Source organism: Cornus florida, unplaced genomic scaffold (genome assembly GCF_030987335.1).
Source record: "Cornus florida cultivar Cherokee Brave unplaced genomic scaffold, ASM3098733v1 CherokeeBrave_3.0.0_Hap2_Chr11, whole genome shotgun sequence".
Lineage (NCBI taxonomy): Eukaryota > Viridiplantae > Streptophyta > Magnoliopsida > Cornales > Cornaceae > Cornus > Cornus florida.
This window is the reverse complement of record NW_026775581.1, coordinates 124,939,800-125,011,888: the sequence shown is the minus strand read 5'-3', so window position 1 is coordinate 125,011,888 and position 72,089 is coordinate 124,939,800. Positions and strand designations below refer to the sequence as shown.

At 34.8% G+C, this 72,089-nt stretch overlaps 6 protein-coding genes across 7 annotated transcripts; all 6 read right to left on the bottom strand.

Moving 5' to 3' along the window:
• Positions 1 to 1,150: 1,150 nt before the first annotated feature.
• LOC132286175 (pentatricopeptide repeat-containing protein At5g39350-like) lies at positions 1,151 to 5,406 on the bottom strand. The gene has a single exon (XM_059788451.1). It carries the CDS (start codon positions 5,161 to 5,163, stop codon positions 2,167 to 2,169), a length of 2,997 nt encoding a protein of 998 aa, XP_059644434.1. The 5' UTR covers positions 5,164 to 5,406; the 3' UTR covers positions 1,151 to 2,166.
• A 23,879-nt stretch (positions 5,407 to 29,285) lies between these two features.
• On the bottom strand, positions 29,286 to 30,032 carry LOC132285062 (putative cytochrome c biosynthesis ccmC-like mitochondrial protein). Its single transcript, XM_059787229.1, has one exon. It carries the CDS (start codon positions 29,982 to 29,984, stop codon positions 29,286 to 29,288), a length of 699 nt encoding a protein of 232 aa, XP_059643212.1. The 5' UTR covers positions 29,985 to 30,032.
• A 2,937-nt stretch (positions 30,033 to 32,969) lies between these two features.
• On the bottom strand, positions 32,970 to 40,956 carry LOC132282729 (caltractin). The gene is made up of 7 exons (XM_059784491.1): positions 40,810 to 40,956; positions 38,494 to 38,617; positions 38,338 to 38,374; positions 38,221 to 38,248; positions 36,252 to 36,404; positions 36,076 to 36,178; positions 32,970 to 33,227 (listed from the first exon to the last, which is right to left on the bottom strand). The coding sequence occupies exons 1-7, from the start codon at positions 40,810 to 40,812 to the stop codon at positions 33,163 to 33,165; spliced, it is 513 nt and encodes a 170-aa protein (XP_059640474.1). The 5' UTR covers positions 40,813 to 40,956; the 3' UTR covers positions 32,970 to 33,162.
• Positions 40,957 to 43,518: 2,562 nt separating this feature from the next.
• LOC132282062 (abscisic acid 8'-hydroxylase CYP707A1-like) lies at positions 43,519 to 47,732 on the bottom strand. The gene is made up of 9 exons (XM_059783692.1): positions 47,530 to 47,732; positions 46,990 to 47,314; positions 46,420 to 46,569; positions 46,031 to 46,279; positions 45,819 to 45,908; positions 45,625 to 45,703; positions 44,587 to 44,693; positions 44,369 to 44,487; positions 43,519 to 43,876 (listed from the first exon to the last, which is right to left on the bottom strand). The coding sequence occupies exons 1-9, from the start codon at positions 47,730 to 47,732 to the stop codon at positions 43,747 to 43,749; spliced, it is 1,452 nt and encodes a 483-aa protein (XP_059639675.1). The 3' UTR covers positions 43,519 to 43,746.
• A 1,396-nt stretch (positions 47,733 to 49,128) lies between these two features.
• Positions 49,129 to 59,897, bottom strand: LOC132286814 (red chlorophyll catabolite reductase). 2 transcript variants are annotated; one of them, XM_059789205.1, is made up of 2 exons: positions 59,513 to 59,897; positions 49,129 to 49,849 (listed from the first exon to the last, which is right to left on the bottom strand). In XM_059789205.1, the coding sequence occupies exons 1-2, from the start codon at positions 59,840 to 59,842 to the stop codon at positions 49,370 to 49,372; spliced, it is 810 nt and encodes a 269-aa protein (XP_059645188.1). In that variant the 5' UTR covers positions 59,843 to 59,897; the 3' UTR covers positions 49,129 to 49,369. The 2 variants fall into 2 exon arrangements, with proteins under 2 accessions (XP_059645188.1, XP_059645187.1); XM_059789204.1 differs by lacking the exon at positions 49,129 to 49,849 and adding an exon at positions 54,975 to 55,690 and having other exon boundaries at positions 59,513 to 59,893.
• Positions 59,898 to 63,876: 3,979 nt separating this feature from the next.
• Positions 63,877 to 66,326, bottom strand: LOC132285822 (heat shock factor protein HSF24-like). Its single transcript, XM_059788050.1, has 2 exons — positions 65,608 to 66,326; positions 63,877 to 64,789 (listed from the first exon to the last, which is right to left on the bottom strand). The coding sequence occupies exons 1-2, from the start codon at positions 65,812 to 65,814 to the stop codon at positions 64,148 to 64,150; spliced, it is 849 nt and encodes a 282-aa protein (XP_059644033.1). The 5' UTR covers positions 65,815 to 66,326; the 3' UTR covers positions 63,877 to 64,147.
• Between the last annotated feature and the right edge of the window lie 5,763 nt (positions 66,327 to 72,089).

Below are 72,089 nucleotides of genomic sequence, written 5' to 3'. Positions count from 1 at the left end.
ATGACAGATATCAGGGATACCTTGCAGGCATACAGCTGGTGCTATTTCATGGAATAGGCAAGACCCTGAGCATTTTTGTAATCCTTGTTACAGTAAGGACACATATCTACTTGCCCACAGTGGGATGATTCATCCTTTGATGGATGAGAAGATGTGCCCAAAACTTCATCAATTGACTTATACCCTCCTAAACCAAGAAGATTACCTGGTAGACCAAGAAAAAATAGAAGAAGGGAACAAGGTGAACCTGCCCCTGAAAGTGCAAGTGGAGTACCAAGAGATCATCAGTTGTAACATGCAAGTATTGCCTACAAACTGGTCATAATAGGAGGACTTGCCAAAGAGCTCAAACAGCAAGAGAAAGAGTTGCAGTAGCAAGAGGGAGGGCTGCAAGTGCAAGAGGAAGAGCTCAAACAGCAGCAGTGAGTGTTTCAGTCAATTTTAAACTTGCTATGTTTTGATAAATTTCTTTTATTACTGATTTATATACCTTCTAATTGTTAATTTAGGAAAACATAAGGTCTCAAACTCAAGGATCAGAAGGAGCAAGAACTTCTGGTGTTACACAATAGGTATAAGTCCTTACTTATGTTCACTATAACAATTTTTTAATTCTATGATTACCCAATACTGTACTTAGCTAATTTTTTTTGTTTAAATTTTTTCCAGTCCCAAACTACTAGGAGAGGTGGAAGAAATGTAAGTGCAAGAGGTGGAAGAAATGTACGTGCAAGATGAGCTTCTCAACCAAATGTGAGTGGCATTGGTGGTGGTTCTCAACAAAATGTGAGTGGTAGCAGAGTTGGAAAACAGCCAAACCAGAGTGGCATCAGAGGTGGAAGACAGCCAAGTGAGAGTGGTATTGGTGTTAATCCTCCACCATGGGTAAGCAATAAATTACCTAATATTTATCCTTATACATATTAACTTATTGTTGCATTAGTATTCTAATCCTAATATTCAATTACAGAGAGAGTAGCAAAATCAACAGTACCAAGGAAAGAAACACAACAGTAACTAGCAGTTGGAGGCTCCTTTGGGTTTTATTCACCATACAACAGTGAGGATTTTTTTATGACCTACTTTGTTTGAAACTTGTAACTTGTGGTTAACAATGGTTATGTTTGTAAGTTTGTAGTTGACAATGGTTATGTTTTTTTTTTTTTTTTTTTTTTTTTTTTTTTTTTTTTTGTGGTTTTTCAGTAATAGATGATGCTTGATTTGTGGTTGTATATGCATGTGCAATGATAATAGATTGATGATGCTTCAATGGTAAATGTACTCAATATAGGTCAATATGCATTGCATAATTTTATTTCAAATAAATAGTAAAAAACAGATAACAAGAAGCAAGTAAATACAACTATCTTCAAATACAAAATAGTTGTTTCAACAACTTGTAACCTTGAACCTATAGCTTGTCTTTGCAACCTCAATTCAGCAACAACCTCAAGCAAAAGTTGATTTGCAGGTGAATACTCCTCAGCAGCACCAACAGAACCATCTATAGGGTTACACCATTCCCAAAAACTACATGTTTCATTTTCACAAGTATAATACAGCCTGCTTTTGTTGCGATTTTTGTCATTCTCTGTAACCTTCACTATAGCAAAATCCCCACAGCAACAAATCTTGTTCCTATACTGTATATAGCCTCTGCCTCTACCTTCACGACTATTTACGCTGATTGAGACATCACTTTACATAGGATAATATAAGAAAGGAAGAGAGGCACTTTACATAGGAGAATATAAGAGAGGAAGTGCAAAAAAACATTGTGCCTATCTCCTATTTATAGAAGCCAAACATGACTGTTGGAGTTGAGGGGCAATCTGGGCATTAACATGGACTTTGTGGGCAATCTGGGCATTTTAATTGCTTTATAACCTGAAGCCAAACATAACCGTTAATGTTTGTAAACAAACAGAACCGTTTAGGGGCAATCTGGGCATTAAAAGCTCATTTTTTGCTGACGTCGGCAAAAAGTTTCTCTAACCAACTTTAACCGTTGACTGATGGGGGAGACTGATGTGTGTCAAAAAAAGTAGGGGGTCTGACTGAAGTTTTGCAAACGTGGGGGGGTCTCCTTGAAGTTAAGACATACCTCAGGGGGTGTAACTGAAGTTAACCCAAAAAAAAACTTCATGACAATAATTCGTCATGATGTCAAGTTCCCTCAATAATACTGAAACCAGGAACTTTTCTTAGTTGTCTCCCTTCCATGTTAGACCTTACTCTATTGGCATCAGTCCACCTTCCAGCTGCTGCATAGATATTGTATAACATCACATATGATCCCGAATTTTCAGGGTCCATTTCAAGAAGAGACCTACCAATTTCTTCTCCAAGTTCAATATTGTCATGAATTACACAAGCACCCAACAAAGAATCGAGTAAGCTCGCAGAAGGCTTATGGGGCAAGTTCTTAACAATGTCATAAGCCTCATTCAAGTGACCAGTTCTCCCAAGAAGGTCTACCATACAAGCATAGTGTTGCATCCTTGGCGAAATTCCATGTTCTACCATAGACTTGAAAATTATTCGGCCTTGCTCAACTAAACCTGCATGGCTGCAAGCTGATAAAATAATTGTATAAGTAATTTCATCAGGCTCCATACCCAAAGATTTCATCTGCGAGAAAAGAGCAAGGGCAGCTTCACCATCACCATGCAACCCATGTCCATTGATCATCGCACTCCAAGAGACGGAATCTTTTTCAAGAAAACCATCGAATAGCTTTCTTGCCATTGAAATGTCCCCACATCTTGCATACAAATCGATAAGGCCATTGTTGACGGCTACATTTTTGTCGAATCCCTTGTGTATCACATAAGCCATCACAGAATTTGTGAGATTCAGGTTGTTTAGCTGAACACAAGCTGAAATTAAGGTCAAAACTGTTACATAATCAGGTTTCACTCCCATTTGAAGCATTTGACAGAAGAAAGCAACTGCTTTTTTTGCATCTTGGGTCTGTGCATGAACAGACATAATAGCATTCCACAAAGAAATACTCTTTTCCCCAATCTCAAAGACTGACATACATGAATCTATATTTTTAAATCTAGCATACATGAATAAAAGAGATGTTAGAAGAGGAGCTTCTAGCACAATCCCTACTTTAGTTGCATAACCATGAATGGACTTGCCTTGCAACTGGGTGTAGCACATGGGTAATACAGTCAGTATGGTCACATAATTTGGCTTCTGATCCTCCTTTATCATTTGAACAAACAACATGATGACCTCGTCATGTAGGTTGTGATATCGATAGCCAGTTATCAGAGCATTCCAAGAAATTACACTCCTATTAGGCATGACCTCAAAAAGTAATTTCCCAGCATCAAGTTCTCCACAGTTAAAATACATGCTAATAAGTGCAGTAGTTAAAGTAACGTCCAAGGCAAAACCCATTTTGATAGCATAGCCATGAACAGCCTTACCATGCACCAAATTTTCAGTCCCATTGTAACAAGGAAGAACACTTACAAGGGTAACCAAATCCAAGCCCATGCCCTCTTGCTGCATCTGATGAAGAAGTGCAACTGCTCTTCGTTCTTCTCCATTGTGTGCACATCCAGATATCATAGTATTCCATGAAACCTCATTTCTTACAACCATTCTAGAGAATAGTTTGAAAGCAGAGGAGATCTGACAACAATTCAAGTAAAATGACAATAGTGCATTGGACACATTGACATTCAAACCAAATCCTTTTTTAAGACTAAACGCATGGGCGGACTTTCCTAGAAGAATGGCTTCTAATTCACAGCAGGTGGAAAGAATACAGATGATAGAAATTGCATCTGGATTAAAACCCTCAAACTGCATTTCACGGAATGCATCCAAACTTGTATCCCAAAGTCCATTGTGCACATACCCGGAAATTATTGAATTCCATGACAGGAGGTTTCTTTGGGGCATCTGATCAAAAAGAAACTTAGTTGAGTTCATACTTCCAAGCTTGGCATACATTGACATTAGCGCAGTAACCACAGCAAGTTGACCGTCTAATCCATCTTTTATTACATGAGCATGAAGGGATTCACAGTACAAAATGATACCAAAATTCTCACAAGAGGGGATGATTGACACAAAAGTGACCGCATTAGGCTGCAAGTCAACTTGGAGCATTTGTCGGAACATTTCAAAGGCTTCATTAGATTTCTGGTTCTGTGTATATGCAGAGATTATGGCATTCCAAATGGCGACATTCTTTTTCAGTAAGCAGTCAAACATATTTCTAGCAACCGATAAATCCCCACCACCGGCATATAATGAAATTAAAGCAGGCGTCAAAGTTTCATCCTCAAAATATCCAGATTTAAGAGCAAACCCATGAACAGATTTACCAATATCAAATTTTTCTAAACGGGTGAATATGGGAATGATGCTGGCCAAAGTGCTGACATTAGGCTTCAATCCCATCACTCGAATCTCCTGGAAAACCTCGAAAGCCTCCTGATTAAACCCATTCGAGGAGTACCCAGAAATCAATGCATTCCATGAAACCAGGTCCGGTTGGGAAATTCTATCGAGCAGCGAACGTGCAATCCCCATTTGACCACATTTAGCATACAAGTCAACAAGAGCTGTCTGTACAACAAGGTTATCTCCAAACCCAGTTCTCAAAACAACACAATGTAACTCCTTACCCTTCTGAAGAGCCCCCAGGGCAGAACAAGCCTTGAGCACAAACGGAAAGGTATAGTTATCAGACGAACAACCCAAAACTAGACAATTCTGATATACACACAAGACATCTTCAAATAACCCACAATTACAGAGACATTTAACCATTAGATTCTGCAAGTTTAAACTAGGCTTGTCAATTTTCTCAAATGTAGAAAGAGCTAGCTTTGGAGCACCCAGATGAAAACAGAGCTTAACGAATTCTCCAACCAGTGGTTCATGGCCAATAAGCCCGTGAACGATAAGCAGAGATTTCAGTGGCTTCAAGTTTTCAATTTTATGGCAGAGGCTTATCAGACGAAGAAAGTCTGTGCCATTTGAATTGATTGAATTGTGAAGTGAATGGTTTTTTGTGGATGGAAGACTGAGATTTGGGGGAGAAGAGAGAGTAAAGAAAGAGCTGTAGAGGGTTGGCCAAAGATTCCGAAGGGAGGAACCAGAGAGTACACGCCATGGAGGATTGAAAACCATGGGCCTCCAACTTCAGGCCATTTTCAACTAGCTATACACACATGTAAGCCACTCTCCAGATTTATCATATCCATGAATGGTTGTGGATTATGGGGAAGAATTAGTTATTTCTGTTATACCAGAAGAAGCTGTAGAGAGAGAATTTCAGCGCCACAAGGTCTTGGATTTGTAGATTGGCGTGTAACTCCAAGTCCAACACAAAGACTGTAGAGTTACCAAGTGAGAGGCAGAGTCTATCGTTAGAATTTTAGATAAAATTTATACAATTGTATAGACTTTTCATCTAATCAGAGTATAAGAAATTTTAGTTGGAAAAGTCCATAAGTATTTGAAAGAAAATTTTACATTTTTTTTTTTAGTAAAATTTTAGTTGAGAAAATGTAGAACCAGCAACAGCGACGACTTGATGGTTTATGAGATTTTCATTAGGGTGTCAAAAATATTATCCAAACCCGCAAAGCCGTTTAAACCGGCCCGCGAATAATGAGTTATGGATGAGTCCTTTAATTAAGCGGGTCAGTTAATTAAAATTTAAAACACTATATTATCCTTATTATTAAATAACTATTAGCCTTAGTAATAAGGATAATATAGTGTTTTAATTTTGATCAATCTAGCAATTTAAGAAGTTATGTATACAAATTTACAAACCAATTTTGTATATTTATAAATTATTGGATTTGATATGAACTAATTCGTTTTTAATAAATTAAAAAAAAATGGAGATATTTGTGTATAATTTTATTTTTAAAAATAAATTTGAATCATCATATTAGATGTGAATTGATTAGTCTATTTAATATTCAATCTGTTTATAATTCGTTATTAATGAGTTAGTGACCTATATTACTCATTTTGCATAAAAAAAAAATTTAGTTAAGGATATCTTTCAAATTCATTTTGCTAAACGAACATGTTACAAAGAAAAAATAGTTCCATCTAATGAAAAATACTTGAATGTAATAAGATGGTACTCTCTATGGATGATCCTAAATTTATTATTATTATTTTACATTAATAATAATGTAACTATTACTTTTATTAAAATTAAGATCAAAGAAATGAATGGGAGAGGTCTCAAAGTAATTTATGTAAAATTATTACAATAACCTCCCCTGCAATTTGACTTAATTACAACTAAAAGGTCCCTATGTAAACTTAAGGTTTGTCATTTTTTTTATTTATAAAGACCCCTATGTTAGAATTTGTTATAATTTTACAACAAGGTCTACCCTCATTATTGTATTATTAAAAATATCAAAATATCTAGGAATGTCAAATGGCTATTTTGCCCCCCTATACTTGCAACCCCACTCGAGAGTCCAAGACGGCAACCTACAGTGTCACTGCAATTGTAAATGATATCAAATAGCTCATACCATCATCTGGAGTGATCAAACCATTCGTCAGAGCTCTCAAGGAAGAAGAATCAATGACGGGAGAGAACGCCGCCACCAAGAGAAATACACCCAGACCACTGTTCATCGTACTACCACCACCACAACCCAAACCACTCTTCAGAGAATTAAGAACACAAATCGAAACAAATAGAATATCGAAGAACATTAACGCAAACCCAGAATTGAAAAAAAAATAATAATAATAATAAAACCCCGATCGTCTCTATTCATCTTCTTCGCCGATGCCTGGTTGTTGAACTGACTCTCAGGGGCAAGGTGTGTAGACGACGGCGAGGATCCGGTCTGCGTATTCGAGGCCTCGGTGGGCCTCGCAGTGGCTCCTCATCGCCGACAAGCTCCTCACCAGCCGCAACCTCGTCGGCAGCAAGACCGGAACAAGCTCGCCTTCGCAAACGAAGCCTTCAAGCTCGTCTCCGATGCCTGGTTGTTGAACTGACTTTCGGCGGTGAGAAGTGTGTGGACGACGGCGAGAATCCGGTCTGCGTATTCCAGGCCTGGGCCAAGATGAAATTCCATCATTCTCATCAATCTAGCACTGAAATTATCTAATGAAACCATCATTCAACCATATGTCCAAGCTGTCCGAATTCAGAGAAAATTAGGGAAGACTCGTTGGTGCCCGCTGCAGCTCCATTCACTTCAGTTTGTACCCTCAATGATCATGGCATCTTCTGAAACTGATGTTCATCGCTGAAACTTTGCCGTTGTTCGTAGCCTACTGAAACTGAAGTTCTTCGAAACTAAAGCTCACGGCTTGGTCGTTGTATCTCTGTTTTCTTCTTAGTCCTCTCAGGCTCTGTGCTCATTATCAGTGCAATGCTCAATAAAAATAAAAATAAAAAAAAAATTAAAAAAAAATGGAGTGTTTGGTTAAGGCTCTAACAAAAAGGGCTTGAATACTACCCGCGACGCCCGACATACCCAATCAACCGTGGCCGGAGAAGAATCCCGAACCTGGTATCACATCCCGTCGCCAGAATTGGACACCCACTGTAGCAGGGAAGAGAAGAACAGAAAGGTGAGGGAGGCTGATGGAGAGATTAAGAGTGGAGGTTGGGTTTAGGGGCTGATCGTGGATGGACCCTTAATCGGGGATGAGAAAGATGAGGCGGAATGGGAAAAGGACACATTACAACAAAATGGCAAATCTCAAACGAAAATGTAATTTCTTTGTCAATATTGTCCAAGTACGGTTTATGCTTGTTTCATCAAGGACTTTGGTAACGTGGGGTTCTCACCACAGGAAAGGGTACTCTTAAAATTTCAGAGCCACCATTTCTGGACTTACCTTCATACTATTGTGCCACACCGGTGATATGGAAATGCTGAGAAGAAAAGATGAATTCTATAATATTTTCATATTTTATGAAGTATTGTAGAGAAAAATAAAAGATTCTAAAAATGAGAGTTTGTAAATGTTTGTAGATTGAAGAAGATTCTATAAGAGTAAAATTTTTCATAATTTATAAATATATAAAATATTTAGGTAGAGAACGTTAGTGGGTAAAATCTCAACCATTAATTATAATATACTGTACTTCAGTACATCAAGAGGAGGATGTTATTTATATAGTATGAGAATTTATTTTTGTAACAAGAAGTCTCAGAGGCTAGTATATAACTAAAAGAGTCAGTGCTATCCTTGTCACTCTTCTAGCATGTACCAAAATTCATCACTCCTTTCTGTACTACTCTTCTAGCTTCCTTCACTATGCTACTTCGTTTTGGTGTACTGAGTTATGGAGTCTGCGAAGTTGAGCTTTGCTTTCGCTCCTTGAAACTCCATGGCAGCCTTGTTGTAAGCTCTCGCTCTTCCTCCGCCGTATTGATCGTGCCAAGCCACCGCGCGGCCTGCTCGTCTCCAATGTCGAATCTCAGCCACCCACTTCCCCCACGGCCTCTCTCGAACTCCCTGTACCCATTCTTCTTCTTCTTGTCCTCCTCCTGAACAGCCATCCACTTCCCCACGGCCTCTGTCGAACTCCCCTGTATACATTCTTCTTGTCCTTCTTCTTGCATAACTCACACACGGTTGATCATTGGGAAGCAGAAGCAGAACAAGCATCTTCACGAAAATAAAACAGAAGCAAGAACAAAAGCATCTTCACGGATTAGTATTTGCAGCAATATGCAGAACAAAAGCATCTTCATGGTTTAGTATTTGCAGCAATATGCAGAAGTTCAATTTAATTATAATGTGTGATCAATTGATCCAAAATTTGTTGGAGATAACCGGACCTTCTCAAGCACACTGATGTTAAACAAAATACAGACTTTGAGGCATGTATTCACTTTCCTTAAAGTGTTATTTACCCCACTCAAATTGAGTTTGCTAACGGGTTCTGTAGCAAAACACTCCCAGGATACAACAAAGTCTGAATTCCTGCAATTAGCAATACTGAAGGAATTCCCTAAACACTCGTTGAAATTGTTATGACTAGAAAACACAAGGAAGAGAACAGAAAAGTATATCTAGAATGTGTGACACCATCGCTATTTATAAACTTTCAAAAGTTGCAAACCAAAAGTCACGTAGTTGCAACCAAAAATCACATATCTTCTGAATAGTTGTAACCTATTCAAGAGTTGCAACCAAAAATCACATATCTTCTGAATAGTTGTAACCTATTCAAGTGTTGCAAACTAAAAGTTATATACCATCTTAATAGTTGCAACCTATTCAAAAGGTGTAAACCAAAAGTCATGTATTATCTGAATGGTTATAACCTAAAATCAAAAGTCACGCACATGCACACATATATATTACAATATATTTAACAATCCCTCACTATATTGTAATATATTGGTATCCAAGAGATGTATTAGATTCCAAATTATTCTTTTTGTCTCTAAGAGATGTATTAGATTCCAAATTATTAGATTTCCTTTGAATAGGTTCAAACAAAAAATCATGACAAAATTTATTTTCTATAAATTCAACATCTCTAGATTCAACAATAACATTAGAATTTAAGTCTAATAGTCTATAGGATTTAGACTTTTTATTCCTTTTGGATCTAATTTAGTTCTCTTTGGATCAGGAATTCTATAAAAGGCTAAACACCCCCACACTCTAAGATATTCTAAGTTAGGTTTTCTTCCTTTCCAAATCTCATAAGGTGAAATATGTGTTTTCTAGATGGAATTCTATTATGCACATGACAAGCAGTAAGTAAAGCTTCACCCCATAGATTTATAGGTAATTTAGCATTCAACAACATAGAATTAACCATATCAACAAGTGTCCTATTTTTTCTTTCAGCCAAACCATTCTGTTATGGAGTGTAAGATGCACTTTTCTGATGTATTATTCCATATTCTTCACAATAACCAGAAAAATCATTAGAAAAATATTCACTAGCCCTATCATTACAAAGAATTTTTTTTTTTTTTTTCCTTTTGATTTTCAATCTCAGCCTTATAACGTTTAAACATGTCAAAAGCTTGATCTTTATTAGCCATTAGATATACATAAGTAAATCTAGAACAATCATCAATAAAAGTTATAAAATATATTTTTCCTCCTCTAGTTAATTTTCCATTTAATTCACAAATGTCAGAATGAATTATTTCTAATAGTTGTGAATTTCGATTAGCTTTAGGAAAAGGTTTCTTAGTCCTTTTTAATTCAATGCAAATTTCACATTTATCATTGCAATCATCACTACAAGAAATAAAACCATGCTTTGACATATACTTTAAAGATCTAAAATTTAAATATGCTAAACGTGCATGCCAAATAGAAGAAGAACAAACAATATAAGCAGAATAACTTATTTTATTAATATTTAGTTTAATCATTCCATCACAAGCATAACTCTTCCCAACAAAAATTTCATTCTTAGACAGAATTAACTTATCAGCCTCTAACACAGCTTTAATGCCACTCTTATCCAATAAATTTGTAGATACAAGATTCTTTCTAATTTCTGGGACATGAAGAACATTATGCAATGTCAACTTCTTTCCTGAAGTAAATTGAATTTCAACAATCCCTTTTCCAAAAACTTTGGCAGAGTTGTGATTTCCCATCAGAACTTCTTGATCATCTACAGATTCATAAGTTTTGTAATGTGATTTATCATTACAAACATGGATAGTAGCCACAGAATCAAGCCACCAATTTGAAAACTTAGTTGCTATTGCCATGTTCAATTCAGTTATCATACCAATTTGCATTGCAGACACCATAGCAACAAGATCTGAAATCTTCTCTTCCATTACATTAGCATTGTTTGAATTATTGGCATTCTCTTTCTTTTCGTACTTTTTGTACCTGCAATCACGAATAAAATGTCCTTTCTTTCCACAATGGAAATATGGTCCAGAAGGATTTTTATTCTTATAAGGATGATTCCTCTTGAATGTCCCTTTATTTTTTAACTTGAGGCTTTTCTGATATTTATTTGATTTGCCTCCATCCACATAATTCACTTTGGAAGAATCTTCAATAGAATATTTCTTATCACGAATTCGAGTTTCTTCTTCAATTCGCAAATGTTTCTGTATTTCTTCCAAAGTAAATTCTTCTGTCTTATGCAGAAGTTTCTTTCTATAATCATTCCAACTAGGAGGCAACTTTGAAATGATAGCCCCCACTTGTAAGGATTCTGGAAATACAATTTTCACTTCCCGAAGCTTTGTGACTAGAACTTGTAATTCATGAACTTGATCTAAAACTGATAGATTATCAACCATTTAAAATTCAAAGTACTTAAATATTAAAAATTTATCCGTACCTAGTTTCTCAGTTTTGTACTCGAATTCTAGTGCATTCCAAATTTCTTAAGGAGACTTCATAGGAGTATAAAGATCGTAGAGTCGGTCTGAAAGTGTATTCAGAATATGACTTCTGCAAACCAATTCATCTTCATCTCGTTTCTTCCTATCTTCAATCATTTTCTTTGTATCTTTATCTGTCGGCTCTGGGAATGGTTGGAGATTTGGATCAAGAACATATGAGATTTTAAGAACAGTGAGTAGGAACATTAATTTATCCTTCCAACGAGTAAAGTTAGATCCATCAAATCGATCTAACTTCACAAAGTCTTGATTCATAACCTTGAATGTAGTATTGTCTGATATAGTCTCCATTCAAATAACACTATAAGATTGTTGAATCAATTGATCCAAAAATTGTTGGAGATAACCAGACCTTCTCAAGCACACTGATGTTAAACAAAATACAGACTTTGAGGCGTGTATTCACTTTCCTTAAAGTGTTATTTGCCCCCACTCAAATTGAGTTTGCTAACGGGTTCTGTAGCAAAACACTCCCAGGATACAACAAAGTCTGAATTCCTGCAATTTGCAATACTGAAGAAATTCCCTAAACACTCGTTGAAACTGTTATGACTAGAAAACACAAGAAAGAGAACAGAAAAGTATATCTAAAATGTGTGGCACCATCGCTATTTATAAACTTTCAAGAGTTGCAACCAAAAGTCACATATCTTCTGAATAGTTGTAACATATTCAAGTGTTGCAAACTAAAAGTCATATACCATCTTAATAGTTGCAACATATTCAAAAGGTGTAAACCAAAAGTCATGTATTTTCTGAATGATTACAACCTAAAATCAAAAGTCACACACATACACACATATATATATATATTACAATATATTTAACATAATGTACAATGGAGGTTTTTCTCATGATCCTGGTAAAGTCCTCAACATTAACTTCTCCATCAACTAAACATTTCACAATCCAACAAATTCATCAAATTAAAGAAAAGCTGCAAGGGTGAGCAAAGAATGCAGGAGAAAATTTTATAACATAAAAATAAAACAGGCGGCTTGGAGTAAACAATAGCTTCTCCTAGGTGACATGGCAAATTTGTGATCTTTATATGCACATAAATTGTACATTAAATTTATGGAAAATTTTGAAAAATAAATAAATAAATAAATTTATGCATTTATGTAACAGTAGTGACTCTAACAAAAGTTGCCAAAGAAATGAATGGAACAAACCTTAAGAGATCTCAAAGTAATTTATGCAAACGAAAATGTAAGTTTTGGCTTTTAATTAGTTGACAAGTATTGGTAGGTTGCTATATAAATGCTTGTTCCTTTATCAATGTCCAAGTATGGTTTATGCTTGTTTCTTTACATGTGAATCAAAGTACTGATGGTTTTAATAAATTTAGTACTGCAGGGAGAAGGATATAAATTAGTATGTGTCTTGTCTATACACACCGACTAAATAACACATACAAAACACTCTCTACGCGTCAACGCGAGTAGACTCGTCGCTCTCTACGTGTCTACTAAATAACGCATCTTAAGTATCAACTGGTGTGCGTGTCAGCTTGCGTTCTCTACGTGTCTATTAAATAACGTGTTCTTTATGTGTCTACTAAATAACGTGTCAGCGTTCTCTACGAGTCTACTAAATAACATGTCTTGCGTGTCAGCTTATTTGTCGACTCGTCTCTCTGTCTACATGTCTACTAAATAACATCTCTCGTATGCCAACTTCTACTAATTAACGTTTCAATAACGGTGTTTACTAAGTAACGTCTCAATAACATCGGTTGCCATTTTATAGCCACTTTACACAATTTTAACCATACACAATTTTAATCATAAAAAAGTGAGCTCTCATAAGAATTTAATTAAATTTTTTTAAAAAAAACGGAAGATATTTGTGTATAATTTAATTTTTTAAAAAAATTTAATCAAATGTGAATTAATTAATTAATCCATTTAATATTCAACCCGTTTATAACTTGTCATCAACAGTTGGTGACCTATATAGCCCGTTTTGCATAAGAAGTTTTAGTTAAGAAGTTTGACTAAACAATAATTTTTAAGATAAAAAAGAAAAATAAAAAATAAAATAAAAAAATAAAAAAAATTGTTAAGTCAGTACCTTCACCAATTAAGGAGAATATCACTGTTTTTATCTTCCAAGTTCATTTTGCAAAACATGTCAGAAAGAAATAATGGTTCCATCTAATGAAAATACTTGAATATATAAGATGGGACTCACTCTAAATTTATTATTATTATTTACGTTTATTTAAACTAAGGACATGTTTGTATTTTCTTACTGTAACAGCGGTGTCAAATAAACGAAGGATAATACTTAGTTACTCACCGAAGAATAAGGTGAAGCTACTCACTCTTATGTGGTCCAATAACAAAATAACAATTTACCTTTAATAATAAAATAATTTACACCTTTCTCTATTTTCTCAGATCAACCATCGAATAAATATATATATTGTTTTTAGGTGTGAATTATTTTATTATTAAATGTGATTTGTTATCTTGTTATTGGACCACATAGGGTGAGTAGCTTCACCCTGCTCACCGGTGAGTAGCTAAGCTTCGTCCATAAAGGAATGGACTTGAAAGGTCTCAAAGTAATTTATGCAAACGAAAATGTAATTTCTTTGTCAATATTATCCAAGTACGGTTTTTGCTTGTTTCCTGGTGGACTGAATTTGGTAATTTGGGGGTCTCACCACTGGAAGGGAACTCTTAAAATTTCAGACCCACCATCTCTCGACTTACATTCATACTATTGTGCCACACTGGTGACATTAAAATGCTGAGAAGGAAAGATGAATTCTATAATATTTTCATATTTTATGAAGTATTGTAGAGAAAAATAAAAGGTTCTAAAAATGAGAGAATTTGTAAATATTTGTAAATTGAAGAAGACTCTACAAGAGTAAAGTTTTATATAATTTATAAATATATAAAATATTTAGGTAGAGAACGGTAGTGGCTAAAATCTAAACCATTAATTATAATATACTTCAGTACATCAAGAGGAGGATGTTATTTATAGTATGAGAAGTTATTTTTGTAACAAGAAGTCTCAGTCTAGTACACAACTAAAAGAGTGTGAGTGTGAGTGCAATCCTTGTCACTCTTCCAGCATGTACCAAAATTCATCACTCCTTTCAGTACTACTCTTCTAGCTTCCTTCACTATGCTACTTTGTTTTGGTGTTCTGAGCTATGGAGTCTGCGAAGTCGAGCTTTGATTTCGCTCCTTGGAACTCGACGGCAAGCCACGCACGGCCTGCTCGTCTGGAATCATACATTCTTTCACTAGTAGTTGGCTATGAATTGTTATATCCAAATCAACTGGGATTAAATTAATTTCATTGGATAGCTAGCAACTTAATTTCATTTGATAAATGTGATTATCAATGCTTTTATCTTCCCAAATTCATTTTGCAAAAAGTTTAAGAAAGAAATAAAGAGTTCCATTTAACAAAAATTAAAGCTTAAATAATCTTGTCCATGTCATCCAGCACTCATAAGTACCCATTGCATCCTTGTTCTTTTCATATTCATAAACCATATCAAAAATAAATCAAAACCAAGAACAAGAGCTTCTTCACGAAAATAAAACAGAACCAAGAACAAAAGCATCTTCATGGATTAGTGTTTGCAGCAATATGCAGAAGTTCAATTTAATTATAATGTACAGTGGAGGTTCTTCTCATCATCCTCGTAAAGTCCTCAACATTAACTTCTCCATCAACTGAACATTTCACAATCCAACAAATTCATCAAATTAAAGAAAAGATGCAAGGGTGAGCAAAGAATGCAGGAGAAAATTTTAAAACATAAAAATAAAGCAGGCGTCTTGGAATAAACAATAGCTTCTCCTAGGTGACGTGTCAAATTTGTGATCTTTATAATCACATTTATTGTACGTTAAATTTATGAAAAAATTTGAAAAATAAATAAATAAATTTATGCATTTATGTAACAGTACTGACTCTAACAAAAGTTGTCAAAGAAATGAATGGAACAAACCTTAAGAGGTCTGAAAGTAATTTATGCAAACGAAAATGTAAGTTTTGGCTTCTAATTTGTTGACAAGTATTGGTTGGTTAATTGCTATATAAATGCTTGTTCGTTTACCAATATCCAAGTATGGTTTATGCTTGTTTCTTTACATGTGAAACAAAGTACTTGATGGTTTTAATTAATGTAGGACTGCAGGGGTGGTAAACATCTACCGCTTATGCTCCACAGAACCAGAGTTACATAATCATCTTTTCTTTCATTGCTCCTATGTTGCTCCCATTTGGTCATTTATCCAAACACGTTGTGCCTTCCACATACTACAACCTCAATCATGGACTGAAAATTTTAGGTATTAATTTTTTCACAATCAACATTGACACCTATGAGATTGTCATGCGAAGACCAGCGAACCTTACTTGAATATTCCTGAATCACAGTTTAGATTAATCAATTTTCATCTAATTGAGATAACCCAATGAAAAATACTTAAATTTTGAAAGATGGGATTCTCTATCACTGACTCTAAATTTATTACTGCATTATTATTGTTATCATTTTACATCAACAATCATGTACCCATTACATTTATTAAAACTAAGGACATGTTTGTATTAATCATACCGTAACACTGCTAACTCTAGCAAGGGGTGTCAAAGAAATGAATGGACTTAATTGCAACAATTACAATTAGGGGTGCAACTTGGGTGGGCCAACCCAGCCCAATCCGTGTTCAGCCCAAATTTTTTGATACTTGGGCTTTTAAATTCACAAGTCGGGCCTAAATCGGGTTGAGATCTTTCATAGCCCAGACAATTCAGGTTGGGCTCAGGCTCAACCCCCCCTCCCCCCAAAAAATAAGGTTTTTTTCTTTCTTTCTTTTCAGCTTCCAAATCTTTGATATATATCATATATGTGAAATGTCTGCATTTACTGAAAACCTTAATTGGTCATTGATATATATATATATGTGTGTGTGTGTGTGATTACAGAAAGAGACTGTAAACAGGTATCAAAGAATTGCCGGCCCGAATAGTTTAAAAATAAAATTTTATTTAATAACAAATAAAAAGAAAAAGAAAATTAGAGTTAAAAAAACGCAAAAAATAATAATTAAATACGTCACAGCCACAATACTAATAGTTTGATAAGATTTTAAAAAATTATAAATCAATTAAAATTTTCTGGAAAATCTGAAAAAACTTCTATTTAAAAAAAATTCCATTTTTTTATTTTTCACCTTCCAAAATTTTTTTTCTTTTTATTTTCCCTCCAAATCTTTGATATATATATGTATCTATACATGAGAAGTGTCTATATCTTTTACTGAATACCCTAATTGGTCTTTCACACACACACACACACACACATGTGATTGAAGAGACTTTTCCTCCCCCTCTCTCTCTCTCCGATTTTCTCTCCACCTGCAGCGGCTTGGGTTAAGACTTAAGAATTACTTTCATATATGTACACGAATTGTCTTAGGGTTTTATTCGGAGTGATTTAAAAATAAAAATTTATTTAATATAAAATAAAAAAGAAAAAGTTTTTTTTGTCTTTTATTTTTAAAATAAAATAAGGTAAGTTTTATAATTTTGTATTAATAAAAATAAAATTAGAGTTGAAAAAATATAGAAATTAATAATTGAATATTTTGGTGACAATGATGTTTCAAATCGAAAAAAAAAAAAATCAAAATCGGAGTAATTTGCATATTTGTAAATAAAATAAAAACTGAACGGGTCAGTCAGAACACATTCAAGCCAGGTTACTCCTAGAGCTCAGCTTTTTTACATCGGACTGGCCCAACCCACTTCGAGTTGAGGTTGGGTTAAGACCGGGCTGGATTGGATTGGACTAGCCCAACTTGCAGCCCCAATTACAACTACATATGATCATCATGGTGTCAAAAGGACATTATAGTTAACATACATTCATGCTATTGCTATTGTGCCACACTGGTGACATGAAAATGCCGAGAAGGACAGATGAATTCTATAATATTTTCATATTTTATAAAGTATTGTAGAGAAGAATAAAAGATTCTAAAACATAAGAGAGTTTGTAAATGTTTGTAAATTGAAGAAGATTCTAAAAGAGTAAAGTTTTTTATAATTTATGAATAGATAAGATATTTAGGTAGAGAACATTAGCGGATAAAATCTCAACCATTAATTATAATATACTTTCAGTACATCAAGAAGAGGATGCTATCGGTACATCAAGGGGAGGATGTTATTTATAGCATGAGAATTTATTTGTGTAACATGAAGTCTTAGAGGGTAGTATAGAGCTAAAAAAGTGTTGAGTGCTATCTCTGTCACTATTCTAGCGTGTAACAAAATTCATCACTCCCTTTCTAGTACTACTCTTCTGGCTTCTTTCACTATGCTACTTTGTTTCGGTGGTTTGAGCTATGTCTGGAGTCTGCGAAGTTGAGCTTTGTTTTTGCTCCTTGGAACTCGATAGCAGCCTTGTCATAAGCTCTCGCTGCTTCCTTCGCCGTATTGAATGTGCCGAGCCACGCACTGCATGCTCATCTCGAATGTCGAATCTCAACCACCCACTCCCCCACGAGCTCTGTGGAACTCCCCTGTACCCATTCTTCTTCCTCTTCTTGTCCTCCTCCTGAACAGCCACCCACTTCCCCCAATGCCTTTATCGAACTCCCCTGTATACATTATTCTTGCCCTCCTCCTGAACAGCAGTAGTTGCTGAGAAAAAGTTGCAACCCAAACAACATATTGCCATAACTCACACGGACACACGGTTGATCATCAGGAAGCAGGAGCAGTCCCTGCGTTTCATCTACCTTATTCTTACTTGATGACATGGGGTTAATTCGCTGCGCACACAATTTTGGATAAAATTCCTCCGGATTAGGACGAGGGAACAACTAACAGGCAACAACGCTTGTCTGTCACCGTGACTTAGTTTACGCAATTTTAATAATTAAAAGTAAACTATAATAATAATTATTGCAATTTCTCAACTAATTTCCAAATATATATATATCTATGAATTGTTAATATTATATCCCAATCAACTGGGATTGAATTAATTTAATTGGATAGCAGCGGCAAGAGGTTATCACGGCTTTATCTTGCCAAATTCATTTTGTAAAAAGTGTAAGAAAGAAATAAAGAGTTCCATTTAACAAAAATTAAAGCTTAAATAATCTTGTCCATGTCATCCAGCTTTCATTACCCAATAGCCTTGTTCTTTTTGTTGGGATTTATATGCCCTGGCATAGCAAATTTTTATCTGGATAATAGTGACATATGTTCATGATGTTTCTGAAATATTTATGTTTTATATAATTGGTGAATTCAATGTATTATATTTTAATTCATTATAGAATTGATAGTGTTCACTTGATTACAAGAGATATTTATATATGTATGTGATGACGATCAATACATGAATATAAATGGTAATCATAAATTGTTCATAGTCGGTAATTATGGATGGACTCATAATTAATTAAGACTTGAACTGAATCTGCGTTAGGTTGAGATATATTGCGAGAGCCGTCGTATGCAATTGCTCCCTATCACTGTCATGGCATTTGACTCTTAAGTATGAGAAAAATATAAACTCTTTTATTAATTAATAATTACTTTGATTTGTTCGGCGGATACTTCGGGATCCTTAGACCGACACTTTGGGTAGTTATGTAATTAATAGTTAGAGGATTATATTTTCAATATTTGCATCATTGCTACTTGTATTTATTTTATATTGATTATGGTTGATCACAAAGTAAATTCGAAGGCCTTCGTGTGTTTTTAGACAAAATGATTTATTATATATTTATTTATTTAAATTATTATTTTTGTCAAACAAATGTTTTATTGTGATTGAGCCAGAAATAGTCAATGGTACCAAAATAAATATATTAATTAAGTAGTCGAATTGATGTCTTTATTTATCCGATAACTAATTATACATAGAGGGGTCAAAGTGCAACATTGACTTAAAGGTTATTTATTATTTAATTAGAGTTTAATTAATTTCTTTTAGTGGAGTAGAAATTGATTTATGAATTAATTGAATTGAGTTCATGGACCGGGTCAATTATTAATTCATTGTAGCTAATAAAATAATAGGCCCAATGCATTCTCACTCATAACCCAACTTGATATTGGAATCATATTAGATTTGAGACATGTGAATTAGAGATTGAGAATGATTTGTTGTTTCTTTATCTTTATCTTTATGTTGCCTATAAATATACATGGTCTATGTATATTTGAGGGGTGATTTTGATGAGAAGGAAAAAGAAATATATTTTCTTTCTCTAGAATATTAGGGTTTATGTTCTCATCTAATAGAGGTACCCACAAGCCTAATTTTTCAAGGTCATTCATGGAGGCTTATGAGTGATTCCTAAAGACAAAACAATTACCAAGAAGATGGAGATTCAAGGAGAAGGCATATTGCTAAGGGATCTACAATAAGTGAGAACATTCACTTTAGAGGAAAGATTTAAAGGTTTACTCAGACCTTTGATGTAAGTATTCAATCCATTAATTAAATGATACATCATATTTTATTTTTGCATAAAACTTGTCTCTATGTGATGAATCAAGATCTATGAATCAAAATCTCTCAAAAGGTTTTTAAAACTAACACGTTTCCCAACAATGGTATCAAAGCATGGTTTGATTCATTACTAGAGATCATGTTTTTATCAAAATTCGTCATTCATAGATCCAATTTTGATATGCATATATTTATTTATTGATGTATGTTGATGTATGAATTAATATATTGACATATATTGATACATGATGATGTATGTATAATTGTGATTGGATGATGATGTGTAATTGGGCCATGGATGAAACTTATAGGTTTTCGAATGTAATTTTATCTTTGAATGAATGTAATTAAGGCTTTGATTTAGCCGTTTGAAAGTTCAATGATGTAATTTAATTTTTTTTATTGTATTTCAAATTGTAAATATTTTTAAAGCCATGTAATATTCATCAAAAGATGCTATGAAGCTTCAAAAAGGTCCGAAAGGGTTAAATTATGCTTCGGTAATTTTCTGAAATTTTTCCGGAATTTTTCAGAATTTTTCTGGAATTTTTTTGGCTTAATTTAATTTTTTGGAATTTTTAAAATTATTTTTCTGGATTTTCGGCGTTTTTCCGGCAACCGGAGAGTCGCCGGCGGCGAGATCAGTACCGGAAGTTAGGATAATGATCCGGTGTGACGCGCTTCATATGCGCGCACACCATCAGCCCTTGAATCTTCATCAGAGGCTGGAACGTATCAAGTGTGACGCGGCATATGAAGACTCAGTGCGCCGCCAACCAATGGGCGCGTGAGAATCACGCGCCGGATCAAGTCAATGCCACATGGCGCGTGTCAGCGCGTGAAACGCGCTGGCAACTCTCCCACGCGCGTGAAAGCGTCTAGGAACGCGTTGGAAACTCTCCCACGCGCATAAAGGCGCGTGCGAGCGCGTGACACACTCTCCAACCTCCTCCCAGCGCGTGCAGGCGCGTGGGAGCGCGTGACACGCGCTGGAAACCTCCAGGAGCATGTGCCGGTGCGTCAGATGAGTTTTGAGGCGTCCAATTGTGTCTGGTGACGCGTGGGATCGAGTTACAGCCTCCTGCGGGTATACAAGCTGATGAAGGACCCTCGCGCAATACTTAGAGCAATTAAATGTTAAAAGCTGAATCCATTAGCCATTGAAATTGCTTCTGTCTGTTATTTATTTATTTATGTGATGCATGGAATATATAATTGTTGATTAATTATTATTCATGCATTGGATCTATGATATTTAATTAAATGACTTGATTTATATTAATTAAATTATGAAAATTAATTGGATTTGATTACTAATTAATTTAAGGGCACTTATTGGGAAACGAAAAATTATTTTTGTAAATTATTTTTAAAGTGTGCTTCAAATTAAACATTAGTGAATCATTTAAATGTCCAAATATTTTCTAAATTTAATTGGATTAAAATCAAGACGTTTTGCATGCATTATATCATGTAAATGAATAAATTCAAAACCCTAATTATTAATGCTTAAAAATTGAGTGGGAGCAGAAATTTTTATACATTGCCCCATGTCTTTCGTTATTAAAACCATTGTAATTAAATCTTTAAAAATAAGGCCCCACGCATGATTTGAAGAGTCTTAATATTATAAGAATGGTTGTCTCATGAAAATAAAAAAATTAAATGTTCATTGTAATTAGATCTTTAAAAATAATGCCCTGCGCAATTTCTGACTTTGGAGGTCTTCTGGATCGGGTTGTGTTCTCAGAAGAGGTCTGTTTTGGTTTGCTTTGTTTGAGAATTTGTGCTGGAGTGACTGGAGTAACCTGTTTGGGAATATGTCTTGGAAATTTATCTTCAACATAACCCATGATTCTGTCAATCTTGAAAGTGTCTCACTATTTGACACAATGACGTCGAATGGTTGTATTGTTTTGGATATCATATTGCCATATAAATATCCAAGGGATCTTGTATTTGCAAGAGAATATGACGAGAATTGGAAACTGGGAATTGTGTTTGTTAACTTTGTAAATGGTATAAAAATATTTTACTTGGTCTGCAAGGGTAAGGGGCAAGATTTCTGGAATGGCACCATGTTGTGACCACCATTTGAGAAACCAGGTTGAGATTTGACTTTTGAATTTGTTATCAAAATTGATAAACCAAGAATGAGTAAATGAATCATTTTGGTGTAACAATATTGTTGACCACGCTGCCATGTAGTCATAGTAACTAAAATGAATTTCATGACCAGGCAGGGGTTGGAGCAAAGAAGGGTGAACACCTCATTCTTCCATGGAAATAATCTTCTAGATGTATAGGGAGTGATAGATGACTTTGGCAAAAATGGAGGTTACCAGGAAAATAAGATCACATTAAAGTGATGGGATCTTTTATGTGACTAAGGTGTTGTAATACCCCTATATTTTAGAGGAATTATTTAATTAAATTAATTGTCTTTAAATGAATTTAATGGATTTATTTATTTTAAATTATTTATTTATTTACTTGTTTATGTGATTTATTGGTATGATGATGTACTTGATTATTGATTGATTTGTTAGTGTGTTGATTTTTATTTATATGGTATGACTTGGTTGTTAATTCTTATTTGATTATGTGCTACATGTATTTAGTTATTTTAAAATTAAGTGTTTATTTATTTAATTATTTGTTTAAATTTAATGGATTGGGTTTGGATTATTTAGACCAAAGGATTTGGGTCTTGGGTTGGAGAAGGAAGCCTTAAAGGATTTGGAATGATTTAAAGGCCCATGGATTTATGCATGAGTATATATATATATATAATTATATAGAAAATTATATATTTATAGTAAGTATATATGTATAGGACTTTATGCATATATATAGTAAGTATAGTTAAAAATAATTTATAAATATATATTATATAATATATATATATATATATATATATATAGTCCTACATAGAGGAGGATTTGATTTGAAAATATATATTATTTATTTTTATTGTGTGAGGAATATATAGATAATATAATATATGTGTATATATATTTTATTTAAAAGTATTATTAGTTTTTTGGGTAATCATACTAGGAATAGGATTAGGGTATTAATGTGTATAAATATACACATAAGGTTATATTGTTAAATAGTTTTTCACGTTAGAAAAAATAAGAAAAGCAGAGAAGAAGAAGAAGAAGAAGAAGAAGAAGAAGAAGAAGACTGACAAAGAAAAAGCCGGATCAGAGAAAGAGAACATCGGATTTGGAAGAGACAACCAAGGTTGAAGCGTCGGTTTCGTTTCTAAACCTTCAGGCAAGTTCTTTTCTAACTCTCCTCTTAGAACCCATAAGTTTATCACTTTGAGTATCAAAATTTATAGATTAAATTGGCATGTTAATCACCTAGACATAGGATAAATGCATGTAAAGAAATTGATTAAAAGAAAAGGAAAAATCTTTCTTCAATTAGGAAACTTTTTCCAATTCTCGTTTTAGTATTCTGTCTATATCTCTTTCCTCAAGTGCCAAAACTGCTCAAATCTCACGTCGTTGAACGGAAATTCGAATATCTACAATTTTGTATTTCACAAAAATTTCGTGAAACAGATGTTTACCTTGTCAAAACTGGATTGGAAGACAGTACGAATTTTGTATATACATATTTTATCTCATAATTGTTTTAGCCAATTATATTGTAAGACGTGTTGGTTAAATATATATCTTATACCATAATTGTTTTAACTAATTTGGATAATTTGTATTGGTTGGGTATTTGCCAAATAATTCTGCATATTTATATTTTAACATGTAACGTGTTATTTGGACATTGCTAAATTATGTAACCTACGTACTATATATGCCTATGTGTTATATACTACCACACATAAATAAATAAATATAACCTAATCAACAAATAAGTTGTTCATTGATATTTATCATGTTTATATATGTGATGTTGGTGTTGATGAAATCATAATAGGTTATTTATTTAAATTAATTATATGCTTATAACTTGCATGGAGTGCCTATGTATGATTTATTTCATAGTTAATTGTAAAATTTGGTACATGGTTAAATTGGAGGCATGGATGAGTTACTAAAGGCATAAATAAATTGTCTTATTAATTGTATGAATAAAATACATACATGGGAAGTATGGATGAATTGCTAATTAATAGTATGGATAAAAAAAACATACTTTTGGAGGCATAGATGAGTTGCCAAGGCATAAACAGATTGTCATTTAATAGGCATGGTTGATTTATCAAAGTATAAATGTATTACTTGTAGATGCATGGTTGAGTTGCTATCGTATAAATAAACATACTTCTAGAGGCATGGTTGATTTGCCAAAACATAAATAAATATTTGTGGAGGCATGGATGATTTGCCAAATTATAAATAAATTGCTAGGTAAGTTAGATGATTAAATATACATCTATGGATATTGTGTTTATAAGTTGGAGGTGATAAATATTCTTATATTATAATAAATTAATGTTTAATGGATAATATATTATTTTATAGTATTGATAAAATAATATTAGTGAAGGCATGGATGAGTTGTCAAAATATAAATCTTTGTTAGGTGATATTTATAAATAAAATCATACATTGGTGGATATTGGGATTTAGATTGAAGAAAAATGTTTCTTGAATTATTATTTATTATTTAAATGGTTAAATAACTATTTAAATATGGAATTTAGGTTTAAAGGAGTTTTCTCTTAAAAGTGAAATGTACTTGATAGTTAGTTTAAATATGGAGGTAGTCTTATCATTATTTATGGTCTTGGATTTCAAGGAATATATTAATGAACATATTCTTTATATATTTATATATATAATATATATGTATCATCTTATATTAAAGGTTTAAACTTTAATTAGGATGATTTTGGTTAGAGATATTTTATTTATTGGTTTTCAGAGGCTTGGTAGAGGGAACTTGCTCGTGGGTCTAACCTAAAATTTATTTTTCAGGTTATTAAAAGTTTCAGTCTCGAGGTTGAGGATCCGCAGCTGAGAGACTGTCATTCATCTACTCATCTTGTTTACTTTTAAGTAGTATTGTTTTTTTTATTGTTAGATATTATGTATAAACTGGTGGATTAATAGTTTATGGTTTAGGGGTCCTTGACTTATAGGATTCCCGAGTTGTATTTTAGAATTTTAAATTCATGGAATTTATTTTTGTTATTAATAGAATTTTGTTTAATGATTTATTCTTCCTGTATTATGTGTTCGTTTAAATACTAAATTGTTTTGATATTCCCGTGTTTTTGGGTGTGGGCCTGGCCAACCTACACGTGGAAATACGGGGGTATCACAAGTGTGGCTCAATATAAAAAAAAGGGACATAGGGTTTTTCAAAATAATCACTGGATGTCCTTTCTGGAATTGGTTTTGTGTTTTGGGTAACTGGAGTTTTATCTTGGACCTAGAATGGGTCTAAAGAAGGATTGACTAGGGCGGATTTAAAAGTGGATGTTTAGGTAAGTGGTTGGAACCTATTAACTACTGCAAGGGCAGAGGATGACTGGGTTTGTGTTATTGGAGGACCACGAGGGGCTCCTGGACAGATATCAAATGGTTCAATTACTTGTTTCCCCTGGGGGGGGGTTGCCGGGGAGGAGGTTGCCTGTTTTCCATTCTACAGGAATTCTCGGGTAAGAAAATATTGAATGGAATTGTTACTTCCTTTGATATTTTCTATATCAAAATAAAAAATACTTAAAATAGCTTGCCAGCGGGCAAAAATCTACTTAGAAGCAATATTTTTAATATCTTTTTCTAAAACATAATTTGCACTTTGACAATCAATTCTGACTAAAAACTTTTGATTTAAAATATCATTTTAAAATTTACTAATATATAAAACAATAGATAAAATTTCTTTCTTAATAATACTGTAGTTACTTTGTGCTTTAGTCCAAATACCATAATGGAAACGAACTAATTGTTCAGGAGCATCTGGACTGACTCTTTGCTTGAGGATGCCACCATAGCCAATATCTGAGGCATCAGTTTCAATGATTTTGAAAGAATCAGAAATTGGAATGCTAAGAAATGGCAAAGATTTGACATATTGTTTTATGGATTTGACTATATTAGTGTGAATGGAAGTCCATTGAGGAGGATTACTCTGAAGGCGATCAAATAGAGGTTTACATTGTTTCCTGATATCTTTGTAAAAATCAGTAATATAATTGAGAGATCCTAAAAACCTTTGTAACTGGAATTTATCAAGAATTTCGTCAGGAAATTTATCAGCAAACTGTAGTGACCGATCAATAGGATGAATTGGACCTTGATGAATATGATAACCAAGAAACCTAATCTTAACTTGGAATAGCTTGATTTTTTGAGCAGAAACTACTAGTCCATTTTTCTAGATGGTAGATAAAAACGATTTCAAATGTTTCCAGTGCTTATCAAGTGATTTGGAAAAAATAAGGATGTCATTAATATAAACAATTGAAAAATGATTATAAGAATTAAAAATATCATTCATGATATTTTGGAATTCACTTGGGGCATTTTTTAATCCAAATGGCATGACTTTTCACTCATAGGCGAAATATTTCCGAGATGTTAATGAACAAGACGTACTTCTATTTATTGACAATATCTTCCGTTTCGTCCAAGCAGGATCCGAAGTATCCGCCTTATTGGGTAGAATGCCTTCCGCTGTGGGGTATCAACCCACCCTTAGTACTGAAATCGTGGGTATCTAATCCTCTTCGCTCCCCATGCTTTCGCACCCCAGCGTGGGTAGGGACCCAGAGAGTTGCCTTCGCTTTGGGCGTTCCTTCGTACATTTGCGGATGTAACCCCTACACACGAAATTCCACTCTCCTCTGTCTCACCCAAGTGAATTGGTTTCGAGAGCATTCCGCCATTGTTTGGCGACTTTCACTTTCAACCCGATGAACAGCCTACGTGCCCTTTACACCTAGTCATTCCAAAGAACACTTCCCCCCCCCCCCCCCCCCGTCTTACCGCGGCTGCTGGCACGGAGTTAGCCGGGGCTTCTTCCTCGAGGCATGTCATGATCGCGCACTCAACGAAAGACCTTTACAAGCGGAATTGCCAATCTTCACTCACGCAAGATTGCTGGATCGGGCGTGAGCCCATTGTCCAAGATTCCCCACTGCTGCCCCCCGTGAGAGTCCGGGCCGTGTCTCAGTCCCAGTGTGGCTGATCATCTGAAAAGACCAGCTAAGCATCATTGGCTTGGTAAGCCTTTACCTCACCAACTACCTAATACTACGAAGGCTCATCAAACAGCGCTTGATAGCTTTTCTCAGGATTTGGCCCCTCCAGCGAGGTGGAAGGTGGGTCCACTTCTTCCCTACATAACGCAATTCCGACCTCGATAATAATATTTTGATAGTCTCAGTTCGGAATCGCGCTTTTGATGGTTGTTTTTGGCTTCAATTTTGCGTTGTTTTTAGCTCGTACCCTTTACGCAAAATGCTATTTATAATAAATAAAAAAAGTGCTTCTGAATTGATCTCATCTTTTAATAATTTTTCTTTTTTTGTTGTGTATGAGTAATAACTTAATCTTTCAATAAAATACTTTTTGTAGCAATATCCATACATATTTCAACCTACCATTTTCAATTACGAAAAAGAATTAGACATTACATTAGTTCATGAATCATGATAAAAAGCCCGTCTCTCTAAATATGTATATAGGAAAGAAAGAATAAAAAAAGATTTTTCCTTTTTTCTATTGCAATGAAATTCTTTCTATTTTATTTATTTTTTCGTTCCTATTCTCCTTTCTCAGAAAAGGGGGGCTTTCAAAAAAAATAAATAGAGGATTACTTCGTTCCTGATAGTTATTTACCGAATCGGTGGATAGGAGCATACTCTGGATCGGAATCGTGGGGAGTACTGCTTGATCGTTTCTACCAACTTAAAGTCCCAATTAGAATTCCTTTTATGCAGAAATTTCCTGTTGGATAACTTACATAATCTCTATTACTAATCCTTTGTGTACCTTGGTGTTCCTAACCATCCACTCATTTTTGCCCAATCCCCCATTATAATAATACATGTCTGGTAATAAATAATAAAAACCCCATCCAGTTGATCTTTTGAACCCGCTTCAAGACATGATGACTAATCAACCAATCTTGGGGTAAGCAGCCTCTACTGTTTATGTTTACTTTCACTTAACTCTTGTACATAGGAAATGAGACTCAATCTTTTTACTGCGAATTTAAAAGCTGTTTTTCTCACTCATATAACTATCTGGTTTAATTCATCAACCCAAATGTTGAATAAAAAATATGAAAATATGTATTCAACGCATTTAACTTATTTCCTATAAAGCAAGGAAATAGGGAAAGTTTTTGTCTCAACGAATCACACGTAGAGATATTGATAACACACATAGAGTTAATGGTATTTCATAACTAATTGATTGAGCAGCAGCTCGCAGACCACCTAAAAAGGAATATTTATTATTTGATCCATATCCTGACATAAGAAGTCCAACAGGAGCAATACTTGAAATAGCAATCCATAAAAAAACACCAATACTGAGATCGGCTAGAACAAGGCGATAGCTTCAACGTTCAACAATGAGAAAAGCAAGACTGGATAACCAAGCTGACATTCGCATTGACCGCGGAAAACAAGGTATCTTAAGAGAAAAGAGCACGGCTGAAGTTCAGTTCACCAGGTTCTACCACTACGGCGATTAGCCTCTACATCTTGTTCTTTCTGAGACAGGATCAAAGAAAATCTCTTCCTCAACAATGAATTGAGCGTCAGTTGGCTTAGTTAAGGCCGATGCGAAAGATCCACTATTTGCTGTTGACCTCCCCTATCTCCCCCGAGGGGTCAGGCCGGAAAGAGATAGCTCGACGGCACCCAACAAGAACTTCAGCACCTGGATCATCCCCGAACTGACAAGGAACTGACAAGGTAGAAACTACAGGTTTCGAATTGTTTGAAATTGGTGTGGCGATCTGCCGGGGGGAAGCAAGAAGCAAGGGGTACTTGAAAAGCAGACTCCCGCCTTCCTTGAAATGAATTCGATGGACGTTTTCGTGCTTTCAAACCTGCTTGGCCAGATCTTGTGTCAAAACAAGATCTTCCTCCTTCGTCAAGCTATAAAAGCGCCGATGTTGTCGACACTTATTGGTTTTGGGCTTTGACAAGACTTCTTCGCCACGTACGTGGCGAAGAATTTCAATTCATTGGCGAGGAAGATTCTTGAATCGGATTCTACGTCTAAATAATAGAATTCTACGTTTAGTACCTGCAAGAGAAGGTGTTAACAAACTTCAGGTTCCAAGTGCATCCAGCAGGAATCGAACCTACGATCAAAAAAGGCTTTCACCATTCAGCCATGGATGCAAGAGACTCAGTGAGTGAACTAGGTTTTTTCTCAAGCTTCTATTTCTTCCGTTAAAGGAGATTCGAGAAAAGATGGAATCGGAAGACGTGTTTCCAGAACGAACAATATACGGGTTGAGAAGGGGGAGTTAGCAAAGTTAGACAAGATTGGAATGGGCATAGGAACATGTATTGATGTACCAGATTGGCTAATGCTCCCAGGTTGATGCGATGTATTCCACCAGTTGACTGAAGACTTGATTATTGGTATATCGATCGGTCCAGCACGGATTGAAATAGGAGCCGGTTCGACAGGAAGCTTTTGAAAACACAGTGCACCCAAGTAAATAAGGAACGAGATGAATACAGAGGTTAAACGAGCATCCCACACCCAAAAGGTGCCCCACATAGGTCTTCCCCGAAACCCCCCAGTAACTAAGGTAAACAACGTAGAAAAAGCACCCATTTCTGTACCGGTTCCGGAAGAGCGAAGAAAAAAGGGATGTTTTGTTAATAGGAACAAGAAAGTGTTTATAGCCGTAACGATATAAACAAGAATACTCATCCGAGCCGCAGGAACATGTACATACGGAATACGAGAATTTCCACCTTGTTGAAGATCTAGTGGTGCTACCCGAAGACTTAAATGAATAGCCATCGCTGTTAAGAACAACTGAGATCCAATGAGAATTTGCGTGTAGCTTCGGGTCTTTGACATCAAAAAAGAAGGTTGTAATAACGAAACGGACATGTGAGAATTTGGTCCTAGCTAGTGGAACAAGAAAGACATGGATCTATATTCAATATGCAATCAAAGGATTGACCCACCCAAAAATCGAAGAATTCCCCTTGCTTTGTTTTCGCTCCGCTCGTGCGCGGCATTCCTTGCTCGCGGAGCGGCATACCGAAAAAAGAAAGGTTTTGGTATTACTTCTCGAGCTCCCCAGCCCAGCGTTAAAAAAAGAGATTTAAATTTCGAATCTCTCTTAAAACCCTATTATAGGGAACGCTTTGCCGAGTTCCATTCCGCTCGATTTGAGCCCCATACACCATAAGGGTCCGCTCCGAAAGCGCGACCACCCTAGTAGGATGATTAAAGAGTATCCCATGTAGCTCGTGTTGATTCGCTAAAATACGAACCGGGCAATAGCCATCGCCCACCAAAGCTGCCTCTATCCTTTGTTCGAGCAGCATTTGCTGCTCGAGGATGCTCAGGAATTCGCGGAGGTGCCCCGCGTCGTGTTTACCAATGAAATAAACACTTAAGCGACGGCTTAGTTCCCCCCTCCGATCGGTTTCCGACATTAAGGGCCTGTCTAACCATGGAACTTCTGGCTGGATCCACGCAGGGGGGCGGGGGGTTGGGGAACGGCGGGGTCGTGGGGAGCGTCAGGATGGGGGTGCCACTCTAACGTGGGGGAAGTCCCCCTACAGTCGCAGGTGACGACTAGGGGGGTGGTGGCTATGAATAAAAACAAAAAAAGAAAAAAAGTTATAAAAAAACGAACTGACCCAAGCTTTCCTAAAGAACGGGCATCCAAAAGTTCCTTAGAAAGGGAGTCCCTCCTAAAATCTATGCAGATTTGTGTCAGAACTATAGCGGAAATAATAAATAAAGTTAGAATCTTTGATGCCGCCGCGCCATCATAGTGAAATGCAAATGGTTCCCCTGGAAAAATTTCTACAGGGCCTAGAAAAATAAATAGCCATTCTATAAAAATCATTTGCTTTGCTTCATTTCTTTGACTGCTCTGCTCCCCCCCCCCCCCAAAAAAAAAAAAAGAGACTTGTTCTTGCTCTCCTAACTAAGAAAGACAGGAAAATAGCCGATTGGGTTGGTCCAACCAAGAAAGGCATGGGAGTCAAGGGGCATTGCTTGGGCCAAGTTAAGTAAAGACCGGGCTTCTACCATGTCTCCCGAACAATCTCAGTACATATGGCGCAAGACGATTCCACATATCGAGGTCGGAATGGAATCGTCGAGGTATTTGTGTAAATAGGTATAATCCATGTAATCGCAGAGACTGTCAAAATGAAAATGAAAGAATTAACTATAAGTATACGAAAAAACAAGAACCCTTTTTTTGCAATTCCTATGATGCAATTGGAGCTTATCGGCAGAAAAGAATCCATTTAGATAGTCCTTTGTGGCTCCGATGGCGACTAGATCAACGCGTTATTGCTTCAAGAGGCAATATGGTGAGACGTCACAGAAATGAAAGAAAGAAACCTATTTTGACCAAATGGAGTGGTGAAGGCAGTTTTATATCAATCTTTTTTTCTGAGACGGATCTGCCAAAAACCTGACTTCATATCAAACTTAGAAAAAACCACTGCTTGACTTAATCTACTAATGATGTCTTTCTTATTAGGAATAGGATATCTAATCCATTTTAAGACCTTATTAAGGGGTTTGTAATTTATGACTAGTTGAGGAACACCTCTTTCTAGTTCAGAGCTTTTCTGAACATAAAAAGCTGGACACGACCATGGTGATTTACTTTTCCTATGATTTTCTTATGAAGAAGATCTGCAATTTCTTGTTTGCAGAATTCCATAATTTCTGGACTCATTTGAATTGCTCTTGCTTTAGTGGGGATGTGTTTATCTTTAAATCCTTTAATATAAGGTAGTTTTACTGAATGCTTTTTCCTATGCCAAAAGGCAGTTGAAATGGTAGAACAAACCTGGTCTTGGATTTCTTTCTCAAAATTTTTAATTTTTTGTTGGAGAATTGGGTCTGTTAATTGAGAATCAATTCTTTTGTAATTGACTTCTTCTTTTAGAAATTGTAATTGTTGGGTGTTACTGTGAAGTAAATTGATGAATTTAGAAACAGAGGATTCAATAACTGATTTTAATTCTTTTCTAGAGGGGTGACTTACAAATTTAAACTGGACCTCTTGTCCAAAAGGTCTAGTAATAAGCCCTTCACTATCAATGGTAAATGGATATAGGAGGTAAATAAATGGGACTCCTAAAATCAATTTGTCGGTCATGTTTTTTACTAGGACAAACGATATCTTAAAGCATACATTATTTTCACAAATATGAGCTTTGGACAATTTGTACTTGATATCCATTTTACTTCCATTTGTAGAACTTAATTGTTCAATAGTTTTTTCATAGTACCTAGTTGGTATTAGACCTTCGTGAATGCAATTAAGATCGGCACCTGTATCAATCAAAGCAATGACTTCAAGTCTGAAATCTTAATCAAAGCAAAAGTCTGAAATCTTAATCAAAGCAATGACTTCAAGTCTGAAATCTTTGTTGATGATAAGGGTAATTTTAGCATACCATTTTTGAAATGATATTTTATTTAGTGTTTGGAGATTGTGGGCAGGAGTCGATTGGGCGAGCGATCAGATCCTTCACGTTCAAACGAAGAGCTTTTCTCTTTAAAGGAGAAGGCATGATTTGTATTTATTTCTTTGATGTCATTCTCTCTCACAGGATTATAATTGGATAGCAACTGGTGATCCTATAATTTCAGCAAGTTAATGCCATAACGAATAATGATTCTATTGTTGTATCAAGAATGATTTTATTCATATATCACGAAATTTAAAAAGTTCATACTACTTAGCAGGAACCTCACACTTCGTTTGGCCGGCATTTTCTTGTTTTACTTGGAAGGCAGCCCAGCACAACCAAACAATTACGAAAATTACAAGAGTATCACTGCTTTATCTTCCAAATTCATTTTGCGAAAAGTGTCGGAAAGAAACAAGAGTTCCACGAAACGAAAATTAAAGCTTAAGTAATCTTGTCCATGTCATCCAGCACTCATAACCCATTACATATTCTTTTCATATTCGTGAACCATGTCGAAATAGAACATCTTCACGGAAATAAAAACAGAACCAAGAACAAGAACATCTTCACGGATTAGTGTTTGCAACAATATACAGAAGTTCAATTTAATTCTAATGTCCATAGGAAGTTCCTCTCATCATCCTCATAAAGTCCTCAACACTAACTTCTCCATCACCTGAACATTTCACAATCCAACAAATTCATCAAATTAAAGAAAAGCTGCAAGGGTGAGCAAAGCATGCAGGAGAAAATTTTAAAATATAGAAATAAACAGGTATCTTGCAATAAACAATAGCATATCCCTGGTGCCGTAGCAAATTTGGAAGACCCATATATAAGAATAGTTCTATAAGCAAGCACCAGGAGATAACCAATAGGGTGTTATGGGGAGAGTGAACCAAAACATAATAACATAATTAACATCAATTCCATGAACATAACTTCCCATGCATTGATCCCCTCTTGCCAGATTATTGCTGATGTAATCATAAAAAGCTAATTTTTCGGGAATTTTAGACCAAGCTTTTGATAAACTTTGATTTACGGGCTAATATATCTCTTGCTGGAAGTACCCCTGAACCCAATGATAACGAGTGGGCCCAAATAATTTGATGGGGGTAGTTGTTGAACAATACCACATAGTTCCGGCAAGTGGCAACAACAAAAGCTGCAAAAAAGACAGCAGTGATACTACTGGAAAGGACGGTTTCAATATTGCCCATACACAATCCTTTGTATAGACGTTAACGCGGGTGGACGCTAAGATGGAGTACACCCACTAATATGCCCAATGTCCCTCTGCTGCAATATGATGAGAGACAATTCCTCCCGGAACAAAAGGATCAAAACCTTCCACTCCCCATGCTGGATTTACAGGTTGTACTTTTCCAGCGTGTTAGTCCATAAGGATCGGATACCCATATTCCAGGACCATACAAGCCTGTCACATGAAATCCACCAAAACCAAAGCAAGCCAACCCAGAAAGAAATAAATGAATTCCAAAGATCTTGGGCAAATCCAAAGAAGGTTTTCCTGTACGCTCATCTCAAACTATTTCTAGATCCCTAAACACCCAATGCTAGATAGCTGCCAAGAAGCACAAGCCAGAAAACACAATACGTGCCCCAGCTACACCTTCATTACTCCAAATATCCGGATTGGTTTAGTCCCTCCTTCCTGTGCACAGGGAAAGATGGAGATCATCCCACAGGCAGAGTGGACCCCGATTGAATAAACAAATTAAACAAGGGTGAAGTTAACATTGAAAATAAATTGATTTGCACTATCAGTGGATTTGGTCATTGGAACTGGGGCAATTAATGGAAGCAAGGTTGAAAATAGTATTAGTGAAGGAAAGGAAAGACTGCTGTAACTTAAAATAATTCGGTCAAGTCCTTGTAATTGTCAAGTAATGTAACTATTTCCAATGTGAACCAGTAAACTTTTCCCAATGTTAATCACTAACACCTAATTATCTAAAACTTGAATCATAACATTTGTTTGCCTTAGAAATATCAGTGAGTTTACAAACAACTCCATCCTAAACATACCAAGCCCAAAATTAAGCACATGTTACAAAAGCTTAATTAATAAGGGGAGTTTTCAGCCCTTCTAATCTCTTAAAACACGGAAACACAATACTCATCGGTTCCGACACTTCTGGTTGGACATGCACCCAAAAAAAACATATACAATTGAGTCAATTTCTTTAAATTATTACTTCAAAACAAGTGAAATGCCTATACTAAGCACTGCATGACATAAAGAAATTATTTTACTCTATTAAAATATAAATATTACATAATATCAGAATTAGCAGTGATCCAAAAGTCCTTTTGTTTGGAAATTTGATATATTTGACGCTTGGATACACACTCACACCCACAATAAATACCGAGTCCAGGTAACATATGTCCGGTGCTTTTGGTTGTTAGTTGTTTCATGACAAATGCCCAGTTCATTTTTTAACTCGTGAAAAAAAAAAAAAAAAGAGTCAATAGTGAGACATATTGGGTGGAAAAAAGAATAGAAAGTACCATATGTGGTTCCTGAAAAGAAAATATATTTGCTCCTGAGAAGGGTACTCTTAAATAATTATTTAATTTATGTTGGAGAATATTATAGGCGTGATTTGAGCCTATGATAGATTATTGATTGGAGTGTATTATGGGATTGATTTTAAAAATCCTCCATCAATGTATTTTCCATATTTATCACTTGTATTCTTTCACCTATAAATAAAGGTCCTGATTGTAAACAATATTAAGAGAGAATATAATAAAAGTGATGTAGCTCCTTTGAGCTTTGTGTGTCTATCCTTGTGTTCTTCATGTTTAATTTCTCTCTTCAATTTTTATGTCTTTCAATAATTTAAAAAATGTTTCTATAGACTGTTTACAGGTGTGTGAATCAATTTTAGTACTCAATACAGCATCTTATTCTGATATGTTGGTAACTCTTGCTGAAAGTAATCAGTTTGCATAAGCATAAACTTAGCTTCATAATTCATACAATCAGAAAGAAAAAAAAAAAAAAAAAGAAAAGATTTATAATGGCACATATAATTGATTTATGAAATTTCAGAAACAAACAAATACAAGCATGCTATGTCATGTAATTGAAGCCAGCTATGTTACCAGGACTAGCGTACATGTGCAGGGTGCAGTACATATCCAAGCATCGGATGTATCAAATCCTCAAATAGAAGGATACAGAGATAACGAATAAATAGTCATATTGTTTAATTATTTTATTTTATTTTCTGGGGTAAAATAACGTTCTAAAAATAGGCATTTAACTCATTTGAAGCAATAATTTAATAAAATTTAATTATTAGGTAGGCTTTAATAGTAAATATCCAATGAAATGTCGGACACATATCTCATACTATTGTCTGAGTGTTGTGTCTCCAACACAAGTATTTCACATACTTTTGAAGAGTCCATGTAACATAGCGCACCAGGACCTAAATCAGAACAATATGAAGAGTACTGCAACTAAAATATGAAGAGAGTAAACTTACGATCACGGTCTGCTGCCTCAATCATCTCTTTAATTTCCCAGTCTTCAAAGTGCTCACCCAATTCCTTTGAAATACGCTTAATGTCTGCAGCAGATATCATTCCCTGTATCCAAATAATATAAAAATCAGTTATCAGCACAAAGAAACAAATAAGGTGAACATATGCAGAAATTCACATTGTTATCTTGGTCAATAATTTGAAATGCTTTCATAAGCTCTTCTTTGGTATCCCTTTCTCCAATCTTGGCTGTCATCATGTGCACAAATTCATCAAAATCAATTGCACCACTGCCATCCTTGTCTACATCAGCAATCATTTGATTTATTTGCTGCAATGAAATAATGAAGTGAGATGTTAGAAATGAAGTCGTGTTTGACCTATTAGAATTTGGAATAGCAAGTGAAGATTCATGAACCCCCCACCCCCAAACCCCCCCCCCCCCCCCCCCCCCCCCCCCCCCCCCCCCCTCCCTTTCTTCAAAAAAAAAAAAACTGTCAATCTCTTTTCCCTGAATCTACTTTTTTGGTGGTAAATGGAACTTTATTAAGACAAGCAAAAGATCTTAGAGGTGTTGTCATCAGTAGGAAGAACATGACTCAAAAGAGACCAGAAAACATAAAAGGGAAAACAAGAGCAACAAAATACTGAAACAAATAGAACAGAGAACAAGCCGTGAATTGTAGGAAATTGGAAAAAACAAGAAACAAGAAAAGTAGCTCTTTGCTAACCATCTCTTGGTCTCCAGAAAAGAAATACAAAGGCAAAGGACTTTGAGCCAAAAACATCTGATATAAGACCCCAATTTATCACTTAGCTAAGTCACACCCTATATCGCACGTTTATAGTAGTCCCAGTTTCATAACTTCCAACAGAACCATGTTACATGCCCAGAATATGTGCATCGAATGTGAATATCTGTCGAAGCATAGGACTTGACCAATCACCATAGCCAAAGACATTGGACCAGGGTGTGATATGCATATTTCCTTAGCATTATTCTCTCATGTTTTTATAAGACAATGATATTCAACATACGACATCTTACTCATTTTGAAGTAATAATAAAACAAATATAACACATATAGTACTACTGTACTAGAATCATAAAAAGGGTTACTAGTTGCATATCCAACCAGACCTATCAAACACGTATCTTATATTCACTTCATACGTCATCAGTCCATGTACATAGAGATCAAACACAGCTCCTCACAAATTAACAAGGATACAAAATGCAACCAAGTGATCACTGCAAACCCTTCCAACAGTTAATGCATTATTTTATATTGACAATATCCATTTTTTTCCCTTACTCATTAGTTTAAGGCAATTAACTAATGTCGGATTCTAAAACTTGACTAAACAATTTTAACTGTTCAAAGCACTTATCAGAATCTATATTCTTCAGGTAAACCAATTGACGAAGACCACTTCCAAAATCAATCCAAATTTGGTGAATTATTAAAGCCCTGATAGTCAAATCATTTCTCATTGGCGAGCCACAACTGTACCTTGTTAATTAGACTTGCAAAATTTTGTTAAATAGAATCAACTCAACTCCAGTAAGGCCATAGTTCAACTACGGACCCAAAATTTATGTGTGTGTGTGTGTGTGTGTGTGTGAAAACAGTTCATTTATTTAAAGTGTTTCAGAGAAGGAAAAAAAAAGGAAGAACATCTAATCCAAGAGATATCTACTATTTTATATTGAACTTTAAGAGATTAATAAAAGGAAAAAAAAAAATCAGAATGATTTATTTTGTAAAACCAAAATAGTTGCATTCATTAGAGCTACTGCATGCTAAGAAAAAATCGAGACTAAAAGCCTAAAAAGTTCCTCAAACAGAGAATAATGTGAAAATCTGGTGCAACTGAAATCAAATTAATCAAAAAAAGAACAAAGGACTCCAATTAGATGCACTATGAATATCAAGAGAGAAAGAGGGAAGTCCAAAACTATTTGGGAATTCTATCTTTCTTTTCACGTCAATAAATAAAGATTGCTTCCCTAAAACCAAAAAATAATAATAAATAAATAAATGGAGGCAAAACAACTCTCTTTTCAATCTTCTGTAGCATACCATGCACAAACAAAAATAGAACCTGAAGTCCAAGAAGAGGATGTATTAGGGTTTCAATTTTACCTCTTCTGTCATTTCAAAACCCAGAGCCCTGCAACCAAATTATATTAGTTGTAACATTAGCACAACCTATCAACCTAAAGTTAATAGTGTTTTTGACAAAAGACTCATAAGTCATACCTCATTGCAATGTTTAGCTCCTTGGCATCAATAGTTCCTATGTGACATAAGTCAAACAAATAAATAAAAATAAAAATAAAAAATCCCCAAAACAAATGAAGCAATAGAAAGCACAAATCATTTATTGCACATTTAAATGAGAGAATATTTCAATACCTGAGCCATCCGTGTCAAACAGATCAAATGCTTCTTTTATCTCTTGCCGCTTCTGTTGAGTTAACCCATGATGACGTCCTCTAGGCTTAATATCTTTCCTCGATTGGCCTCTATAGAGGCTTGCCTGATGAGTATGTCATCCAATAAAAGGCTTCAGGAAACCAGTATACAATAATATAAACTTGAAAAAGTACAATATACTACCGAATATGTTGGCCTACGAATAGGGGAAGCATCAGAAATAGCTTTGCAACTGCTGCTGCATTTGACACTTTGCACAAATGTCATAATAAAGCATTCACGGAGTCATCTAAGGTTTTGTCACAGTAAAATTTGCCAAACACGATAAGATTGTCACAGTCCAAGGCTCCCCGCAAGGTCGCCTTTTTTGCTTGGACCTCTGTCCTGGGTAAGATTTTAACCCAGGATAATCTAAGGAGGAGGAATCAGGTGGTGGTCAATCACTGTTACATGTGTTTGTGTAATGAGGAGTCCATTGATCACCTCCTTTTACATTGCAGCATGGCCAAAGATTGTTGGGATTTGATGCTTCGATTATTTGGGGTCCATTGGGCCATGCCTTATTCCTCTAGAGGGTTGATTGAGGCTTGGAGAGGCGTCTCTGTTGGGGCCGGCATTAAGGACGTTTGGAGGGCTACGCCGCTTTGTATCTGGTGGTGTATTTGGCTTGAGATATTTTGACGGAAAAAAGAAGCTTGTTTCTATGCTTAAGTTCTCTGTTATTTCTACTATTTTTTGTTGGGTTTTAGGGAGAGATTATAGATCTATGGAGGAAATTATTGTTTTCTTGGCCTCTCTGAAGGTCTAAGGCGCCCTTTGGCCCTTTTGTTTCTTTGGGCTTCGCTGCCCTTTTGAGCGTCTTTAATAAAATCTTATAAAAAAAATTTGCCAAACACGATGAGGAATCCATTACCTCATGCAGCCCCCTTGTGCAATTTCTCAGTTTGACCATTCTTTGCTTAATAATATAAGATAATAAATAAATAAATAAAAGCCAGTGTACTGGTTGAAACTTGATGTATGTGAAAAAACAGTTGAGCTTAAGATCTAAGTAACTCCAATGGCAACATCATTTTACAAATACTTACTATCGAGTAAATCGGACCATTGATAGTTCATTTCTTAATTGTACTTTACTAGTACAACTGGCAAGGAATCAGTTGCAGTATTCCCTTGGTTTCTAATAACACATTTCCTTGCCCCAAAAAAAAAAACACACGCACACACGCATCTTAACCCAATCAATAACTGCTGAATCTTATGGTATTTTGGACCATGATATTAGTTCATACACATTCATAAGCTGTTCGCCAGACCTCTAGTGAGTTACAGACGGAGTTCAGAAACTCCACCGGGGATAAGAGTCTACAGGTTGTACAAGGCAGTAGAGATAGGAGCTCCTATCTTTAGAGAAGGCTTCCAAGACAGAATTGCACTACTCCATCTGGAAGGGCTTAAAGTCGGGGGAAAATAAAAGAACTTTTCTTTAAATGTAAGGGCATGGGCATAAGAGATTAAAAAATGAACAGAAAAGGTCCCTTCCCGGTCGACTGGACTCTATTTAAAAGGGATTGATAAGTCAAAAGTAATTCAGAGATTGTAGTAACCATTGATCTAAGTTCACACTCGAGACTGAACATATTCTTCAAGCTTATTAAAAGTAAATGAAAAATGGTTCAATAAACAAATTAATTTTGCCACCAATTCTCATGAAACATAAGCTACCTACAAATACATGAACATATCCAGTATAACATCAATGCCAACAGTCATAACTATTTAAAGGTAACATCTTGCAACTTATTGCTATTCCAACGAAAGAGCCCAGCATCACCCAACTATATCCCATAGCACCAGTAGATCTTATATTCTTCATCTCCCAATTTGGTCCTAAAAAACTAGGTCACGATTGATCGACCTAAATCAAACTGGATTAATCAAAATACACAGCTTCTTCATTTAGAGAACCTTAATTCATCACCCAACAACCTAATTTTGCAATTAGGTTAATTTACATAAAATTTGATAATTTGCAATTAGGTTAATTTACATAAAATTTGAAAAGAAGTATGATGCCCAAAGTTTATCGACCCATAATTAGCCAGAATTTATACAAAAATCAACATGCTCACATACATATGCCATCAAACGCGTGCAAATGAATCTTTAAATCCTTATCTTGAGAAAGCAGTCCATCAATATAAATAAATAAATATATATATATATATATATATATATATATATATATATATATAAACACATGATACCAAAATCACAAGATTTGAAGAAACTCACCATGGTGTTGGACGATCTTCGTTCCACGAAAAAAAAAAAAAAAAGTCTCTTTGTAGTCAGTATATACGCGGTCGATACGATTTCGCCTGAGAGAAAAATAGTATGGGAAACTACCGTATGACTTTATCGCCCCATTAAAGGTCGTTTGAATGTAAAGCACTCATACTGGTTCTGGGTCTGAGCCATATTAGTCAACTATGGGCCGACTTTGAATTTGGGCCAGCTTGGAAACAGCACATGCACTTCAAATTATCGATACCGTCCAATATCCAGCCCAAACTCGATTGACTATTGGGCTGAGAAAGCACAAAAGCTGAACATTCATGAGTTTAGGACCACAAACATCTAAGTAGTGACAGCTATGCAAGTTAACATGGACCACCAACTGTAGGTTACCTTAACATCAAAACATTTTTCTTCTGACATTGACAAAACATTGAGACTGATATGTCTTAGATTCCTACCCTTGAAAGATCGCAAATAATTAAATGAGTTTCCAAAATATATTGGGTTTGTAATGGATGAACAAAAGACAAGATTCAGTTGCTGAAGGGCGAAAAATCAAAGAAAATTCTCTTAAAAATCATCATCTAAGCTGAACATTCATGAGTTTAGGACCACTAACATCTAAGTAGTGACAGCTATGCAAGTTAACATGGACCACCAACTGTAGGTTACCTTAACATCAAAACATTTTTCTTCTGACATTGACAAAACATTGAGACTGATATGTCTTAGATTCCTACCCTTGAAAGATCGCAAATAATTAAATGAGTTTCCAAAATATATTGGGTTTGTAATGGATGAACAAAAGACAAGATTCAGTTGCTGAAGGGCGAAAAATCAACCAAAATTCTCTTAAAAATCATCATCTAAGGATTTTTGATGAATCGAACCCACAGATATCTTCTTGTCCTTGTCCTTGGATGTCACTTTGTATATATGTCAATGTGCAGCCATTGTGCTAATTAATGAGCTTACACTAATTCAATCCTTAATTAATTAGGAGATGAAGGATATTATTTGAAAGCCTAATTGGTAGAGTGCCTAATTGTCATTTTTATTTTTATTTCTTTATGCTATAGAATGGTGAAAAAAATAACCTCAATTACTTAGAGTTTGGCTAGAATTGAATGTTTTGTAATGTTGCCTTTGAATTCTAGTGCGCTAAGTCACTATTCCCAAACATAGAATAACTCAATTGAGATCAGACCAAGGTTGGTAAACGAAACAAATGAATTAGGTCTCGTTTAGTAACTATTTATGTTTACAATTTATAGTTTATATAAACAGATTTTGAAGAAAAACAAGTTTGTTAATATTGTTTATATTTATCGATTATATAAATTCACTTATATAATTATTATTCACACAGACCAATTTTATAAACGTTAAAACGACGTTTATGTTTATGTGTTTATGATTATTGTAATTTTTTTTTTTTTAATATGAAAAACACATAGAGCTAATAAGCAAAATAAATAATATTCTTTTGGTGGGTCTTCATAATGGGTATCTTGAAATATTACTTAAGTAATGAGTACCTTGTGTAGAAATAAAAAATAAAAAATTTGATTAGAGCAGCAATTTGTTTCTTAAAAGCCTAAAAAATTATTGAATTTGGATGCTTTTATTATTTATTTAAAATTGGGATTAAAATTTTTAAATACAATTTAAGATTAACAAACATATTTTTTATTTATTATTTTAAAAATAAGATAAACATTTTTACGCTATCAAACAATATATTTACTTATTGATAAATAAAAGCTATACATAAACACTCATTATGTTTAAACTTAAATAATAAACAAAAACAGTTACAAGGCCTTAGCTGCCAAGCATCTCATATGTCATTATTTTACCCCAATAAAATGAGGGGCTTGAAAAAAACGGAGAACAGTACTTTTAGTGTGTCCATGTGATTTTGTGTAAACTATATATATGTGTGTGTGTGTATATATATTCTCGCACTTTAATTAAGAGCCACATGAAGTGAAGCCATCAATACCGTGTTAACAAGCGGCAATTGCACGTGATAAAGTGACCATGGCATGGTTGTGATCCATTGATTCGTCACCATCGTTTGGTGTTCTTCATGGTGGATCATTCTTTTTCATGCTGCTATCTAGTTGCCCAACTGATCCACTGTAGTTAACAGGTGGTACGTAAAACAGTGTAGCTGGGAATGTGTAATGACAACTTCACATATCATTCCATTATAATATATATGATCATGAGTACGTACGTACGTGCATCACAAATTTCATTAAACTTGATTGGTGTAACACATGCACTTAACTCTAATTAATCCAATCCTGCAGATTGGGAACACGTACCAGTGGAGTCATTGAAACACACTAGTTTATGGATCACGACAGTCCGTGACCAACATGAAAGAGCAAGCTTAATCACAGAGATGATGATGCCCACAACAACTACATATATAAAGCTTGTACTAGTCCTATTTTGATTGAAGATTTTGTGTACTAATCAATTTTTAGTCCATTAGCTTAATTAATAGAATGTAAGGTTATATATTAACAGCATATCTTACTTGTTACTGTAAGACTAGACCTCAAAAAAGAAATATATGAATTATTGAAGAGCCAAAGCAAACGAAGACACAATGCTATGCTTGGCTTGCCAAATAAACAAGCATGTGCTTCTCTTAAACGAAGCAACCAGTGGCAGAGTCATTGTGGCGGATGTCGACTGACATGAAGTAGCATATGCATTTGCAGTCTTGCACCTCTTAAACGAAGACACGTACTAGGCTATGCTTCGCTTGCCAAATAAGACACCAAAAATTGAGAGTCCGGGGAATAAAATGAAACACACAGTTCAATATTGTTTTTAAATTAAAATGACATCAATATCAAAACCATTTAGAAACATCCACATAATTATCAACCTGCTCCCACATATGCATTCATATTAGCAGTAAGCAGGTGTAACACCATGTCCTTGGTCACCGGACACTTTCCAAAACTTGGCACTAAGCCCTTTCTTTGGCACAGGGAATGGGTCATACTGCACCCCACCATTGTCCCCAACCACTTCCCACCTGCAACCAACAATAAGAGAATAGTGAACTTTTGTTAGCAATATTGACATTTTGATGTATAAAACATTATATATATATATATTGCTTAACGAAAGAGTTAAACCCATTCTTGTCAAGTAAATAACAATAAGTCGATCTCTCTGTGTGTGTTTGTGTGATCAAGTTTAATTCTACCAATACACATCACCCGCTTATGTTAGCTTACGTTATTTTTGTAATCAAAGTTTTCCATTTTTGTGCATTTTGCTTTACAAAACAACTTCCGAGTTCATGTGTAACATGGTTCAAAGGTTTCAATCAATAACTTTTTGATCTTGACTGACATGTATTTTTTTTGGAGAAGACGATAGGTATTAAGGACAGCAATGACTAGTGTCAATGTCTGAGTCTTTCACATGACAGGTCTCTTGTGATATACCTTATTTAGCTATAAGTCTACGTAATACTTCTTTCTCGAATTAATTAATCCAACAACCCCTCCCTCGAAAGTACCTGTATTTGTTGACAAGATGGTGGATCAAAATAAGCATCTCGAGCTTGGCAACTTCATTCCCAGGACAAGCATGTGATCCGTTTCCAAATGGTATGAATGTATTGGGTTTTTGTCCGACCTTTTTTAGTCACAAAAATAATGATCAACATACACCATATATATATATATATATGAATTCATCATATGATTATTAATACTAACATGTAGCTTGCTATACCTCGAATCTTGAAGGATCAAATTTCTCTGGATCAGTGAAGAAATCCGGATTGTGATGAATGATTCGAAATAAAGGCAAAACTTTCCAACCTTTCGGAATTAAGATCCCTGCCAAAATTTCCAAGGCTTGTCAGACCATTTTAAAACATGATTTGGATGACTTTTTCCCTAGAATAATAATCCCAACATATTGTAATTTTTTAGGTTCTTTAACATGGTGTAATTTTGTGAGGTGAACTTCAAGTTTGGAAATAGTGAGTAGAGAACATGTATGACACTTGTTCGAACAATTCACCCACACACCTAACTCCTACAGGGAGGCTCGAATCCTGACCTTCTTCTGAAGTAGGGGTCTAACACGACTAGCCCCTTTAGTACACATTGACAGTTGACTAGTGAACATTCATGACATTTTCTTGTCAAATTAATTGTGCTTTTTGAACTGTATGGAAAAGGAGTGGTAATCAAGCCTTTGTGGTGGGGTGTTGAGCTGAGAGTGGGGTCCAATTCCCAGTTCTATGGAATGGGTCTTTGAGATTGCTTTCACGGTCAAGACATGAGAGAATGTGGGTCTTAGGTAGTACAGCTAGTGGTGTTGGATATTTTGATTTAGGGCAACATCTACTGTACTTGAATTCAATAGTACCAGAGTTACATGATTGTCTGGCTATGGGGTGCAACATCATCTTGTGCGCGCCAACATAAATTTATGCCTCCGTTATGCATTTCTTACATGCACATTAGGGTAGACCTAGACCACTTCAGGCCTGCCCTATAGAAAATTAAGAGGGATGGTATATAATATATATACATATACATGTTACATGTACCAAAAACCTTGTGTTAATTGTAATGTTATGTTTTACATGGAAAATGAAACCATTATAATTAGTGCAGCATTTGAACTTCTATATATAGACAAACAATATATTATGGAATTTAATTTGTCTTACTCTTTAATAGACATTCAGAAAGTGAGAAATTAAAGAAATGCATTTGTAGTAAGATTTCATTGCAGAAATAGTTTTGTCTACCTTACCATTGTATTCAACATCTTCAACAGCCTCCCTATATGTGAAAGAAATGATGCTTGACATCCTCAAGCTCTCCATTACAACCTGAAAATCCACTCGTTATATATAATTACTTCTTCTAAAACCCAATTAATTAGCAATATACATAATGATATTTATTTTGCTAAACTTATATATTCTTGAGATTATGGGGCAATACCCTTTGAGTGAGTGGCATATTTCTAGTTTGAGCCCATGTTAACGGTCGGCTTCCTCCATCATTTGATTCATATACTGCCTTCTGTTCCATCTGAAATAGCAAATATCATTAGAAATCAATTTTCAATATATTAGCTAGACTAATTAATTGAAATTCTACTTTTGTACAAGAAATGGAGCAAATGGGCTCACTGTCAATTAATTCATTCTTACTTTGATAGCCTCTAGAAGTTTTGGATCATCATGAATGTACTTGAGAACCCAAGTTAGAACACTAGCTGTAGTGTCCTGAGCCGCAAATAGCACACCAATAATGTTATCAGCAATTTGATCGTTGTTCAAGGTTTCTCCATTTTCATCTTTGAAGTTCAATAGAGAACTTAAAAGATTCTTATTCAGAATTCTCTTCTCCCTTCTGTCACTAATTATATCACTGAGTATCTGACTGAGCCGCCTTCTCGCCTTTAAAAGTTGATCAACACAGAAGAAAAATGTGAAATATTTCTTTAATTTAAGTTTCGAAGAATAAAACAAGATCATGAATTGTTTTGAAATTTGCACAGAGAGAAGGAAAGAAAATAGTTATGTAACTCTTTAATTACCATGAATGCTCTACGATATAAAGTCCCGGGAAGGTTTATTGGAAAACAATTGTAACCTTTGTCCAGGGTGAAGTAGTTCTTCTTTAACTGTTCTCCATATTTACAGTCCAATTCACCAAATATGGACAACACAGCAACGTCAAATGTGAACTGCAATGATTGAAAAGTGAAAATCTATGAGAACCCAAAAGTAGAATTATTACCCCAGATTGTATATATAAACTCTCCTCATCCTCAAATAGAGAGCAGGAGTGTTTAGGAGGCATCAGGCACCACTTTAGTCCTTCCAACCGCACTTACACTCAAATAATAATAATGTCTAATTCGCAATCTCACTGTCGGTTTGGTTCAATTTTCTAAAAACAATTCTTATTACGTCAGAACCTAATACTCACTCCTTCCCTTTAGTGAGGAAAAACAAAAAGAAAAAGAAAGAAAACAAAAGAGGTGGTAGGGGAAGACATTGACATGAGACCTGCATGAGGCATGTTAGAACTTAGAGAGAGAAGTGAATAAATAAATAAATAAATATATATGTATATATATTGAATCAATGACATTAAAGTGGACCTTCTTGATTTCATGGAAGGTGTTGATAACTCGGTCGTGGACACACCATGAGTCCAAGATGGAGATAGCAATGGCCTCAATAGCAGGTAGCAAGTTACGGATAACGTCCAAGGAGAGAGAGCTTTGAACTAGCTTTCTCATTCGAGTATGATACCCACCTTGGTGGAAAAAAACCGCCCACCGGCCGATCAATTCTTCCTTGCTTTTGGGATAGCTTGGCTTGAACAAATGAGCGTCTGTCACCAACACAAACCGGGCAGCCTCAGGACATGCCAACATAATACTCGGGCACCCAAGTATGTGAGTCTTGAATATCTCTCCAAATCTGGAAATTAAAATTAAAATAAATAAATAAAAATGATGAAGAGAATGAAGAAGAATACTTGTTTGAAACACATATCAGTGTGTTTTAATCACAACCATTGATTGTTGTACAGCATACATGCAGTACAGCACTGAATCTCAACCCGATATATATATATATATATATATATATATATATATATATATATAGTGTAGTTGTGTGTACGACGTGCTTACTTTTTATGCCTGGTGTGAAAGAAAGCATGGGGGTTCTGGGAAAAGAGTTGCAGAGTTTCTCCCAAGTAAGGCCAACCCATAGAACCTGGTGGAAGTTTTGGTGTTTGTGGACTACTTTTCATTCTCTCTTTGAACAAAAAGAATGAGATAAGGGCAATTGCAAGCACAAGAAAGATACTCATGTACGGAAGACCACCCTCCATTTCTCTCTCTCTCTCTCTCTCTCTAAGGTTAAAGTGGAGGATACGTGCCCTAACTAATTTTGAATACGGAAAGCGAGATGAGTATGAATGCTTTATATAGAGATTAGAGACTCAACGGCCATTTTTGAGGTACGCACACATGGTCAACTGACACGTATATATTGTGAGACCACCCACAATTGGCACCATTTGCTTATGCATTACAAGTCCGTGTATTAATTGGCTGTATGTATATATGTACACATATATGAGCTCGTGATCGACACGTACAGGCTTAGAGAGGTTGGTGGTTTTGGGCCTTGCTTATACTATGTGCTTAAGAAACATCCAAAGGAAGCAGGTGGATGCGTCAGGAAGCCGTTTTGGTTTGTATTGATCACCAAAGAGCACCAAAAACCAGGTGTCACCCGGTGCATGCTACGCGTCTTAGGTCCTTTACATCGGCCAGCGGTTTGAACCCAATGTGCTCATAGGTTCATTCCAAGTCTGTCTCTAATAAATAATTACTCCCTCCACCATATTAGAAATCTATCATTTTTTTGCTGTTTCATAATAATTGTTCCATTTCAAAAATTCATGCACTATTTTTTTTAACATTCTCAATTTACCCTTAAAAGATAAAACACATTAAAGTCTTAAAATGGCGAACCCCATCAAAGAATAACATTTAAAAGGAATAAATTTTGAAATATATCCTCCGCCAAGGTAATAAAAGCTAGTGCCCTTAAAATGTGTAAATTTTGAACGTGGACATCTATAATGGGACGGACAGAGGTAGTCTTTTTTTTAATTTTTTCTTTTTAAGTTGTTCCAAAATAATTATCTACTATCCTTTTTTCAAATAACATATTTTACATCTTTCTATATATGTCTTTAAAATTTTAAATTTTAAACATGAATATTCAAAATTTAAAAGGTAAGTTAATAACTTTATAGAGGCAAGTTAATAACTTTATAGAAAACAATACATGACCCACATGTTCCCTTAAAAATTTATACTCTCTTAAAAAGAGATTATTTTTAATATAGGGGGAGTATAAAACAATGTAACAAATTTAAGAGATATTTAATTGAAAGCGACAATTAATTTGCTCGCTTGCGAATAAGTAAACTCCTACGCTTTCAATTGCACCATTAATAAATTTAGAGGCTACCTAAAAGAGACCGAACAATAACATTCAAAATATTCTCTAATTTGTAAACTGTAGTTAAAATTTCACAGATAAGTTTCGTTTTTAGAACAGTGTGTTAAAAAATAGTAGTAACATAATCTTTGCAATACAAGAGTTTATAAAATTTGTTTTACAAGAATAGATTAACTAATGTGTGTATATATGTATAAACTTCACACAATTCATTTCTCTTTGGAGAGGACATTTTTTCAGAAAATCGTCCCTTCACAAATAATATATATATCACTTAATTTAGCATCAAATAAGAAACAATAATAATGATGAATTCGTTTAACATCCTCCAAACAAAAGATAAGTACCTTTCATCGAACAACATTATCGTACATAGTCAAATTCTAGGGGATAACCATTACTTGCTCAACTGGGTTTAACTCAAAAGCTGGACTAACTGTTGCCCATGATCAAGCGCACGGACCACGCTGTTAATCATTTCATCCCCCTCTTCTAAATCAGCCCTCTCAGTTTCATCCACCTCCCTCTCTGTGAAAGCACACCTATCCAACCAAATCTCTTCGCAATGGGCCTCACATTATCTCGAATTATCTCCTCCAGACGTCCTGCACCACCATCCCCAGTTTCAATCGTGAAACAGATTGCTGCCGGAGACAGAACGGAACGCACCGTAACAGAACAACAGAGATCAGTTGGATTTGCCTCGGGGATTCCCTCAAACAGTTGCCTCTGTATATCCAAAGTGGTGCCTTTGTGATCATAAAAGAAGTCGGCATACCCAGGATTGACCACAGGGTCTTTTCGAGGGGTCAAATCAATGAGGACGCTTAAACATGTTGGGCTGTCCTGCATGAGGTCAATTATCCAGTGTGGTGAATCCGTTGAAGTGTTCATAAAAGCTGAGAGGCTTGTGAATTTCCACATTTCTGATGTTGGCGCCGAGCTGAACCAACTTCCCAGCATGCAATAAATCTGGTACAAATCCAAATGCTCAGAAATTTGGACATCAATAAACACTCAAGCAGAATGAGAACACAAGACAATTAGTGGCCACATTCAAAATCTGATTATTATAATATTATACTACTAATCCTTAGCTTATAGACTCTGTAATATATATATATATAGTTCCCCAGCATTACAAGATGTACTTTTGGCAACTGGTTATTACTTGCACTTCGAAAAATTAAATGTATAAACACCGGCGTTCAAACACCTAACCTCTCGCCTAACAATTACCCTCAGTTCTCATATAAGTAAACTGTAACGCATGGTGCTAAAATGTGTTTAGTAACCAGAATTTGGTTCAGCAAGAAAATAAATAAATAAAATTTTATGAACAAAAAGACAATTCAAGCATATGTCGAGCAGGTGAGCTGAGCAATAAGGTTAATCTACTCCATCTGCATACACATGACTAACAGATTTGAATATCCGTTTGTGTTTGTGTAAGGGGGGGTTTCCTGAAGCAAATCATACCCTGCCTTCACCCGTGGATTTATTTCAAGGAAATCCTGGTGCTAAGACTCAAACATACCAGCTGGCATCTGGATTAACAAATACAAGCATATTCACCAAACAAACAACAACGCAACAATGACAACAACTGCAGCTCTAAAGTGAAAGCATAATTCTCAGTTTACCAACTTAAAATTGGAATATACTCCTACATTCCTGTTGGGTCAGCTTCATTATAATATATGCGTGGCCCCAAAGGGCAAATGAGTTCAACAAACCTAGAAGGGTCATCAACTAGAGAATAACAAGGACATTAGTAACAAACAGTGCCAGGCAAATAGAACAGAAAACTATGTATCTATAGTCAGCAGAAGATGAAACAATTCCACTATTCCAAGGGAACCCCCAAAAAAAAAAAAAAATGTTCATTACAATCTGTTTCACTAATATATAGAATGGCTTTGGTTTCAGGAATCATAAGCTTAGGAAAGTTAGAGTTTATAGCCACTAGATTTAGAGTTGCTCAAAAGTCAAAATCAGTCTTAAATGTGCATGTTTCCATGTATATTTTGAGCATAAAGGATCACATGACCTCCTAAAGTTAGTCTATGCCAAAAAATTAGCCAAACATATTAATAGAACGCATTTTGGTCAGGAAAGTAGCAGCTCATGGCTAGAGCTAACATTCGCTAGAAGGCCAAATTCGTTATCTGTTGGTTCAAGTATACTATACCCACCTGCAACACAAGTTACACAACTACACAAATTAAGAAGCGTTGAGAGTGAACAATTGTAGCGTATTCATACCACTTTTTCATGAATCAACCCAGGTCTAGTGTAAAAGATTATGAAATTTCAAGAGGCCAATTACTTGAGGTCGACTACATGAATCTCATGTTTCCATTCCGCTCTATTTAAGGACAAAACTAGAACGTTGTTTATTACAAACAAATGGAAACAAAACAACCTAGGCCTAGTGTAGCAGTTTTTTCACCCTACCACATATTGAGATTGTCCTAAATTGCATGAAAGAAAACCCATTAGAGTAACAGAAGCAAAATGCTAAATGATATTGGCTTACAAACCACACAATAAGAGGACAATTAAAAGTATAATAACAAATAAAACCATGTATGTGTAATGTGTGTGTATAAATATAAATATAGAGAGAGAGAGAGTGGTAATAGTATACTGGAGATGAGTCGTTGCCACATCTGAGATGGAGAACACCTTCAGCACCATCTGGGGACTGGAAGTTCTCGAGTTCAGGTTTGAGTTCACAAGGGTCGAGATCGGAGTGGAGATCCTTTTGTGGGGCCGAGAAATAGGGGAACTCCATAAATCTCTTGCACCTTCCGATTTGAGGGTTCACCATAGATGATGCTGTAGATGATAGAGACGAGGAAGGGCTAAACATTGAAGCAGAGGAGGAAGACGAAGAAACAAGAAAAGAAAAGCCCTCCTGAAATGAGAAGAACAATGAATAAAATGAGCGTGCGTTTGGATTTAGGGAAAATTTATGGAGGGAAAAGGAAGACGGATGGAGAAAAGGAGAATTGCATTTGCATTCCCGCCTAATTTTGTAATTAGTGTTAGTATAGTACTCCGTATTATGGTAAATTACAGTGACGTTTGTAAAAAGTCGATATTACCCTTTAATATTTTATTTATTTAAACGATAAAATGTTAGAACTCTTAAAAGACGCTTTTGCCATTCGATGCGAGAACCAATAGCAACCACATATATTGCTATAGTTCATAAATTAAACCTTTGTGTAATGATTGCAGAGAAAGTTGATACATGAGCTTACACTTACTGGTAGAAAATAGATGAGACATTGTATAAAGCTGGTGACTTGATGAGATTAGAGCTCTAATTTTATTTATTTGTATATATTTATTTATATAAGATTGATAACTTTAAAGTAAAAAGTAGGCAAAAGAGTGCGCGTCATAAAAGCGCACGTGGCTCTCTCTGTGTGTATCACATCAATATATCTATATAAAATAATGTTTATTATTGAACATATGAATTCTAATCATATGTTCAAGAAATAACTTACTGAAATACAATTTATAAGTCATTTTCAAGTTCAGCAAGTTATTTTATTTTTGTTTGAAATACTAGTAATTTTAAAATCGGGCATATCATATTAAAAATAGTTCTTTAATAATAAGTTAATTATTTAAGTGATAATTTTCTTTCATTCATGTGATCTTTTTTCTTGCTACTTGCTAAAAATTAAATTATAATTTTTTTAAAATAGTCTTCGAGAATCATGGATCTCATATGATGTTTTAAAAACATTAATTCGAGATATAATATATTCCGGTGCATACTCACTATTCACACCAGTTGTATAATATAGGGCAAACTGCAAATAACCTATCTCAACTTTCACCTCTTAGCAAAAAAACCTCCCCTTATCAATTGTTTTAGCAAGAAACCCCCCTCAACTATCATGAGTGGGTATTCTAATTGACATTCGTCAAAGTAATATTTTAGGTAATTTTTTTAACCAAATTACCCCTCAATGCTCTACCAATGTTCACTGTTTTTCAGTCCTCCAAACCCGGTCCCGGTGGCGAAGAAATCTCACAATTGAAGTGAAAGAAAAGAAATTACCCCGCGGCGACTGTAAGAAACGAGATCGCCGGAAAATGGGTGGAGCTTCAGCTATTTCTTCTTCCGTTCCTCCAATAAGGTAGCTGTCACGGAGAGTTGATTTGGGGTCAGAGACAGGGATGGAGCTAGTGAAGGGCCAGGAGGTGCCCCTCCTAGCTTGGCCCTGCCCTCTATAATATATAGTAATTTTTAATATTTTTTCTATATATATAAAAATATATATATATATATACAGTTTACCCCCTAAGTTTGTGATTTCTAAAATTATCCCTTTATTTTCTCTTTTACTCTTCAAATCCCTTAAATTTCCTTAAAAGAAAAAGTTAAATTTTCCTTCCTTAATTAAAACTTTTAACTTTTTCCTTTTAAAGTCCTCTCATTTTTCTTTTCTATTTCAATTTTTACTTTTTAAAATTCATCTTTTTAACATGTATATTTGAATATATTTTTTTTTTTCTTCTTCTTCTTTTGTATTTTATATTTGTAATGTTTATATATATATATTGTACGGTGCCCCTCCTGACTCGAAATCCTGACTCCGTCACTAGTCAGAGAGACCGAGAGAAGCAGGGGTATAGCCGAGAGAAAGGGTGAGGGCCCAGAGAGGTCAGTCCACTGACCCTCAAGATTAAGAAGGGAGAGAACCCCACAAGACCAGGCATCGACCTTCACGGTGAGATCTTAAGGTTTGATGTCGCAGCAAGTGATGTCGTTCTAGGCAACAACTTCTTCAAGTACAATGGTTCCGGATCAAGCGGTGCGTCAATCACCAACGCGAGGCACAGCGAGGCAAGAGCAGGGAAGAACTCTGGCAATGTAAGGGCAGTGAGTTGCGGACCGGATGGCGGAGAGCTCGGCTGCAGCGGCGGTGACGAGCGCGGCTGTGGAAGGCTCCACTGAAATGATTAGGCGGTCTGCAGCAAACAAAAATGAGCTCGGCAGTGAGAAGAACAGTCGGCAAGCTTGGAACTGAGTCGGCAGTGCTTGCGGTGCTGCACTGGCAGGCAAGGAAAAGTCTGCTGACTACGGTGGTGAGCTTGCGGCTTCGCTCGGAACGGTGAGATCGGATGGTGGTGAGGACGGGCTTGGTTGTGGAGAGAATGGCCGGTGGAGACCGGCTTGTTCGTAAAGAGAGCGGCCGGTAGAGAAGGGCTGGTTATAGAGAGAGAGGCCGATGGAAACGGGCTTCGACTATTTCTTCAACAGTGAACATTGAGGGGTAATTTGGTCAAAAAAATTGCCTAAAAATTACTTGGACGGATGTCAGTTAGAATACCCCCTCGTGATAGTCGAGGGGGGTTTCTTGTTAAAACAATTGATAAGGGGGTTTTTTGCTATGAGATAAAAGTCGAGGGGGGTAATTTGCAATTCGCCTTATAATATATGTCCACTAAAAAATTAGTAAAAAGACTAAATGGGCAATAGTCCAGCCAGTACAAACCCACATCTTCAAAAGGGAGGTCTAGGTTCTATAAATAATTGGGTATTTTAGGTATCGCAATATCTCAGTCGTCGGGAGCAATTATTTTTTAGGGTCGCGAGCAAAAAACACTTTTATGATATGCATATAGAGTGTATAACCCCTTATACGTTTTAAAAAGTCCATAACATTCAATTTTGAAGTAAACAATGACCTGAATGCTGAAAAGTCTAAAGTGCCCCTCTATAACTGAATTAAAATATAAGTACAAAAACTTATTAAAAGTGAAATAACTAAAATGTCCTTCTTCTTGTATATATAATATATGTTGCGTGCAAAAAAAATTATCATTATGGTATGCATATAGAGTATGTAACTCCTTTGTACGTTCTAAACCTTCTTAACAAATTTGGTGCAATGGTATTTTCGTTTTCCTTCCACTGGGGTGTTTCTAATGGTATTTCGTTTTCCTTCCATTGGTGTGTTTTACCTCCCACTCCTCTCCTTCCTGTTCAGTGGGGGGAAATTTTTATAAAAATGAATTCAAATGTGCATAGGTACCTTGTATTTGCTATTTAATTACACATCCACCAGGCAAAAGACAATTTAGTGCACTTACATTAATATTCACTAAAAGGATAGAATAATGTCACCCCCAACAATATTATTGTACACACCTAAAGGTAGCTCAGAGATCTCATGCATTATAAACCTCCCGTATAGCTCCCAAAACTCGGGCCGCTACGTCGCTCCCAAACAATCTTGGCAAGCTTGAGCCCAGATCAATCTCAATGGTCTTGTTCTTAATCATCTGATCCCTCTTTGCTAAAATTGATCTTTCAGTCTCTTCCACCTCTCTATCTCCACAAGCACACTGGTCCAGCCAAACCCCAAGCACTTCCTTAGCAATGGGGCTCACATGATCTCGAACCATCTCCTCCATGTTTTCTTTTCCACCGGCCTCTGTGTCAATGCAGATCAGAATTGCTGTTGGAGAGACGACAGACCGTATATAAAGTGATGATGAGACATAAGGTCGAACCCCAGGAATTTTCTCAAGTAGTTGCCTGTGTTTGTCCAGCTGTGTGTCGTCATAAAAAGTCGTTAGATACTCGGGATGGAGGATAAGGTCTTTCCGAGGTGGCAAATCAAGGATGAGGATTAAAGATGTTGGGCTGTTCTGGATAAGCTCAAGCAAGTAGTTTGGTGCATCCGTTGAAGTGTTCAGGTATGCTGAGAGACTTGTTATGTTCAAGGCTCCTCCTGATGGTAGCTCACAATGCAGCCAACTTCCCAGTATGAGATCAATCTGGTACATAATGAAATGTTCAGAGATTTGGACCTCAGATCTTGCTCATATCTTTCAAGCAGAAGCTAACAGTGCAACTACTAGTGGCCACCTTCAATCTCGGACAATAACACTAATCCTCGGCTTATATTTCTCTGTAGTATTGTTTCCAAGGTATCACCTGATGTTGCTTTTCAAAACTATTATTTTGGCTATTGTTGACTTGGAAAACAAAAACAAAGTTTACATTCAAAAGGTGCAGCATTGGCATTCACATAACTTGGCAGGGATAGAGCACCTAATTTCTCATCTATAGTTATTGCACCACTTATAGTTAGCATATTGTAAGGTTAAGTCTCAGAATGTGATCGACAGCCCAGATTTTGGATCTGGACGCCAAAGTTTTTCCCATAACACGGTCAGTTCCAGCATTTGTCCATAAAGTTAGCCAAGTAATAAGGTTTGATACGATGACGAAAATTTGAAAATTCTCATCTAATGTGTGAAGATAATTCTATTTCACAGTAAGTCCATAATAAGAACAAGGATAAAAGGTCTCATTGAAGCAAATTATACCCCACCTTCACCATGGGATCTAATTCATGACAATGCTGGCCTAAGAAACAAGTTAGGACTAACAAATGCATGCCTAATTCCCCCACTCGTGAGAAAAGAATAACACGCACAACAAATGCAGCCCTAAAAAGAAGCGTATTTTTCACTTTACCTTTTCAACTTCCACTACAATAAAACATTCTTTGTGGAATGAACCCCATACTAACATATTCAGAGCCCTCAATGACAATGACTGCAACAAAACCAGATCAATTGCAACAAAGAGACTAACGAGGGGGTAATCATTACCAAAGTTGGCAAATCAATACATCAATCTTTTTTTCCTTTTTTTTTTGGTGGTCAGTGGAAAACAAATGAATTCACTGATTCAATACCCAATTCAATTCACATCAAAAGCTTGCAAAAGTTTAGCAGCCATAAGATTTAACATTGCACTGAATCAGACCTATACGCTCGTGTCCAAGTGTTTAGCATAAAGGATCACAGAACAGTTCCCTAAGACAATCTATGCACAACATAGTTGCTGTGTTGTCCTGGAAAGCACAAGTTCACATTCCTCAAGCTAACAGCATTCGGATTCAGCCTTTGATAGCATGCGAAAAAAATCCAAGGCTGAAGGATCCAATAACTATTAGGTCAAGGCTATCAAAAAGGCAAGTTTTTAAAATGTTATTCAGAAAAGTCATAATTGTAAAAATTAAACACAATATACCCAACAGCAACACATCTACTCAAATTTATAAAGATTGAGAGTTAAACTTGGTACATTAATCAAAGGACATCTTCGTGTATGATGATCATTACGATCATCTTTGCCTTCATCCCATACAAATGGGGTCGGCCACATGGATTCTCTTGTTCCACTCTTTTCTATCATAAACCATATCACTTCATCCATGTTAGTTTTGGTCAACACCTCTGTCTCTCGCCTTCTATGCAAATCAATCTACCTCTCCTCACAGGTGCATCTATAGGCTGGCAATGAATATACCCATACCACCTAAGTCTACTCTCCCTTATTTTCTCGTTAACAGAAGTCACACCAAATTTCTCCCTATCCTATGATTATTAATCTATCTTTCCTAATTATTCCTAAAATCCATCATAGCATCCGCATTTCTGCTACATAGATGCGGTGTTTGTGTTTCTTTTTTAATGCCCACATTCAACACCATATTAAATAGTCGGTATAATGATCTTCATGAAGCAGCCTAGTTGAACAAAATAATAATGTGTGAACCAAAAGTTAATCCTTAAATTTTAGAAAATAACCACCAAGTTTCCTCAAAACTTTATAAGTCTTCAATACTTCAATTTCCTTTTACCTTAACTTGAGATACAATTCAGCGCAATGATTAAGAAAGTTTGCACTTACATAAGCACGAACCAGTTGCCATTACTGCTTTACTCAATTAACCAAAATTACTTATGTCTCAAAGCAGAGATTAATGAGTGGACGGTAACTCATGCTCGTGTAATCATAAATTTTCTTATCCATTTTCCAAAACTTAACTCAAGTTGACAATATATGAAGATTTGTAACCTCTTCTCCTTTCCTTGTCCTGTTTTCACCATATCTTTTATAGTTGACTATCCAAAATATCCTTAAAAAACTTGAGCAAAAAATGAGCAGTGAATTACTAGATCAATACCCCGTAGAATGGGAAGGGGGAGGTGGAGACGTAAGAATGTGGTTTCAACAACTATTCTGCAATTTGCCAATGTTATTATATCTTAAATTGAAATGCAAAAATTTGTTTGGTCACTTCAATGATAGTCATTGTATTGCAATGGACTTTCCCACTAAAAGCAAAGTGGAAGAACCAAATATTACGACAAAATTGTTATTTTTCATGTTAAATTTAAAACTAAGCAAACCTACACACACATCCAGGTAGTACTGGGAAGCCACCCAAGTACTGTTTTTCCATTCTAGCAGCGTTTTGTGGGATAAATTAAGAAGCACAAAAGGCAGTCACAAAGACACTATGACAGCTATAGCGGAGCTCTCTCCTTACCTTGTACATGTAAATCTTAATTATCCCATCAGCATGTGGGTACCCACATACTCAAAACCTTAAGTCCAAATGTGTTGGCATGGAAATACATGCGCAAATGTGTTGCCTTTGGAGTTGATATAATGAATTGAATTTCGAAGTCTCCACATTGCAATTTTAGGTGGGCAAGTAAAGCCATAATGCACAGAACAATTAAGAGAGCGCGCATATCCTAGAAAAGGATGCCCCAAATATTGGTTCTCTCTTCCCAATCAGTATTCACTCCAATACCTCGTGCTCAGAAGGGATTAGACCGGCCTACCACAGCCCTTTTAGTTCAGATCTCAAAATTTGCTAACATCTTTCAGCAACTATTGAAATTTGGACGGAAACGACCTAGGCCAAAGTTGACTGATGTTTTATCCTCTCACAGATGATCAGGAGTAGCAAAAGAACTCATCAAAATAATGGCAGCCAAATGTTAAAATTTTGTTGGATTTCAAGTCACACAAATATAAAAACTTATTAACAGTTTGATCCAAGTATAAATTATAAGGTTTCATTTAGATTGATATATTTAAAATGGATGGCTTTAGGTATAATTTTTTTATAAGTAATCGTTTAATTTAGATTTAATAGTTTAGATTTAGGTTTCAAAAAAAGTAAAAACAAAAATCATAGATAGATTTGACATATTTACATGTGGGGACTTCAAATGACAAGATTATCATTAGCAAAGTCCTTGCCTTAATTCTAGATGAATGGATGAGTCACGTGAATTCTCTTTTTTCGTCCTTTCTATTATAAGCCATCTCTTCTTATACATAGTATTTAACTTTTTAAAGTTACTTCTAATGATTTCATCCCATTTAAATTTTGGGCGCCCTCTTTGTCTCGTACCCTCTATACAAATCAATCTTTCTTTTCTCACTTTAAATGACAAGATGAAAGGAGTTATTTAGTTGCAAAAAAACCCTACAAAATACCTCACCTCTTAACATTTCTTGCAACTTTCAACAACTTTAATACTCAATCTTTCATTTAAAACTCAAAAACCTTCATTTCAAATCAACTAAATGTACCATAACAGACCATATATAAAAAATAATAAATAAATAATAAATAGTGGAAGCAATAAACAAACAATAAGATAACAATTAAGTATAATAAAAATAGAATAATGGAATCTTGCAAGGAGAATATATATATATATATATATATATAGAGAGAGAGAGAGAGAGAGAGAGAGAGAGAGGAGAGAGTGTATTACCGGAGATGATTCGAGTCCAGATCTGATGTGGAGAGAAGCCTGGGCAGTCCCAGTCTGGTTGTGGTAGTATTGGACATCAGGTGGGAGGTTACAAGGTTGGAGATAGGGGTTAAGACGAGTTTCAAGCATGGATACAAGCTCCACCATAAGATTCCTCTGTGGGACTGAGACGTAAGGGAAGTCTGTGAATTTTTTTTTGCCAATTTCGTTTTGTTGGTCCATGTGGGATGAGAAAGAGCAGGACATTCGAGATGTGGGAGGACGACGAATGGAGTAGAGAGTGGTACAATGAAGAGGAGGAAGAGGTGCACAACAATGCATGACTGCCATTGTTCTTGCTCAAATTTTCCCCATTGTTTAGATATTTTTCCAAAAGATACGAGGTCAATAATTTTCCTGGTTTTTCTACACGTGCTACAATTACACGTGACACCAATTATATCAAGATCCAAACACATTCTATCGTTACATGGCACAATTAAAATTATAAATATAAAGGCCATTTTTAACACAAATACTTCGTATTAGAGTGCAATTAAACAAGTGTAATTAAATCTTAAACAAGTTATCAAATATCACACGTTTAATTAGCATGTTAAAATTTAATTAGTAGCTTAAAAATATATTAATGCCATCTCTTCTTAACCTAGTTTTTTTTTTTTTTTTTTATTATTATTTAAGAACACGTGTATCGGCATGCGTAACATTCAGTACGATTCAAAAACGAGATTTCATTGACTTACCTCTCGAATCCCTGTCAACGCCACTATTTTCATAAGAACCTCTTTTTAACCTAGTTGTCCCATACACTTTTCTTTTTCTTTTTTTCTTTTTTTTAAGATATGACTTGTTTTTATAAATAATTTTATTTTTTTTTTTTTTTCATTTAAAAAGGAACACTAAAGGGTTGGCTCAACTACCTAAGGCAACTCTGGTGCCTCATGAAATGTCTTGGAGGAGGGTAGAGGAATGTAAAAAAAAAAAAAAAAAAAAAACTTTGTTTGATTAGAAGGAAGAAAAATACTAAAAGAAAACTAATTGAAAGTGAATGGGAAAAATAAAAATAAAATTTTTTGTGTGTATCATGCATGCAGAATGAAAATCTTGAATAAAATCTCATTTAATAATGGGATAATTTAATAAATGGTAAGTAGTGCAGACACAATTTAAATTTCGACAAATACGAAATTTTCTTAATAAAAAGTAATTACAAATACGATAATTTATGTAAAGTAATTTCGTACATGAGAACCTATACATTGGTGGGGGTGGGGGGATAATTACCCTTCAGACAGTTTATTTGACTTTACCAAATTACCCTTAAATTACAAAAATATACATATAACACAAATTATCAGAAATCAAAGCCTACAATCTGAGCAACTCAACCCATTTTGAACCCCATCAAACACCTCCCTACAAACACTTATGTAGCATCAAAGCATCACAAATTAATAAATAAAAATAAATTAGGGTTTAAATACGCAAATACTCTATGCCTCTCCCTTCTGCCATTAACTACGGCACGAAACTTCATATTTATGGCGACTTACTCTAATACTAAAGAACATACCCACTTTTGCAGTCCAAAACTATATTGATGTAGTTGTCTCTCTCTCTCCGGCCCTCTCGCCATTGACGCATTCGATGAAGAAGCTTCAAATTTGCAATAAAGTCATTTTTGGGATTTCAAGTTTTATATTATTCAATAAAGGTTTTATATTGGGCAGTAAATAGTTTACATTATTCAGTAAAAATTTTACATTAGTGTAATGAATGTTTTACATGAGTATAATTAATTTTGTAAGTTGCTTAAGTGCAAATTTTACATTATTTTAGTAAATGTTTTTTTATTATAAAGTAAACGTTTTACATTATTCAAAAAATGTTTTATATTTAAGGCTCTGGTGCGCAAAAGAAACACAATAAACAAAGACACATGACAATGAAGCATTGAAATTTTTTGTTACTATGAAAACACAAACTAAGTGCAACATTGAAAGAGATATGACTTTGATTGTGTTTGAGATGGGACTTTAGTTGGAATGGTCGCCGGATTGTATTGTTCGCCGGTGATGTTGTCTTGACATAACTTGAGCCACAGAGATGCCAAATAGATGAGAGAGAAGGAAATATATGTCTCCAAATGAGCCTTTAATGGAATGATTTTGAATTCAGCGTTTGGCCTGAAAATTGTGATGGAAGAATATGTTTTTGGACCATTTTTGTATGATTTATTTTTTGGTAAATACTTTTGTTAAGTTATTTTATACCTAAGTCACATAGAGCGGGAGCGCGAGAGCGGCATATCCCAAAAAATCTTAGAGCGGGAGCGCCGCTAAAGCGCCGCATTATCAATATATAAAATATTAATTTATAATAGTATAAAGTAGTAAAACAAATATGAGTTCATTACAACCAATATAACCTGCATTATAAAAATGCATAAATTAATAAACATGACAATCAAACAAGCTACTTTATAAAAATAAAAACATAACAGTGAATAGGACATAATAGAAAAAGCAATATTCAAAAACATTATCTTTTATACATTTAACCTGCTTTAAACTCTCAAGATAACAATCATTATCTTTGAAATAGCAATGCTTAAAAACATATGAAAAGTATATGAAATAGCAGAGAGAATATGAAATGATGGAACGAGAGTAAGACTATAAGAGTGAATCAAGAGTCAAATTACTAGTGAAAGAAGTTCAAGAATCATGAACCCAACACTTAACAGCAGAGAAAAAAATTGAGAAATCACAATCAGAATATGAAAAGTTATTCATTCATTTATTTCTTTACTAAGTATTATTAAATATTAAGTATATTGTTATATTATTTGATTTTTACCTATAAAGGGTATAGTTTACTTAATTAAATTAAATTGATTACTTTTTGACATAATTAACTTTATTTGGTCTATTTAAGTTGGGGGTAAAATCGAAATTTCTCAAGATTCACACTAAATTCGTGAATTTATTGTCAAAAGTCGTCGAATTCTTGAACAAAATACGCGATTTTACCTTACATAATTCGTCGAATTGAACTTTAAAAACCAGCGAATTCTTAAATTGAATTCGTGAATTTAAAAATTATGAATTCGCGAATTCAAAAACATGAAAGCGTGAATTTTTGGCTAATTCGCTCTCAAAACGCCAATTTACGCGCGGAGCGATGGAACGCCCGTGGTTTGAGCGAATTATGTGACTTAGTTTTATACTGACATTTTTTTTCTTATTTGTAGTATTTTAAATTGGGCCTCCAATACTTACCATTTATTAAATTATTCCTTTAATAATTTTGTGTAAGAGGGGTAATTTGTACCATATCGGATTAGGATGGAAAATAATAGAATATAAATGAGTAGATATACAACATTACCCAACATATTGAGTTTTTGAGTAAATGGAGGCCCCGGGTTTATAGCCTAAGTAGGCATAGTGGCCCAAGTCGCAACGAGGGCGTTGCGAGTTTGGGTGGAAAAGGGTGTAACAAGAATCATTTGTCTCATATCAAATCCGAATAAAAAAGTAATTATGTATGAATGAGTGGGTATACACCCCTCAACAACTTAAATTTTTAAATAAATAAAAAAATGTCCACCAATTACATTTGAATACCATGAACAAAAGTTGTTTTCATTCCCAATAAATGGAAAAACAAATGAACATGTGATTTTATCAAGTCGCTTTTTGTTCTTCTTTGTAAAGGTAAAAGTTAAAACTAAGGAAAAATAAATGATTTCCCTTGTCATTCAAAGAGCGGACTCTCATATTATTCTGTTAAAACATACTAGTAATGGATTAATTTTTTCTGTGTTGTATATATTTAAAAAAGTTAGATGATCATGAAATATTAGTCTTCTTCCAAAAATAATTCTTTCCCTATCACCCAATCTCTAAGTTATTTATTATATTTATTTCTTTCACTTTCCAATTATTTTTATCCGACAAGAATTACCGACCGAATTGATATAAAATCTCATAATTTTGTAAATGGCTCCAATATTCAACATGATGACTTTGACGAGAAGCTCTTATATTATGGATTATTAAATAATAAAAAGTAAACAAAATAGAAAAGTCTTCTTGTGAACGCTTTAAAAAAGAAGTTGACAAAATGTCTCAAATGACAGTCACACGCTATTGTCCCAAAACATTTTCACACCAAACTTTTGAAAGGAAATTTATCATAATAAAAAAAAAATTAAGTACAAATTTTCTTAATAATTGATAATATAAGAAGTTTCTCGTCAAAGTCATCATAATTGCAATATCAACCATGTATTGATCGGGCTCACGTCTCCTATTTTATAACTATTTTATAATTGAAATTTATAGCGAATAACTCTTAAATTACAAATACACAGACATTAATATCCATCTAAATTAGAATGCGCACACAATTTATAAGTATATAAGTGGTAGATATTGAGAACAGGGTTGGGAGATAAATTATACTTGCCTTTAATCTCCAACTCTGGAATATAACCGACTAAAACTTATTGCTACACTAATCTCAATTTAAATACACTACTTCCCAACCTTACGGTTGGGTCATGGAGAGGCGTACCAGAACTTGCAGTACAACACCCCTTTTTTTGCTTTGGTGTCACGCACCGATTCGTCAGTTACAGACCTTGCTGGTCTCCCCAGAGGACGAAGTTATCTTCATCCACGGCGCGTGAAAATCAGCAATCTTCCTTTCTTTCCTTTTGGCCCCACAAAAACCTAATTTCTCATCAAGACCCCTCTTTTTCTTGTCCCCATTCAACCACACCCCAAACAGTTTGAAACTTTCCTCATTTTCATTTTTATTTTCATCGTCGATCTGATCATCCAAGATGGACCCACGGCTTCCTTGGCTCATGATCATGCGGTTGATCTGATCAGGCCCCACCTTCAAGCACCGGCTCAGGCAACCTACGAGCTCTTCGCATTTCTTCTTCGTCTGTTCCAGCTCCAAGCTCAGGACCTGATTGTCCTTTTTGAGCTTCTCGTTTTCATCTGATAAATGTGCAAACCTTACCGTGATCGGCGTCACCAGCGTCCCGTGGTTCTTGGAGTCAGGACAGGATGAGGAAGTGGAACCCAGGTCCTCGCCGGAAGCCGACGGTGAGCCGTTGAGGGAGGCAGTAGGTTTGCCGATTTGAGGCGGGGATGACGTCACATTTTTCCGGCGACGGATCTCGGTGAGGAGCTCTTTTTCTCCTCGCAGGAAATTGGCGTTGGCGAATTCCCATTTGTCCGGCACAACCTTCCGAAAGCCCTAAATTAGAGTCAATAAAATACCCATTAAAGCGCATACTATCAAGCAGCTGTAAATAGGAGTACTATTATGGTAATTTATTAGAGAGAAATAAAGATAAAAATGGTTTGGACGATGAAATGAGAGTATCATGGAGACCCAATCCCCGTCCGTCATGATGATGATGGTGGCCACAAGAAAACGAGAGCATGTGAAGTAAGTTTTAGTACAAAGAGTTACCATCACAACACGCAAAAGGTAGCACCGTTGCTCTCAAGCAACAGTGGAATAATTTACAGAGGGTTTGGATCGTCTGTGTACGACCATAATTGATGAACCACCATGGTCCCATCTGGCGTAAAACCCACCGTACTGAGGCAGGCAATGGATCACAAGGCCTAGGGAGTGAATTTTTTTGGTATTTTCCCACGTTTAATTTGTACGCACAAAACGGATAAGGGCCCGCCGACGAACAGCTGTATTACAGCTGGCTAAAGTTCAGCTCCGTACGTAAAAAGGTCCATTCGATCTGGCATACTGAAAAGACTGTTCTGTCCTTCACCTAATCCAGGTTGATTCATGAAGCAACCAGCTCTGCTCTACAAAAATTACTTGTATACTTGTATGATAAGTACTAGTACGGAGTCTTTTCTAACTTGAAAATATATGGATTCATATATATATATATATATATATAGTTGCTGACTAGCCGGTACTTTTGGGTGGAAAGTTTTGAATGAAAATTAAGCAATTTACGGAGTATTATTATAAAAAATTTAAGAAAAGGAATGAAATAAAAAGTAAAAGATGGAAGATTCCGGTGAGATAGATATACATACATAGGTATTAAGCTGGCGTACAAAGCTAGAGAAGTTGTTGTGCTTGAAGTAATTAGGCAGCAAAACCTCAGAGAACTCAGCAGTTTTCCACACCACAAAACCATCGCCGCTCGGGTTCCATGATATGACGTCGTTTGTGGAACCATCCTCCACCAGCTCATAAGTCTTTGTCAAAAACGGCGCCGGAACACTCCTCTGCGTCGTCATCCTAATTCCCCCTTTTCTACCCCCTAGCCTCACCCCAGATTACTTAATTAACTAGCCTCACCCCAGATTACTTAATTAACTTTCAGGAAACCCAACAAAATAGAGAGAAAATTAATAATAAAAAATATAAATATATATATTAAAAAGAAATAAAAACTATAAGGGCAGTCAAGAACTCCCAACCCCAGCAGTAAAATCCATAGACAAAAAGTGGAGAGTGAATCAGATCTTCTTCCATTACAGGTTTCGATCTTCTTCGTGAATCCGCAACATACAAACCACTATAATAATATCAAAGAAAATAGAAGAAGAAGAAGAAGAAAAACCGAGATACAACCATATAAATGATATTAGATGCAGATAATGCAACAGTTTAATATAATGGGGAAAGGCCACTTTGGTCCGCTTTCAAACAATAAGATAATTGGAGAGAGAGAGAGAGATATGGGGTCTAACAAATGAAATGACACGGTTCTTGTCTTATAGGGGAAAAAGACTAGGTAGAATTTGGAGAAATTTCAATGTATTGTTGTTTCCTTTTATTATAAATATTTGGTTGAATATATATGTAATGTATGCATATGGCTGTTTCCTTTTATTTTTCTTCCATTGAAATGGTCGCGTTCCCTAGGGAAGCTTCTATCGCCGTTGGTTTCGGGTGTTTTTATATTTTTGACGCGTGTACTTCCTTCCTTTTTTCCTTTCTTTATTTCCGTCCTCGTTATAAGAAAAAATTGATCATTCAACCAAACACTTTCAAATTATCACGACCTAGTTGTTCTGGATTGCCTAACTAATAGTATCTTTTGATAGGTTCGACTCTCTTGGTCTTGAGTAATTAATTCGTACGGAATTTTTCCTTACATATGGAGTAGAAAAATTATATAGATTTTTATTCTTTATGGACACACACTTGTACTTATCATATCATATGATTCATGTAATAGTTATAAGTGGATGCTACACGTTTAAACTCATTTAACAATTTTATACCCCATGTTGTGTTTTGCGAATTCTTATATTTTTTGTTATTGCCATTTATAAACATAGAAATTATAAAATTGTTTTAAAGAATTATAAAAGATAATTATTTTAAAATATACCCTTTTAACAATTTTCAATACCAAATTAATCTTTCAAATTCGGTCCTTTTTTTCTGGTGCATGTCGTATACAAACATATATATAATCTTTATTCTTTCCTTTATAATTGTTTTTTTATTTTCCTATTTTTTCCTCTCATCTCTAAATTCATATATTAGTGAATGATTAAAAATAATAATAATAATAAATAAAACTTTAAGAGCATCTCCAATAGTTGTGTATATATTTTTTTTTTTTCGTAAATCTGATATGTCATTATATATTTACACAAAAGATTTGAATTATTTATTTTTATCTCTAACTGTTGTTTTATACATTTTGTGTAAAAATATATCCCCAAATTACAACCAACTAATATCATGCCTGGACCTACATAATTATTCTAAAATTACTTAATATAGAGTTGATTCTATAATGGATTGAGAAAGAGGGAGGCTAATGAAATATACTAATGTGACTCTGTAAAAAAATTGTGTAAAATACATAATAATTTTACACAATGATGCTGTGACAGTGTATCTTAAAGCATCTACAACCGTTGTGTATTTTTTTTTTTTTTTTGTGTAAATCTGATATGTCATAATGAATTTATACAAAAATTTTAGATTATTTAATTTGAGCTCCAACCGTTTTTTATACCTTTGTGTAAAAATATATTTCCTAATGACAATCAACCATGTGTCATGTCAGGACCCACGTAACTTTTACAAACTTAGATTTTTTAACGGAACAAGAAAAATAGCCGGGAAAGGAAATATGTTAATCTGACAGTATAAACATATTGTGTAAAATACACAACCCTTTTATATATTGGTGATATGGCAATGTATCTTAACAGACGGCTGGAGATAGAAAAAATTTACATATCATAGGTGGCAGTGTATATTTTACACAAAAATGTATTTCAACAAACCACTGAAGATGCTCTTAACATAATGCAAGAGATAAAAATAAATAAAAAAATAAAAATTTACATGTCATATGTGATGGTGCATGTTTTACAAAAAAATAAAAAAAAATTTAACAGAGTGCAAGAGATGCTCTAATATGAAAAGATTCTTCCGTTTCCTTTTTCTTTCTTTTTATTTTCAATACTTTCCTTTCCTCTCCTTTATATATATATATATATATATATATATATATATATATTGTGAAAGGATTCTAACCATCCTCGTCTCTCTTTCCACATTTCATACATTAACTAAAATTCAAATTCTACAATTTTACTTTAATCAAAACTCAATCTCTTAATATTATTTCAATTAAAATTTAAAATGATAAAAATTCAATCCATCAAGCGACCATATATATATATAAGACAAATGTATAAAAAAGAAATATAAGCCAATTGAACAAAAAATAGTAATAATTTGAAGAAAAAGGGATTTTTTTCATACAAGTAAAAGGAAGATTTTTTTCATATACGGTTTTTTTTTTTTTTCTTCTTCTTCTTGTTGTTTAATCATTCGAATATGAATTTAAAGAGGAGAGGGAAAAATAAGGAAAAAATCAACTATAAAGGAAATAATAAAAATGATCGAAAGAATTTTAAGGGGTAATTTTGTCTAAAAAAATTTATGTTTTAAAGTTCTATAAAAAGTATCAAAGATGCATTAATTATAAGGAAATCGATATCCGCACTTTAATATTTACACTACAATCTTAAATGAAAAGACAAATCTAACCTTACATTTACAAGTAAAATAATTATTATTTTTTAAATGATATAATTGCTCTTTCATATTTTCTCTTCTTATCTTTAATCTTTAATATTTTAAGTATATTTGACAACACAAATAAAATAAAATAAAATTTGAATAATTTTTTTTTAAGGAACCAAAAAAAAAAAATTTCTATTATGTTGAATAAATTGCCTCGTTTGGCAAGATAAAAAAATAAAAAGTAATCATTTAAAAAATTATCTCTTTTGCCATGAAAAAAAAAAACCCCAAAAATATATTTATTGAATAAATTATCTCTGTTGTCAAGATCCAAAAAAAAAAAACAATAATAATAAAATGTACAAAAAGAAGATGATTAAAAATAAATTATCCATATTGAATAAATTATCTCTTTTAATAAGACCAAATAATTTATTCGATAAAAAAAAGAGGTTATTTTTATCGAATAAATTATTTCTTTAGACATTACCCATAAAAAATTACTAAAAATTAAAGTTACCTCTTTTGACAAAATTGAAAAAAAGTCAAATTTGTTGAATATATATCTCTTTTGATTGTTAAAAAAAAAAAAAAAAAAGAGTCACTATGGAATAAATTATCCCTTTTACTGCCAAAAATTAAAGAATTAGTATAAAATAAATTATTTTCTTTGAGAGGACCTCCGAAAAAAAAAAAAAAAAAAAAGGGAAAAAAAATTAAATAAAAAAATAATAATAATAAAGTTGTATAAAGAGTAGTTATGACATTATAAATTAAAGAATTATACATTAATAAATTTAAGGACTTTCTTGTCATTTTCTTTTAAAAAAATAATAAATATAATGTAATTGAAAAAAAATAGAATGCAAATATAGTCTCCCTAATTATAATTGTTGCAAATATACAACTGAACATATAAAATTCTTTTTAAATATAAAACTCGTTTTAGAGAATTATAAAGAAAACATCATTTTTTTACAACTTAGTTTTTAATAAAGTGAACCAAACAGAATTTTTAATTTTATTTTTGTTTTTTTTATAAGTTACTATTCCCATATTTACAAACCAAGCTCTGAATTTGTGATCGTCAATTACATGTTTTTTGAAAATTTACATTATTGTATGGTATTCTATTTCCGATCAAATGATACAAGACATTTATTTCACATGATGTGATGCTACTAGCCATGAGAACGGCACTGTCAGCCAAAACAAAAGACACGCTCATATTATTTTTTGGAAGAAAACATTTGGGGACCCAAATACGAGATTTAGAATAATTCACGAGAACAATTTTCATAACAGAGTATTACCCTAATGCTTACATTTGGTGTGCAATAATGAAATAGAATGTGAGTGGAAATAAAATGAGAATGAGAATGAGAATGAAATAAAATGGAATGGTCATTGTCATTCTATTATTTGATTGCAAATTTAAAATCAGTAGGAATGAATTAATATAAAATTTAAAAAAGAATGAATTCCAAAATAAAATTTTCAAAATATCCCTGTTAGTGACAAATAATTTAAATTGGTAAAATAACATTATTTTATAATTTGTTTTTAAAAGAAATGGTGGTGGTGGTTGATGGTGGCGACGGTGGTGGTGAAGGTGGGAAGCAGTTGTAAGGTGAGTGGCGGTGGCGAAAAACAGAGGTGGTAACGTTGGCGGTAATGGTGGAAGACGTCAGTTGATGATGGTGGAAGTCAATAGCAGTGACAATGGTGTGGTGGTGGTGGAAGAAGACAATGGATGTTGCAGTAGTGAAAGGCGGTGGAGGTGGCAGTGGCAGTGGCAGTGGAGGTGGGGGTAATGAAAGTCGATGGCGATAGCAGTAGTAGTGAAGGTAGTAGTGGTGATGGAAGTCGGTGGCGGTGGAGGTGGCGGCATCGGTGGTGGTGGTAATGGAAGTCGATGGCAGTGGCTGTAATGACCCGATCATTTTTCATTCTTTTCCATTTCCTCAAATTTTACAATAAATTTTTTCTATCGATTTCTTTTTTTGAGTTTTCTTTTTCCATCACTTTTTCACTATCTTTTCAATTTTGCGTAACTTATTAAGTCGTGCTTGGATTTGATACTGATTCATTTTACCTGATTTCTATGTGATCCAAATTTTTACTTTTGTAGAAAAACATGCTAGATGTTCACCTTTGCCCGTAGGGGTATAAATGCAAAGATTCTTGAAAATTATTTTCTTTAGTTAGGGTATATTTCGTAATTATCTTTTGATAAAATTATTTTCTTTACTTAGGGTATTTTTTGTAATTATCTTTTGATAAAATTTTGTATTTAAGGTTCTTTTAAATGTATCTTTTGTATGATACTTCATTTTGGGCTTTCTGAGAAATTCACTTTTTGAGTTATCTAGTGGAGGGACATTTGTGTAATTATGAAAAGTTTTCGAAAAAGTTTCTCATTTTGGATTCAAACTTTCATGAAAGGTTTATTTTCACTTTTTATAGACTCTGGCACTTTCAGAATATTTTTTGGATTTTTATTTCATTTAATTTGAATTTTCGAACCCTGTTAGTTGTCAATCTTGTCCGGAGCATATCTCCTCCCTCAGAACTCGGTTTTTGACCATGTTTCTTCTGTTGACCTTAGAATTCCATTTTGAAACTTTTTTGTTCATGGACCATCGGCATTTGAGCCCGTTTTCACTAACTTCACTTTTTGGATCCGGACGGGGCCCGTTCAGACTGTTACCTTTTTGACCTATTTAGAGTTAGTGGATAAGAGAGAAAGTGTGATACCCCTCGGATCCGAGACACGGGTTGATCAGGCCCAGGCCCGAGCCCGAGGGATATCAAACAATTAAATATGTAATCGAACACAGAATACAAGATAAAATACGAAATAAAAATAATAATAAGTTGAAAGAATCTAGAAATACAATCCTTTATAATTAAATACTTAAAATCTGATAATCCAAAACTCCATAAATTTACAACTCGGGAATCCATCCATTGGACCCCTTATTTAAATTCTCCAAACGATACTGAAATAATAAAAATAAAATCCAAAGCTAACATAGAGAAAACTCCTACATAATCGGAGGAATGAATAGCTGTATCTGTTCTGCACGTCCAAACTCTAACTCTGGAACTGACGAGCACCTGAAAAATAAGGAAGTGGGTCAGGCCCACATGCAAGTCCTGATCTACTACAATCCAAACAGTAATCCGATACGCAGATACATCCTAGGAAGACTCAATAATAACTAGAGTAGTCCATATAAGTATATAGTACACACTATAGGACGCTCGCTAGTCCAGTAGGTTTGTCTCAGCCTGAATAGAAGGCAACATGCAAATACGCACCCTAAGGTGAGCATGAGTACCTAGACCTATCAGGGAACAACACCTATGTCCAGTTATCCATCCTAGGCGATATACGCGCCCTAACCATGGTCATGAGACTCAAGCTCATACCACGGCACCATATAATATATATATAAAGTCCGTACTCCTCCTAATACATAATACCATCCATCTGTGTAGTGGTCTG

Bases quoted from the DNA above. Each gene is read 5' to 3' on its own strand.
- LOC132282729 (XM_059784491.1), bottom strand. The intron at 38,249-38,337 runs GTATGACTTATG...ATTTGGTTGCAG, and splicing joins GAGCTAAACATTGCAATGAG to GGCTCTGGGTTTTGAAATGA. The intron at 36,179-36,251 runs GTGAATTTCTGC...ATTTGGATACAG, and splicing joins TTATTGACCAAGATAACAAT to GGAATGATATCTGCTGCAGA.
- LOC132285822 (XM_059788050.1), bottom strand. From the start codon at position 65,814: ATGACGACGCAGAGGAGTGTTCCGGCGCCGTTTTTGACAAAGACTTAT. The intron at 64,790-65,607 runs GTATGTATATCT...ACTCTAATTTAG, and splicing joins TACGCCAGCTTAATACCTAT to GGCTTTCGGAAGGTTGTGCC.
- LOC132285062 (XM_059787229.1), bottom strand. From the start codon at position 29,984: ATGTCCGTTTCGTTATTACAACCTTCTTTTTTGATGTCAAAGACCCGA.
- LOC132286175 (XM_059788451.1), bottom strand. From the start codon at position 5,163: ATGGTTTTCAATCCTCCATGGCGTGTACTCTCTGGTTCCTCCCTTCGG.
- LOC132286814 (XM_059789204.1), bottom strand. From the start codon at position 59,842: ATGGCAGTCATGCATTGTTGTGCACCTCTTCCTCCTCTTCATTGTACC. The intron at 55,691-59,512 runs GTAATACACTCT...ATTATGTACCAG, and splicing joins CTGGACTCGAATCATCTCCG to ATTGATCTCATACTGGGAAG.
- LOC132282062 (XM_059783692.1), bottom strand. From the start codon at position 47,732: ATGGAGGGTGGTCTTCCGTACATGAGTATCTTTCTTGTGCTTGCAATT. The intron at 47,315-47,529 runs GTAAGCACGTCG...TTTAATTTCCAG, and splicing joins TTTCACACCAGGCATAAAAA to ATTTGGAGAGATATTCAAGA. The intron at 44,488-44,586 runs GTATAGCAAGCT...TGACTAAAAAAG, and splicing joins TTGATCCTTCAAGATTCGAG to GTCGGACAAAAACCCAATAC.